Genomic DNA, 72,089 nt, shown 5'->3' with positions numbered 1-72,089 from the left:
GTAGTACAATTCAAGTTTTAGGTATCGATTATTGACTTTTTAGCTGGCTTTGGTGCCTTGGACATGAGCTAGGACCTTAAGATTCTGCATGAAAGGAGGACTAGCAGCCCTGTTGCACGGGAGAATGTGAAAAGTGTTCATATGTAGTAAAAACCTGAGAAATCGGACCGTTTTCGTCATTTGTTATCGAATCGACTTAAAGTCAGATCGTCACATTGGCCGCTCTTCTCTCTGAAACGGTTGTACTTATCGTCTGCAAAGCTATGTCGCGTGCTGCGGTATGCTGAGACACTATGAGCACCATAGTAGGACACAGATGAAGCTTCTAAGTTGATGCAATTTCCAGTAAGAAGTAGTACAATTCAAGTTTTAGGTATCGGTTATTGACTTTTTACCCTTCTTTGGTGCCTTGGACATCAGCTAGGAAATTAAGATTTTGCATGATGGAGGACTAGCAGCCGAGTTGCACGGGAGAAAGTGAATAGTGTTCATATGTAGTAAAAACCTGAGACATCCGTCCGTTTTCGTCATTTGTTATCGAATCGACTTAAAGCCAGATCGTCACATTGACCGCTCTTCTCTCTGAAACGGTTGTACTTATCGTCTGCAAAGCTATGTGGCGTTCTGCGGTATGCGGAGACAGTAAAAGCAGCATAGTAGAACACAAATGATGCTTCTAAGTTGATGTAATAGCCAGTAAGATATAGTACAATTCAAGTTTTAGGTATCGATTATTGACTTTTTAGCTGGCTTTGGTGCCTTGGACATGAGCTAGGACCTTAAGATTCTGGATGGAAGGAGGACTGGCAGCCGATTTGCATGGGAGAATGTGAAAAGTGTTCATATGTAGTAAAAACCTGAGAAATCCGTCCGTTATCGTTATTTGTTATCGAATCGACTTAAAGCCAGATCGTCACATTGGCCGCTCTTCTCTCTGAAACGGTTGTACTTATCGATTGCAAAGCTATGTCGCGTGCTGCGGTATGCGGAGACACTAAAAGCACCATAGTAGAACACAGATGAAGCTTCTAAGTTGATGTAATAGCCAGTAAGAAGTAGTACAATTCAAGTTTTAGGTATCGATTATTGACTTTTTAGCTGGGTTTTGTGCCTTGGACATGAGCTAGGACCTTAAGATTCTGCATGAAAGAGGACTAGCAGCCGAGTTGCACGGGAGAATGTGAAAAGTGTTCATACGTAGTTAAAACCTGAGAAATCCGTCCGTTTTCGTCATTTGTTATCGAATCGACTTAAAGCCAGATCGTCACATTGGCCGCTCTTCTCTCTGAAACGGTTGTACTTATCGATTGCAAAGCTATGTCGCGTGCTGCGGTATGCGGACACACTAAAAGCACCATAGTAGAACACAGATGAAGCTTCTAAGTTGATGTAATAGCCAGTAAGAAGTAGTACAATTCAAGTTTTAGGTATCGATTATTGACTTTTTAGCTGGCTTTGGTGCCTTGGACATGAGCTAGGACCTTAAGATTCTGCATGAAAGGAGGACTAGCAGCCGAGTTGGACGGGAGAATGTGCAAAGTGTTCATACGTAGTAAAAACCTGAGAAATCCGTCCGTTTTCGTCATTAGTTATCGAATCGACTTCAAGCCAGATCGTCACATTGGCCGCTCTTCTCTCTGAAAAAGTTGTACTTATCGTCTGCAAAGCTATGTCGCGTGCTGCGGTATGCGGACACACTAAAAGCACCATAGTAGAACACAGATGAAGCTTCTAAGTTGATGTAATGGCCAGTAAGAAGTAGTACAATTAAAGTTTTAGGTATCGGTTATTGACTTTTTACCCTTCTTTGGTGCTTTGGACATGAGCTAGGAAATTAAGATTTTGCATGAAGGAGGACTAGCAGCCGAGTTGCACGGGAGAATGTGAAAAGTGTTCATATGTAGTAAAAACCTGAGAAATCCGTCCGTTTTCGTCATTTGTTATCGAATCGACTTAAAGCCAGATCGTCACATTGGCCGCTCTTCTCTCTGAAACGGTTGTACTTACGTCTGCAAAGCTATGTCGCGTGCTGCGGCATGCTGAGACACTAAAAGCACCATAGCAGAACACAGATGAAGCTTCTAAGTTGATGTAATAGCCAGTAAGAAGTAGTACAATTCAAGTTTTAGGTATTGAATATTGACTTTTTAGCTGGCTTTGGTGCCTTGGACTTGAGCTAGGACCTTAAGATTCTGCATGAAAGGAGGACTAGCAGCCGAGTTGCACGGGAGAATGTGAAAAGTGTTCAAATGTAGTAAAAACCTGAGAAATCCGTCCGTTTTCGTCATTTGTTATCGAATCGACTTAAAGTCAGATCGTCACATTGGCCGCTCTTCTCTCTGAAACGCTCGTAGTTATCGTCTGCAATGCTATGTCGCGTGCTGCGGTATGCGGAGACACTAAAAGCACCATAGTAGAACACAGATGAAGCTTCTAAGTTGATGTAATACAAAGGAAGAAGTAGTACAATTCAAGTTTTAGGTATCGATTATTGACTTTTTAGCTGGCTTTGGTGCCTTGGACATGAGCTAGGACCTTAACATTCTGCATGAAAGGAGGACTAGCAGCCGATTTGCATGGGAGAATGTGAAAAGTCTTCACATGTAGTAAAAACCCGAGAAATCCGTCCGTATTCGTCATTTGTTATCGAATCGACTTAAAGCCAGATCGTCACATTGGCCGCTCTTCTCTCTGAAACGGTTGTACTTATCGACTGCAAAACTATGTCGCATGCTGCGGTATGCGGAGACACTAAAAGCACCATAGTAGAACACAGATGAAGCTTCTAAGTTTATGTAATAGCCAGTAAGAAGTAGTACAATTCAAGTTTTAGGTATTGAATATTGAATTTTTCGCTGGCTTTGGTGCCTTGGACATGAGCTAGGACCTTAATATTCTGCATCAAAGGAGGACTAGCATCCGAGTTGCACGGGAGAATGTGAAAAGTGTTCAAATGTAGTAAAAACCTGAGAAATCCGTCCGTTTTCGTCATTTGTTATCGAATCGACTTAAAGCCTGATCGTCACATTGGCCGCTCTTCTCTCTGAAACGGTTATACTTATCGTCTGCAAAGCTTTGTCGCGTGCTGCGGTATGCGGAGACACTAAAAGCACCATAGTAGAACACAGATGAAGCTTCTAAGTTGATGTAATAGCCAGTAAGAAGTAGTACAATTCAAGTTTTAGGTATCGATTATTGACTTTTTAGCTATCTTTGGTGCCTTGCACATGAGCTACCACCTTAAGATTCTGCATGAACGGAGGATTAGCAGCGGAGTTGCACGGGAGAATGTGAAAAGTGTTCATATGTAGCAAAAACCTGAGAAATCCGTCCGTTTTCGTCATTTGTTATCGAATCAACTTAAAGCTAGATCGTCACTTTGGCCGCTCTTCTCTCTGAAACGGTTGTACTTATCGTCTGCAAAGCTATGTCGCGTGCTGCGGTATGTTGAGACACTATGAGCACCATAGTAGAACACAGATGAAGCTTCTAAGTTGATGTAATTTACAGTAAGAAGTAGTACAATTCAAGTTTTAGGTATCGGTTATTGACTTTTTACCCTTCTTTGGTGCCTTGGACATCTGCTAGGAAATTAAGATTTTGCATGAAGGAGGCCTAGCAGCCGAGTTGCACGGGAGAATGTGAATAGTGTTCATATGTAGTAAAAACCTGAGACATCCGTCCGTTTTCGTCATTTGTTATCGAATCGACTTAAAGCCAGATCGTCACATTGACCGCTCTTCTCTCTGAAACGGTTGTACGTATCGTCTGCAAAGCTATGTGGCGTTCTGCGGTATGCGGAGACAGTAAAAGCACCATAGTAGAACACAGATGATGCTTCTAAGTTGATGTAATAGCCAGTAAGATATAGTACAATTCAAGTTTTAGGTATCGATTATTGACTTTTTAGCTGGCTTTGGTGCCTTGGACATGAGCTAGGACCTTAAGATTCTGCATGAAAGAGGACTAGCAGCCGAGTTGCACGGGAGAATCTGAAAAGTGTTCATACGTAGTAAAAACCTGAGAAATCCGTCCGTTTTCGTCATTTGTTATCGAAACGACTTAAAGCAAGATCGTCACATTGGCCGCTCTTCTCTCTGAAACGGTTGTACTTATCGATTGCAAAGCTATGTCGCGTGCTGCGGTATGCGGACACACTAAAAGCACCATAGTAGAACACAGATGAAGCTTCTAAGTTGATGTAATAGCCAGTAAGAAGTAATACAATTCAAGTTTTAGGTATCGATTATTGACTTTTTAGCTGGCTTTGGTGCCTTGGACATGAGCTAGGACCTTAAGATTCTGCATGAAAGGAGGACTAGCAGCCGAGTTGCACGGGAGAATGTGCAAAGTGTTCATACGTAGTAAAAACCTGAGAAATCAGTCCGTTTTCGTCATTAGTTATCGAATCGACTTCAAGCCAGATCGTCACATTGGCCGCTCTTCTCTCTGAAAAAGTTGTACTTATCGTCTGCAAAGCTATGTCGCGTGCTGCGGCATGCTGAGACACTAAAAGCACCATAGCAGAACACAGATGAAGCTTCTAAGTTGATGTAATAGCCAGTAAGAAGTAGTACAATTCAAGTTTTAGGTATTGAATATTGACTTTTTAGCTGGCTTTGGTGCCTTGGACTTGAGCTAGGACCTTAAGATTCTGCATGAAAGGAGGACTAGCAGCCGAGTTGCACGGGAGAATGTGAAAAGTGTTCAAATGTAGTAAAAACCTGAGAAATCCGTCCGTTTTCGTCATTTGTTATCGAATCGACTTAAAGTCAGATCGTCACATTGGCCGCTCTTCTCTCTGAAACGCTCGTAGTTATCGTCTGCAATGCTATGTCGCGTGCTGCGGTATGCGGAGACACTAAAAGCACCATAGTAGAACACAGATGAAGCTTCTAAGTTGATGTAATACAAAGGAAGAAGTAGTACAATTCAAGTTTTAGGTATCGATTATTGACTTTTTAGCTGGCTTTGGTGCCTTGGACATGAGCTAGGACCTTAACATTCTGCATGAAAGGAGGACTAGCAGCCGATTTGCATGGGAGAATGTGAAAAGTCTTCACATGTAGTAAAAACCCGAGAAATCCGTCCGTATTCGTCATTTGTTATTGAATCGACTTAAAGCCAGATCGTCACATTGGCCGCTCTTCTCTCTGAAACGGTTGTACTTATCGACTGCAAAACTATGTCGCGTGCTGCGGTATGCGGAGACACTAAAAGCACCATAGTAGAACACAGATGAAGCTTCTAAGTTTATGTAATAGCCAGTAAGAAGTAGTACAATTCAAGTTTTAGGTATTGAATATTGAATTTTTAGCTGGCTTTGGTGCCTTGGACATGAGCTAGGACCTTAATATTCTGCATCAAAGGAGGACTAGCATCCGAGTTGCACGGGAGAATGTGAAAAGTGTTCAAATGTAGTAAAAACCTGAGAAATCCGTCCGTTTTCGTCATTTGTTATCGAATCGACTTAAAGCCTGATCGTCACATTGGCCGCTCTTCTCTCTGAAACGGTTATACTTATCGTCTGCAAAGCTTTGTCGCGTGCTGCGGTATGCGGAGACACTAAAAGCACCATAGTAGAACACAGATGAAGCTTCTAAGTTGATGTAATAGCCAGTAAGAAGTAGTACAATTCAAGTTTTAGGTATCGATTATTGACTTTTTAGCTATCTTTGGTGCCTTGGACATGAGCTAGGACCTTAATATTCTGCATCAAAGGAGGACTAGCATCCGAGTTGCACGGGAGAATGTGAAAAGTGTTCAAATGTAGTAAAAACCTGAGAAATCCGTCCGTTTTCGTCATTTGTTAACGAATCGACTTAAAGCCTGATCGTCACATTGGCCGCTCTTCTCTCTGAAACGGTTATACTTATCGTCTGCAAAGCTTTGTCGCGTGCTGCGGTATGCGGAGACACTAAAAGCACCATAGTAGAACACAGATGAAGCTTCTAAGTTGATGTAATAGCCAGTAAGAAGTAGTACAATTCAAGTTTTAGGTATCGATTATTGACTTTTTAGCTATCTTTGGTGCCTTGCACATGAGCTACCACCTTATGATTCTGCATGAACGGAGGATTAGCAGCGGAGTTGCACGGGAGAATGTGAAAAGTGTTCATATGTAGCAAAAACCTGAGAAATCCGTCCGTTTTCGTCATTTGTTATCGAATCAACTTAAAGCTAGATCGTCACTTTGGCCGCTCTTCTCTCTGAAACGGTTGTACTTATCGTCTGCAAAGCTATGTCGCGTGCTGCGGTATGTTGAGACACTATGAGCACCATAGTAGAACACAGATGAAGCTTCTAAGTTGATGTAATTTACAGTAAGAAGTAGTACAATTCAAGTTTTAGGTATCGGTTATTGACTTTTTACCCTTCTTTGGTGCCTTGGACATCTGCTAGGAAATTAAGATTTTGCATGAAGGAGGCCTAGCAGCCGAGTTGCACGGGAGAATGTGAATAGTGTTCATATGTAGTAAAAACCTGAGACATCCGTCCGTTTTCGTCATTTGTTATCGAATCGACTTAAAGCCAGATCGTCACATTGACCGCTCTTCTCTCTGAAACGGTTGTACGTATCGTCTGCAAAGCTATGTGGCGTTATGCGGTATGCGGAGACAGTAAAAGCACCATAGAAGAACACAGATGATGCTTCTAAGTTGATGTAATAGCCAGTAAGATATAGTACAATTCAAGTTTTAGGTATCGATTATTGACTTTTTAGCTGGCTTTGGTGCCTTGGACATGAGCTAGGACCTTAAGATTCTGCATGAAAGAGGACTAGCAGCCGAGTTGCACGGGAGAATCTGAAAAGTGTTCATACGTAGTAAAAACCTGAGAAATCCGTCCGTTTTCGTCATTTGTTATCGAAACGACTTAAAGCAAGATCGTCACATTGGCCGCTCTTCTCTCTGAAACGGTTGTACTTATCGTCTGCAAAGCTATGTCGCGTGCTGCGGTATGCGGAGACACTAAAAGCACCATAGTAGAACACAGATGAAGCTTCTAAGTTGATGTAATAGCCAGTAAGAAGTAGTACAATTCAGGTTTTAGGTATCGATTATTGACTTTTTAGCTGGCTTTGGTGCCTTGGACATGAGCTAGGACCTTAAGATTCTGCATGAAAGGAGGACTAGCAGCCGAGTTGCACGGGAGAATGTGCAAAGTGTTCATACGTAGTAAAAACCTGAGAAATCCGTCCGTTTTCGTCATTAGTTATCGAATCGACTTCAAGCCAGATCGTCACATTGGCCGCTCTTCTCTCTGAAAAAGTTGTACTTATCGTCTGCAAAGCTATGTCGCGTGCTGCGGCATGCTGAGACACTAAAAGCACCATAGCAGAACACAGATGAAGCTTCTAAGTTGATGTAATAGCCAGTAAGAAGTAGTAAAATTCAAGTTTTAGGTATTGAATATTGACTTTTTAGCTGGCTTTGGTGCCTTGGACTTGAGCTAGGACCTTAAGATTCTGCATGAAAGGAGGACTAGCAGCCGAGTTGCACGGGAGAATGTGAAAAGTGTTCAAATGTAGTAAAAACCTGAGAAATCCGTCCGTTTTCGTCATTTGTTATCGAATCGACTTAAAGCCAGATCGTCACATTGACCGCTCTTCTCTCTGAAACGGTTGTACGTATCGTCTGCAAAGCTATGTGGCGTTCTGCGGTATGCGGAGACAGTAAAAGCACCATAGTAGAACACAGATGATGCTTCTAAGTTGATGTAATAGCCAGTAAGATATAGTACAATTCAAGTTTTAGGTATCGATTATTGACTTTTTAGCTGGCTTTGGTGCCTTGGACATGAGCTAGGACCTTAAGATTCTGCATGAAAGGAGGACTGGCAGCCGATTTGCACGGGAGAATGTGAAAAGTGTTCATATGTAGTAAAAACCTGAGAAATCCGTCCGTTTTCGTCATTTGTTATCGAATCGACTTAAAGCCAGATCGTCACATTGGCCGCTCTTCTCTCTGAAACGGTTGTACTTATCGATTGCAAAGCTATGTCGCGTGCTGCGGTATGCGGAGACACTAAAAGCACCATAGTAGAACACAGATGAAGCTTCTAAGTTGCTGTAATAGCCAGTAAGAAGTAGTACAATTCAAGTTTTAGGTATCGATTATTGACTTTTTAGCTGGCTTTGGTGCCTTGGACATGGGCTGGGACCTTAAGATTCTGCATGAAAGGAGGACTAGCAGCCGAGTTGCACGGGAGAATGTGAAAAGTGTTCATACGTAGTAAAAACCTGAGAAATCCGTCCGTTTTCGTCATTAGTTATCGAATCGACTTAAAGCCAGATCGTCACATTGGCCGCTCTTCTCTCTGAAAAAGTTGTACTTATCGTCTGCAAAGCTATGTCGCGTGCTGCGGTATGCGGAGACACTAAAAGCACCATAGTAAAACACAGATGAAGCTTCTAAGTTGACGTAATAGCCAGTAAGAAGTAGTACAATTCAAGTTTTAGGAATCGTTTATTGAATTTTTAGCTGGCTTTGATGCCTTGGACATGAGCTAGGACCTTAAGATTCTGCATGAAAGGAGGACTAGCATCCGAGTTGCACGGGAGAATGTGAAAAGTGTTCAAATGTAGTAAAAACCTGAGAAATCCGTCCGTTTTCGTCATTTGTTATCGAATCGACTTAAAGCCTGATCGTCACATTGGCCGCTCTTCTCTCTGAAACGGTTGTACTTATCGTCTGCAAAGCTATGTCGCGTGCTGCGGTATGCGGAGACACTAAAAGCACCATAGTAGAACACAGATGAAGCTTCTAAGTTGATGTAATAGCCAGTAAGAAGTAGTACAAATCAAGTTTTAGGTATCGATTATTGACTTTTTAGCTATCTTTGGTGCCTTGCACATGAGCTAGGACCTTAAGATTCTGCATGAACGGAGGATTAGCAGCGGAGTTGCACGGGAGAATGTGAAAAGTGTTCATATGTAGTAAAAACCTGAGAAATCCGTCCGTTTTGGTCATTTGTTATCGAATCGACTTAAAGCTAGATCGTCACATTGGCCGCTCTTCTCTCTGAAACGGTTGTACTTATCGTCTGCAAAGCTATGTCGCGTGCTGCGGTATGCTGAGACACTATGAGCACCATAGTAGAACACAGATGAAGCTTCTAAGTTGATGTAATTTCCAGTAAGAAGTAGTACAATTCAAGTTTTAGCTGGCTTTGGTGCCTTGGACATGAGCTAGGACCTTAATATTCTGCATCAAAGGAGGACTAGCATCCGAGTTGCATGGGAGAATGTGAAAAGTGTTCAAATGTAGTAAAAACCTGAGAAATCCGTCCGTTTTCGTCATTTGTTATCGAATCGACTTAAAGCCTGATCGTCACATTGGCCGCTCTTCTCTCTGAAACGGTTATACTTATCGTCTGCAAAGCTTTGTCGCGTGCTGCGGTATGCGGAGACACTAAAAGCACAATAGTAGAACACAGATGAAGCTTCTAAGTTGATGTAATAGCCAGTAAGAAGTAGTACAATTCAAGTTTTAGGTATCGATTATTGACTTTTTAGCTGGCTTTGGTGCCTTGGACATGAGCTAGGACCTTAAGATTCTGCATGTAAGGAGGACTAGCAGCCGAGTTGAACGGGAGAATGTGAAAAGTGTTCATATGTAGTAAAAACCTGAGAAATCCGTCCGTTTTCGTCATTTGTTATCGAATCGACTTAAAGCCAGATCGTCACATTGGCCGCTCTTTTCTCTGAAAAAGTTGTACTTATCGTCTGCAAAGCTATGTCGCGTGCTGCGGTATGCGGACACACTAAAAGTACCATAGTAGAACACAGATGAAGCTTCTAAGTTGATGTAATAGCCAGTAAGAAGTAGTACAATTAAAGTTTTAGGTATTGGTTATTGACTTTTTACACTTCTTTGGTGCCTTGAACATGAGCTAGGAAATTAAGATTCTGCATGAAAGGAGGACTAGCAGCCGAGTTGCACGGGAGAATGTGCAAAGTGTTCATACGTAGTAAAAACCTGAGAAATCCGTCCGTTTTCGTCATTAGTTATCGAATCGACTTCAAGCCAGATCGTCACATTGGCCGCTCTTCTCTCTGAAAAAGTTGTACTTATCGTCTGCAAAGCTATGTCGCGTGCTGCGGCATGCTGAGACACTAAAAGCACCATAGCAGAACACAGATGAAGCTTCTAAGTTGATGTAATAGCCAGTAAGAAGTAGTACAATTCAAGTTTTAGGTATTGAATATTGACTTTTTAGCTGGCTTTGGTGCCTTGGACTTGAGCTAGGACCTTAAGATTCTGCATGAAAGGAGGACTAGCAGCCGAGTTGCACGGGAGAATGTGAAAAGTGTTCAAATGTAGTAAAAACCTGAGAAATCCGTCCGTTTTCGTCATTTGTTATCGAATCGACTTAAAGCCAGATCGTCACATTGACCGCTCTTCTCTCTGAAACGGTTGTACGTATCGTCTGCAAAGCTATGTGGCGTTCTGCGGTATGCGGAGACAGTAAAAGCACCATAGTAGAACACAGATGATGCTTCTAAGTTGATGTAATAGCCAGTAAGATATAGTACAATTCAAGTTTTAGGTATCGATTATTGACTTTTTAGCTGGCTTTGGTGCCTTGGACATGAGCTAGGACCTTAAGATTCTGCATGAAAGGAGGACTGGCAGCCGATTTGCACGGGAGAATGTGAAAAGTGTTCATATGTAGTAAAAACCTGAGAAATCCGTCCGTTTTCGTCATTTGTTATCGAATCGACTTAAAGCCAGATCGTCACATTGGCCGCTCTTCTCTCTGAAACGGTTGTACTTATCGATTGCAAAGCTATGTCGCGTGCTGCGGTATGCGGAGACACTAAAAGCACCATAGTAGAACACAGATGAAGCTTCTAAGTTGATGTAATAGCCAGTAAGAAGTAGTACAATTCAAGTTTTAGGTATCGATTATTGACTTTTTAGCTGGCTTTGGTGCCTTGGACATGAGCTGGGACCTTAAGATTCTGCATGAAAGGAGGACTAGCAGCCGAGTTGCACGGGAGAATGTGAAAAGTGTTCATACGTAGTAAAAACCTGAGAAATCCGTCCGTTTTCGTCATTAGTTATCGAATCGACTTAAAGCCAGATCGTCACATTGGCCGCTCTTCTCTCTGAAAAAGTTGTACTTATCGTCTGCAAAGCTATGTCGCGTGCTGCGGTATGCGGAGACACTAAAAGCACCATAGTAAAACACAGATGAAGCTTCTAAGTTGACGTAATAGCCAGTAAGAAGTAGTACAATTCAAGTTTTAGGTATTCAATATTGAATTTTTAGCTGGCTTTGGTGCCTTGGACATGAGCTAGGACCTTAATATTCTGCATCAAAGGAGGACTAGCATCCGAGTTGCACGGGAGAATGTGAAAAGTGTTCAAATGTAGTAAAAACCTGAGAAATCCGTCCGTTTTCGTCATTTGTTATCGAATCGACTTAAAGCCTGATCGTCACATTGGCCGCTCTTCTCTCTGAAACGGTTATACTTATCGTCTGCAAAGCTTTGTCGCGTGCTGCGGTATGCGGAGACACTAAAAGCACAATAGTAGAACACAGATGAAGCTTCTAAGTTGATGTAATAGCCAGTAAGAAGTAGTACAATTCAAGTTTTAGGTATCGATTATTGACTTTTTAGCTATCTTTGGTGCCTTGCACATGAGCTACCACCTTATGATTCTGCATGAACGGAGGATTACCAGCGGAGTTGCACGGGAGAATGTGAAAAGTGTTCATATGTAGCAAAAACCTGAGAAATCCGTCCGTTTTCGTCATTTGTTATCGAATCAACTTAAAGCTAGATCGTCACTTTGGCCGCTCTTCTCTCTGAAACGGTTGTACTTATCGTCTGCAAAGCAATGTCGCGTGCTGCGGTATGTTGAGACACTATGAGCACCATAGTAGAACACAGATGAAGCTTCTAAGTTGATGTAATTTACAGTAAGAAGTAGTACAATTCAAGTTTTAGGTATCGGTTATTGACTTTTTACCCTTCTTTGGTGCCTTGGACATCTGCTAGGAAATTAAGATTTTGCATGAAGGAGGCCTAGCAGCCGAGTTGCACGGGAGAATGTGAATAGTGTTCATATGTAGTAAAAACCTGAGACATCCGTCCGTTTTCGTCATTTGTTATCGAATCGACTTAAAGCCAGATCGTCACATTGACCGCTCTTCTCTCTGAAACGGTTGTACGTATCGTCTGCAAAGCTATGTGGCGTTCTGCGGTATGCGGAGACAGTAAAAGCACCATAGTAGAACACAGATGATGCTTCTAAGTTGATGTAATAGCCCGTAAGATATAGTACAATTCAAGTTTTAGGTATCGATTATTGACTTTTTAGCTGGCTTTGGTGCCTTGGACATGAGCTAGGACCTTAAGATTCTGCATGAAAGAGGACTAGCAGCCGAGTTGCACGGGAGAATCTGAAAAGTGTTCATACGTAGTAAAAACCTGAGAAATCCGTCCGTTTTCGTCATTTGTTATCGAAACGACTTAAAGCAAGATCGTCACATTGGCCGCTCTTCTCTCTGAAACGGTTGTACTTATCGATTGCAAAGCTATGTCGCGTGCTGCGGTATGCGGAGACACTAAAAGCACCATAGTAGAACACAGATGAAGCTTCTAAGTTGATGTAATAGCCAGTAAGAAGTAGTACAATTCAAGTTTTAGGTATCGATTATTGACTTTTTAGCTGGCTTTGGTGCCTTGGACATGAGCTAGGACCTTAAGATTCTGCATGTAAGGAGGACTAGCAGCCGAGTTGAACGGGAGAATGTGAAAAGTGTTCATATGTAGTAAAAACCTGAGAAATCCGTCCGTTTTCGTCATTTGTTATCGAATCGACTTAAAGCCAGATCGTCACATTGGCCGCTCTTCTCTCTGAAAAAGTTGTACTTATCGTCTGCAAAGCTATGTCGCGTGCTGCGGTATGCGGACACACTAAAAGTACCATAGTAGAACACAGATGAAGCTTCTAAGTTGATGTAATAGCCAGTAAGAAGTAGTACAATTAAAGTTTTAGGTATTGGTTATTGACTTTTTACACTTCTTTGGTGCCTTGAACATGAGCTAGGAAATTAAGATTCTGCATGAAAGGAGGACTAGCAGCCGAGTTGCACGGGAGAATGTGCAAAGTGTTCATACGTAGTAAAAACCTGAGAAATCCGTCCGTTTTCGTCATTAGTTATCGAATCGACTTCAAGCCAGATCGTCACATTGGCCGCTCTTCTCTCTGAAAAAGTTGTACTTATCGTCTGCAAAGCTATGTCGCGTGCTGCGGCATGCTGAGACACTAAAAGCACCATAGCAGAACACAGATGAAGCTTCTAAGTTGATGTAATAGCCAGTAAGAAGTAGTACAATTCAAGTTTTAGGTATTGAATATTGACTTTTTAGCTGGCTTTGGTGCCTTGGACTTGAGCTAGGACCTTAAGATTCTGCATGAAAGGAGGACTAGCAGCCGAGTTGCACGGGAGAATGTGAAAAGTGTTCAAATGTAGTAAAAACCTGAGAAATCCGTCCGTTTTCGTCATTTGTTATCGAATCGACTTAAAGCCAGATCGTCACATTGACCGCTCTTCTCTCTGAAACGGTTGTACGTATCGTCTGCAAAGCTATGTGGCGTTCTGCGGTATGCGGAGACAGTAAAAGCACCATAGTAGAACACAGATGATGCTTCTAAGTTGATGTAATAGCCAGTAAGATATAGTACAATTCAAGTTTTAGGTATCGATTATTGACTTTTTAGCTGGCTTTGGTGCCTTGGACATGAGCTAGGACCTTAAGATTCTGCATGAAAGGAGGACTGGCAGCCGATTTGCACGGGAGAATGTGAAAAGTGTTCATATGTAGTAAAAACCTGAGAAATCCGTCCGTTTTGGTCATTTGTTATCGAATCGACTTAAAGCCAGATCGTCACATTGGCCGCTCTTCTCTCTGAAACGGTTGTACTTATCGATTGCAAAGCTATGTCGCGTGCTGCGGTATGCGGAGACACTAAAAGCACCATAGTAGAACACAGATGAAGCTTCTAAGTTGATGTAATAGCCAGTAAGAAGTAGTACAATTCAAGTTTTAGGTATCGATTATTGACTTTTTAGCTGGCTTTGGTGCCTTGGACATGAGCTGGGACCTTAAGATTCTGCATGAAAGGAGGACTAGCAGCCGAGTTGCACGGGAGAATGTGAAAAGTGTTCATACGTAGTAAAAACCTGAGAAATCCGTCCGTTTTCGTCATTAGTTATCGAATCGACTTAAAGCCAGATCGTCACATTGGCCGCTCTTCTCTCTGAAAAAGTTGTACTTATCGTCTGCAAAGCTATGTCGCGTGCTGCGGTATGCGGAGACACTAAAAGCACCATAGTAAAACACAGATGAAGCTTCTACGTTGACGTAATAGCCAGTAAGAAGTAGTACAATTCAAGTTTTAGGAATCGTTTATTGAATTTTTAGCTGGCTTTGATGCCTTGGACATGAGCTAGGACCTTAAGATTCTGCATGAAAGGAGGACTAGCATCCGAGTTGCACGGGAGAATGTGAAAAGTGTTCAAATGTAGTAAAAACCTGAGAAATCCGTCCGTTTTCGTCATTTGTTATCGAATCGACTTAAAGCCTGATCGTCACATTGGCCGCTCTTCTCTCTGGAACGGTTGTACTTATCGTCTGCAAAGCTATGTCGCGTGCTGCGGTATGCGGAGACACTAAAAGCACCATAGTAGAACACAGATGAAGCTTCTAAGTTGGTGTAATAGCCAGTAAGAAGTAGTACAATTCAAGTTTTAGGTATCGATTATTGACTTTTTAGCTATCTTTGGTGCCTTGCACATGAGCTAGGACCTTAAGATTCTGCATGAACGGAGGATTAGCAGCGGAGTGGCACGGGAGAATGTGAAAAGTGTTCATATGTAGTAAAAACCTGAGAAATCCGTCCGTTTTGGTCATTTGTTATCGAATCAACTTAAAGCTAGATCGTCACATTGGCCGCTCTTCTCTCTGAAACGGTTGTACTTATCGTCTGCAAAGCTATGTCGCGTGCTGCGGTATGCTGAGACACTATGAGCACCATAGTAGAACACAGATGAAGCTTCTAAGTTGATGTAATTTCCAGTAAGAAGTAGTACAATTCAAGTTTTAGGTATTCAATATTGAATTTTTAGCTGGCTTTGGTCTCTTGGGCATGACCTAGGACCTTAAGATTCTGCATGAAAGGAGGACTAGCAGCCCTGTTGCACGGGAGAATGTGAATAGTGTTCCTATGTAGTAAAAACCTGAGACATCCGTCCGTTTTCGTCATTTGTTATCGAATCGACTTAAAGCCAGATCGTCACATTGACCGCTCTTCTCTCTGAAACGGTTGTACGTATCGTCTGCAAAGCTATGTGGCGTTCTGCGGGATGCGGAGACAGTAAAAGCACCATAGTAGAACACAGATGATGCTTCTAAGTTGATGTAATAGCCAGTAAGATATAGTACAATTCAAGTTTTAGGTATCGATTATTGACTTTTTAGCTGGCTTTGGTGCCTTGGACATGAGCTAGGACCTTAAGATTCTGCATGAAAGGAGGACTGGCAGCCGATTTGCACGGGAGAATGTGAAAAGTGTTCATATGTAGTAAAAACCTGAGAAATCCGTCCGTTTTCGTCATTTGTTATCGAATCGACTTAAAGCCAGATCGTCACATTGGCCGCTCTTATCTCTGAAACGGTTGTACTTATCGATTGCAAAGCTATGTCGCGTGCTGCGGTATGCGGAGACACTAAAAGCACCATAGTAGAACACAGATGAAGCTTCTAAGTTGATGTAATAGCCAGTAAGAAGTAGTACAATTCAAGTTTTAGGTATCGATTATTGACTTTTTAGCTGGCTTTGGTGCCTTGGACATGAGCTGGGACCTTAAGATTCTGCATGAAAGGAGGACTAGCAGCCGAGTTGCACGGGAGAATGTGAAAAGTGTTCATACGTAGTAAAAACCTGAGAAATCCGTCCGTTTTCGTCATTAGTTATCGAATCGACTTAAAGAAAGATCGTCACATTGGCCGCTCTTCTCTCTGAAAAAGTTGTACTTATCGTCTGCAAAGCTATGTCGCGTGCTGCGGCATGCTGAGACACTAAAAGCACCATAGCAGAACACAGATGAAGCTTCTAAGTTGATGTAATAGCCAGTAAGAAGTAGTACAATTCAAGTTTTAGGTATTGAATATTGACTTTTAGCTGGCTTTGGTGCCTTGGACTTGAGCTAGGACCTTAAGATTCTGGATGAAAGGAGGACTAGCAGCCGAGTTGCACAGGAGAATGTGAAAAGTGTTCATATGTAGTAAAAACCTGAGAAATCCGTCCGTTTTCGTCATTTGTTATCGAATCGACTTAAAGCCTGATCGTCACATTGGCCGCTCTTCTCTCTGAAACGGTTGTACTTATCGTCTGCAAAGCTATGTCGCGTGCTGCGGTATGCGGAGACACTAAAAGCACCATAGTAGAACACAGATGAAGCTTCTAAGTTGATGTAATAGCCAGTAAGAAGTAGTACAATTCAAGTTTTAGGTATCGATTATTGACTTTTTAGCTATCTTTGGTGCCTTGCACATGAGCTAGGACCTTAAGATTCTGCATGAACGGAGGATTAGCAGCGGAGTTGCACGGGAGAATGTGAAAAGTGTTCATATGTAGTAAAAACCTGAGAAATCCGTCCGTTTTGGTCATTTGTTATCGAATCAACTTAAAGCTCGTCACATTGGCCGCTCTTTTCTCTGAAACGGTTGTACTTATCGTCTGCAAAGCTATGTCGCGTGCTGCGGTATGCTGAGACACTATGAGCACCATAGTAGAACACAGATGAAGCTTCTAAGTTGATGTAATTTCCAGTAAGAAGTAGTACAATTCAAGTTTTAGATATTCAATATTGAATTTTTAGCTGGCTTTGGTCTCTTGGGCATGACCTAGGACCTTAAGATTCTGCATGAAAGGAGGACTAGCAGCCCTGTTGCACGGGAGAATGTGAAAAGTGTTCATATGTAGTAAAAACCTGAGAAATCCGTCCGTTTTCGTCATTTGTTATCGAATCGACTTAAAGCCAGATCGTCACATTGGCCGCTCTTCTCTCTGAAACGGTTGTACTTATCGTCTGCAAAGCTATGTCGCGTACTGCGGTATGCGGAGACACTAAAATCACCATAGTAGAGCACAGATGAAGCTTCTAAGTTGATGTAATAGCCAGTAAGAAGTAGTACAATTCAAGTTTTAGGTATCGATTATTGACTTTTTAGCTGGCTTTGGTGCCTTGGACATGAGCTAGGACCTTTACATTCTGAATGAAAGGAGGACTAGCAGCCGATTTGCACGGGAGAATGTGAAAAGTCTAACATGTAGTAAAAACCCGAGAAATCCGTCCGTTTTCGTCATTTGTTATCGAATCGACTTAAAGCCAGATCGTCACATTGGCCGCTCTTCTCTCTGAAACGGTAGTACTTATCGATTGCAAAGCTATGTCGCGTGCTGCGGTATGCGGAGACACTAAAAGCACCATAGTAGAACACAGATGAAGCTTCTAAGATGATGTAATAGCCAGTAAGAAGTAGTACAATTCAAATTTTAGGTATTCAATATTGAATTTTTAGCTGGCTTTGGTGCCTTGGACATGAGCTAGGACCTTAAGATTCTGCATGAAAGGAGGACTAGCAGCCCTGTTGCACGGGAGAATGTGAAAAGTGTTCATATGTTGTAAAAACCTGAGAAATCGGTCCGTTTTCGTCATTTCTTATCGAATCGACTTTAAGCCAGATCGTCACATTGGCCGCTCTTCTCTCCGAAACACTTGTACTTATCGTCTGCAAAGCTATGTCGCGTGCTACGGTATGCTGATACACTAAAAGCACCGTAGTAGAACACAGATGGAGCTTCTATGTTGATGTAATAGCCAGGAAGAAGTAGTACAATTCAAGTTTTAGGTATCGATTATTGACGTTTTAGCTGGCTTTGGTGCCTTGGACATGAGCTAGGACCTTAACATTCTGCATGAAAGGAGGACTAGCAGCCGATTTGCATGGGAGAATGTGAAAAGTCTTCACATGTAGTAAAAACCCGAGAAATCCGTCCGTATTCGTCATTTGTTATCGAATCGACTTAAAGCCAGATCGTCACATTGGCCGCTCTTCTCTCTGAAACGGTTGTACTTATCGACTGCAAAACTATGTCGCGTGCTGCGGTATGCGGAGACACTAAAAGCACCATAGTAGAACACAGATGAAGCTTCTAAGTTTATGTAATAGCCAGTAAGAAGTAGTACAATTCAAGTTTTAGGTATTGAATATTGAATTTTTAGCTGGCTTTGGTGCCTTGGACATGAGCTAGGACCTTAATATTCTGCATGAAAGGAGGACTAGCATCCGAGTTGCACGGGAGAATGTGAAAAGTGTTCAAATGTAGTAAAAACCTGAGAAATCCGTCCGTTTTCGTCATTTGTTATCGAATCGACTTAAAGCCTGATCGTCACATTGGCCGCTCTTCTCTCTGAAACGGTTGTACTTATCGTCTGCAAAGCTTTGTCGCGTGCTGCGGTATGCGGAGACACTAAAATCACCATAGTAGAACACAGATGAAGCTTCTAAGTTGATGTAATAGCCAGTAAGAAGTAGTACAATTCAAGTTTTAGGTATCGATTATTGACTTTTTAGCTATCTTTGGTGCCTTGCACATGAGCTAGGACCTTAAGATTTTGCATGAACGGAGGATTAGCAGCGGAGTTGCACGGGAGAATGTGAAAAGTGTTCATATGTAGTAAAAACCTGAGAAATCCGTCCGTTTTCGTCATTTGTTATCGAATCGACTTAAAGCCAGATCGTCACATTGGCCGCTCTTCTCTCTGAAACGGTTGTACTTATCGATTGCAAAGCTATGTCGCGTGCTGCGGTATGCGGAGACACTAAAAGCACCATAGTAGAACACAGTTGAAGCTTCTAAGTTGATGTAATAGCCAGTAAGAAGTAGTACAATTCAAGTTTTAGGTATCGATTATTGACTTTTTAGCTGGCTTTGGTGCCTTGGACATGAGCTAGGACCTTAAGATTCTGCATGAAAGGAGGACTAGCAGCCGAGTTGCACGGGAGAATGTGCAAAGTGTTCATACGTAGTAAAAACCTGAGAAATCCGTCCGTTTTCGTCATTTGTTATCGAATCGACTTAAAGTCAGATCGTCACATTGGCCGCTCCTCTCTCTGAAACGCTCGTAGTTATCGTCTGCAAAGCTATGTCGCGTGCTGCGGTATGCGGAGACACTAAAAGCACCATAGTAGAACACAGATGAAGCTTCTAAGTTGATGTAATAGCCAGTAAGATATAGTACAATTAAAGTTTTAGGTATCGGTTATTGACGTTTTACCCTTCTTTGGTGCTTTGGACATGAGCTAGAAAATTAAGATTTTGCATGAAGGAGGACTAGCAGCCGAGTTGCACGGGAGAATGTGAAAAGTGTTCATATGTAGTAAAAACCTGAGAAATCGGTCCGTTTTCGTCATTTGTTATCGAATCGACTTAAAGTCAGATCGTCACATTGGCCGCTCTTCTCTCTGAAACGCTCGTAGTTATCGTCTGCAAAGCTATGTCGCGTGCTGCGGTATGCGGAGACACTAAAAGCACCATAGTAGAACACAGATGAAGCTTCTAAGTTGATGTAATACAAAGGAAGAAGTAGTACAATTCAAGTTTTAGGTATCGATTATTGACTTTTTAGCTGGCTTTGGTGCCTTGGACATGAGCTAGGACCTTAACATTCTGCATGAATGGAGGACTATCAGCCGATTTGCATGGGAGAATGTGAAAAGTCTTCACATGTAGTAAAAACCCGAGAAATCCGTCCGTATTCGTCATTTGTTATCGAATCGACTTAAAGCCAGATCGTCACATTGGCCGCTCTTCTCTCTGAAACGGTTGTACTTATCGACTGCAAAACTATGTCGCGTGCTGCGGTATGCGGAGACACTAAAAGCACCATAGTAGAACACAGATGAAGCTTCTAAGTTTATGTAATAGCCAGTAAGAAGTAGTACAATTCAAGTTTTAGGTATTGAATATTGTATTTTTAGCTGGCTTTGGTGCCTTGGACATGAGCTAGGACCTTAATATTCTGCATGAAAGGAGGACTAGCATCCGAGTTGCACGGGAGAATGTGAAAAGTGTTCAAATGTAGTAAAAACATGAGAAATCCGTCCGTTTTCGTCATTTGTTATCGAATCGACTTAAAGCCTGATCGTCACATTGGCCGCTCTTTTCTCTGAAAGGGTTGTACTTATCGTCTGCAAAGCTTTGTCGCGTGCTGCGGTATGCGGAGACACTAAAATCACCATAGTAGAACACAGATGAAGCTTCTAAGTTGATGTAATAGCCAGTAAGAAGTAGTACAATTCAAGTTTTAGGTATCGATTATTGACTTTTTAGCTATCTTTGGTGCCTTGCACATGAGCTAGGACCTTAAGATTCTGCATGAACGGAGGATTAGCAGCGGAGTTGCACGGGAGAATGTGAAAAGTGTTCATATGTAGTAAAAACCTGAGAAATCCGTCCGTTTTCGTCATTTGTTATCGAATCAACTTAAAGCTAGATCGTCACATTGGCCGCTCTTCTCTCTGAAACGGTTGTACTTATCGTCTGCAAAGCTATGTCGCGTGCTGCGGTATGCTGAGACACTATGAGCACCATAGTAGAACACAGATGAAGCTTCTAAGTTGATGTAATTTCCAGTAAGAAGTAGTACAATTCAAGTTTTAGGTATCGGTTATTGACTTTTTACCCTTCTTTGGTGCCTTGGACATCTGCTAGGAAATTAAGATTTTTCATGAAGGAGGACTAGCAGCCGAGTTGCACGGGAGAATGTGAATAGTGTTCATATGTAGTAAAAACCTGAGACATCCGTCCGTTTTCATCATTTGTTATCGAATCGACTTAAAGCCAGATCGTCACATTGACCGCTCTTCTCTCTGAAACGGTTGTACTTATCGTCTGCAAAGCTATGTGGCGTTCTGCGGTATGCGGAGACAGTAAAAGCACCATAGTAGAACACAGATGATGCTTCTAAGTTGATGTAATAGCCAGTAAGATATAGTACAATTCAAGTTTTAGGTATCGATTATTGACTTTTTAGCTGGCTTTGGTGCCTTGGACATGAGCTAGGACCTTAAGATTCTGCATGAAAGGAGGACTGGCAGCCGATTTGCACGGGAGAATGTGAAATGTGTTCATATGTAGTAAAAACCTGAGAAATCCGTCCGTTTTCGTCATTTGTTATCGAATCGACTTAAAGCCAGATCGTCACATTGGCCGCTCTTCTCTCTGAAACGGTTGTACTTATCGATTGCAAAGCTATGTCGCGTGCTGCGGTATGGGGAGACACTAAAAGCACCATAGTAGAACACAGATGAAGCTTCTAAGTTGATGTAATAGCCAGTAAGAAGTAGTACAATTCAAGTTTTAGGTATCGATTATTGACTTTTTAGCTGGCTTTGGTGCCTTGGACATGAGCTAGGACCTTAAGATTCTGCATGAAAGGAGGACTAGCAGCCGAGTTGCACGGCAGAATGTGCAAAGTGTTCATACGTAGTAAAAACCTGAGAAATCCGTCCGTTTTCGTCATTAGTTATCGAATCGACTTCAAGCCAGATCGTCACATTGGCCGCTCTTCTCTCTGAAAAAGTTGTACTTATCGTCTGCAAAGCTATGTCGCGTACTGCGGCATTCTAAGACACTAAAAGCACCATAGCAAAACACAGATGAAGCTTCTAAGTTGATGTAATAGCCAGTAAGAAGTAGTACAATTCAAGTTTTAGGTATTGAATATTGACTTTTTAGCTGGCTTTGGTGCCTTGGACTTGAGCTAGGACTTTAAGATTCTGCATGAAAGGAGGACTAGCAGCCGAGTTGCACAGGAGAATGTGAAAAGTGTTCATATGTAGTAAAAACCTGAGAAATCCGTCCGTTTTCGTCATTTGTTATCGAATCGACTTAAAGCCAGATCGTCACATTGGCCGCTCTTCTCTCTGAAACAGTTGTACTTATCGTCTGCAAAGCTATGTCGCGTGCTGCGGTATGCGGAGACACTAAAAGCACCATAGTAAAACACAGATGAAGCTTCTAAGTTGATGTAATAGCCAGTAAGAAGTACTACAATTCAAGTTTTAGGTATCGTTTATTGAATTTTTAGCTGGCTTTGGTGCCTTGGACATGAGCTAGGACCTTAAGATTCTGCATGAAAGGAGGACTAGCATCCGAGTTGCACGGGAGAATGCGAAAAGTGTTCATACGTAGTAAAAACCTGAGAAATCCGTCCGTTTTCGTCATTTGTTATCGAATCGACTTAAAGTCAGATCGTCACATTGGCCGCTCCTCTCTCTGAAACGCTCGTAGTTATCGTCTGCAAAGCTATGTCGCGTGCTGCGGTATGCGGAGACACTAAAAGCACCATAGTAGAACACAGATGAAGCTTCTAAGTTGATGTAATAGCCAGTAAGATATAGTACAATTAAAGTTTTAGGTATCGGTTATTGACGTTTTACCCTTCTTTGGTGCTTTGGACATGAGCTAGAAAATTAAGATTTTGCATGAAGGAGGACTAGCAGCCGAGTTGCACGGGAGAATGTGAAAAGTGTTCATATGTAGTAAAAACCTGAGAAATCGGTCCGTTTTCGTCATTTGTTATCGAATCGACTTAAAGTCAGATCGTCACATTGGCCGCTCTTCTCTCTGAAACGCTCGTAGTTATCGTCTGCAAAGCTATGTCGCGTGCTGCGGTATGCGGAGACACTAAAAGCACCATAGTAGAACACAGATGAAGCTTCTAAGTTGATGTAATACAAAGGAAGAAGTAGTACAATTCAAGTTTTAGGTATCGATTATTGACTTTTTAGCTGGCTTTGGTGCCTTGGACATGAGCTAGGACCTTAACATTCTGCATGAATGGAGGACTATCAGCCGATTTGCATGGGAGAATGTGAAAAGTCTTCACATGTAGTAAAAACCCGAGAAATCCGTCCGTATTCGTCATTTGTTATCGAATCGACTTAAAGCCAGATCGTCACATTGGCCGCTCTTCTCTCTGAAACGGTTGTACTTATCGACTGCAAAACTATGTCGCGTGCTGCGGTATGCGGAGACACTAAAAGCACCATAGTAGAACACAGATGAAGCTTCTAAGTTTATGTAATAGCCAGTAAGAAGTAGTACAATTCAAGTTTTAGGTATTGAATATTGTATTTTTAGCTGGCTTTGGTGCCTTGGACATGAGCTAGGACCTTAATATTCTGCATGAAAGGAGGACTAGCATCCGAGTTGCACGGGAGAATGTGAAAAGTGTTCAAATGTAGTAAAAACATGAGAAATCCGTCCGTTTTCGTCATTTGTTATCGAATCGACTTAAAGCCTGATCGTCACATTGGCCGCTCTTTTCTCTGAAACGGTTGTACTTATCGTCTGCAAAGCTTTGTCGCGTGCTGCGGTATGCGGAGACACTAAAATCACCATAGTAGAACACAGATGAAGCTTCTAAGTTGATGTAATAGCCAGTAAGAAGTAGTACAATTCAAGTTTTAGGTATCGATTATTGACTTTTTAGCTATCTTTGGTGCCTTGCACATGAGCTAGGACCTTAAGATTCTGCATGAACGGAGGATTAGCAGCGGAGTTGCACGGGAGAATGTGAAAAGTGTTCATATGTAGTAAAAACCTGAGAAATCCGTCCGTTTTCGTCATTTGTTATCGAATCAACTTAAAGCTAGATCGTCACATTGGCCGCTCTTCTCTCTGAAACGGTTGTACTTATCGTCTGCAAAGCTATGTCGCGTGCTGCGGTATGCTGAGACACTATGAGCACCATAGTAGAACACAGATGAAGCTTCTAAGTTGATGTAATTTCCAGTAAGAAGTAGTACAATTCAAGTTTTAGGTATCGGTTATTGACTTTTTACCCTTCTTTGGTGCCTTGGACATCTGCTAGGAAATTAAGATTTTGCATGAAGGAGGACTAGCAGCCGAGTTGCACGGGAGAATGTGAATAGTGTTCATATGTAGTAAAAACCTGAGACATCCGTCCGTTTTCATCATTTGTTATCGAATCGACTTAAAGCCAGATCGTCACATTGACCGCTCTTCTCTCTGAAACGGTTGTACTTATCGTCTGCAAAGCTATGTGGCGTTCTGCGGTATGCGGAGACAGTAAAAGCACCATAGTAGAACACAGATGATGCTTCTAAGTTGATGTAATAGCCAGTAAGATATAGTACAATTCAAGTTTTAGGTATCGATTATTGACTTTTTAGCTGGCTTTGGTGCCTTGGACATGAGCTAGGACCTTAAGATTCTGCATGAAAGGAGGACTGGCAGCCGATTTGCACGGGAGAATGTGAAATGTGTTCATATGTAGTAAAAACATGAGAAATCCGTCCGTTTTCGTCATTTGTTATCGAATCGACTTAAAGCCAGATCGTCACATTGGCCGCTCTTCTCTCTGAAACGGTTGTACTTATCGATTGCAAAGCTATGTCGCGTGCTGCGGTATGGGGAGACACTAAAAGCACCATAGTAGAACACAGATGAAGCTTCTAAGTTGATGTAATAGCCAGTAAGAAGTAGTACAATTCAAGTTTTAGGTATCGATTATTGACTTTTTAGCTGGCTTTGGTGCCTTGGACATGAGCTAGGACCTTAAGATTCTGCATGAAAGGAGGACTAGCAGCCGAGTTGCACGGCAGAATGTGCAAAGTGTTCATACGTAGTAAAAACCTGAGAAATCCGTCCGTTTTCGTCATTAGTTATCGAATCGACTTCAAGCCAGGTCGTCACATTGGCCGCTCTTCTCTCTGAAAAAGTTGTACTTATCGTCTGCAAAGCTATGTCGCGTACTGCGGCATTCTAAGACACTAAAAGCACCATAGCAAAACACAGATGAAGCTTCTAAGTTGATGTAATAGCCAGTAAGAAGTAGTACAATTCAAGTTTTAGGTATTGAATATTGACTTTTTAGCTGGCTTTGGTGCCTTGGACTTGAGCTAGGACTTTAAGATTCTGCATGAAAGGAGGACTAGCAGCCGAGTTGCACAGGAGAATGTGAAAAGTGTTCATATGTAGTAAAAACCTGAGAAATCCGTCCGTTTTCGTCATTTGTTATCGAATCGACTTAAAGCCAGATCGTCACATTGGCCGCTCTTCTCTCTGAAACAGTTGTACTTATCGTCTGCAAAGCTATGTCGCGTGCTGCGGTATGCGGAGACACTAAAAGCACCATAGTAAAACACAGATGAAGCTTCTAAGTTGATGTAATAGCCAGTAAGAAGTACTACAATTCAAGTTTTAGGTATCGTTTATTGAATTTTTAGCTGGCTTTGGTGCCTTGGACATGAGCTAGGACCTTAAGATTCTGCATGAAAGGAGGACTAGCATCCGAGTTGCACGGGAGAATGCGAAAAGTGTTCAAATGTAGTAAAAACCTGAGAAATCCGTCCGTTTTCGTCATTTGTTATCGAATCGACTTAAATCCTTATCGTCACATTGGCCGCTCTTCTCTCTGAAACGGTTGTACTTATCGTCTGCAAAGCTATGTCGCGTGCTGCGGTATGCGGAGACACTAAAAGCACCATAGTAGAACACAGATGAAGCTTCTAAGTTGATGTAATAGCCAGTAAGAAGTAGTACAATTCAAGTTTTAGGTATCGATTATTGACTTTTTAGCTATCTTTGGTGCCTTGCACATGAGCTAGGACCTTAAGATTCTGCATGAACGGAGGATTAGCAGCGGAGTTGCACGGGAGAATGTGAAAAGTGTTCATATGTAGTAAAAACCTGAGAAATCCGTCCGTTTTCGTCATTTGTTGTCGAATCAACTTAAAGCTAGATCGTCACATTGGCCGCTCTTCTCTCTGAAACGGTTGTACTTATCGTCTGCAAAGCTATGTCGCGTGCTGCGGAATGCTGAGACACTATGAGCACCATAGTAGAACACAGATGAAGCTTCTAAGTTGATGTAATTTCCAGTAAGAAGTAGTACAATTCAAGTTTTAGGTATTCAATATTGAATTTTTAGCTGGCTTTGGTGCCTTGCACATGACCTAGGACCTTAAGATTCTGCATGAAAGGAGGACTAGCAGCCCTGTTGCACGGGAGAATGTGAAAAGTGTTCATATGTAGTAAAAACCTGAGAAATCCGTCCGTTTTCGTCATTTGTTATCGAATCGACTTAAAGCCAGATCGTCACATTGGCCGCTCTTCTCTCTGAAACGGTTGTACTTATCTTCTGCAAAGCTATGTCGCGTACTGCGGTATGCGGAGACACTAAAATCACCATAGTAGAACACAGATGAAGCTTCTAAGTTGATGTAATAGCCAGTAAGAAGTAGTACAATTCAAATTTTAGGTATTCAATATTGAATTTTTAGCTGGCTTTGGTGCCTTGGACATGAGCTAGGACCTTAAGATTCGGCATGAAAGGAGGACTAGCAGCCCTGTTGCACGGGAGAATGTGAAAAGTGTTCATATGTAGTAAAAACCTGAGAAATCGGTCCGTTTTCGTCATTTGTTATCGAATCGACTTAAAGCCAGATCGTCACATTGGCCGCTCTTCTCTCTGAAACGGTTGTACTTATCGTCTGCAAAGCTATGTCGCGTGCTGCGGTATGCGGAGACACTATGAGCATCATAGTAGAACACTGATGAAGCTTCTAAGTTGATGTAATTTCCAGTAAGAAGTAGTACAATTCAAGTTTTAGGTATCGGTTATTGACTTTTTACCCTTCTTTGGTGCCTTGGACATCAGCTAGGAAATTAAGATTTTGCATGAAGGAGGACAAACAGCCGAGTTGCACGGGAGAATGTGAATAGTGTTCATATGTAGTAAAAACCTGAGACATCCGTCCGTTTTCGTCATTTGTTATCGAATCGACTTAAAGCCAGATCGTCACATTGACCGCTCTTCTCTGTGAAACGGTTGTACTTATCGTCTGCAAAGCTATGTGGCGTTCTGCGGTATGCGGAGACAGTAAAAGCACCATAGTAGAACACAGATGATGCTTCTAAGTTGATGTAATAGCCAGTAAGAAGTAGTACAATACAAGTTTTAGTTATCGATTATTGACGTTTTAGCTGGCTTTGGTGCCTTGGACATGAGCTAGGACCTTAAGATTCTGCATGAACGGAGGATTAGCAGCGGAGTTGCACGGGAGAATGTGAAAAGTGTTCATATGTAGTAAAAACCTGAGACATCCGTCCGTTTTCGTCATTTGTTATCGAATCGACTTAAAGCCAGATCGTCACATTGACCGCTCTTCTCTGTGAAACGGTTGTACTTATCGTCTGCAAAGCTATGTGGCGTTCTGCGGTATGCGGAGACAGTAAAAGCACCATAGTAGAACACAGATGATGCTTCTAAGTTGATGTAATAGCCAGTAAGATATAGTCCAATTCAAGTTTTAGGTATCGATTATAGACTTTTTTGCTGGCTTTGGTGAGTTGGACATGAGCTAGGACCTTAACATTCCGCATGAAAGGAGGACTAGCTGCCGCGTTGCACGGGAGAATGTGAAAAATGTTCATATGTAGTAAAAACCTTAGAAATCCGTCCATTTTCGTCATTTGTTATCGAATCGACTTAAAGCCAGATCGTCACATTGGCCGCTCTTCTCTCTGAAACGGTTGTACTTATCGTCTGCAATGCTATGTCGCGTGCTGCGGTAAGCGGAGACACTAAAATCACCATAGTAGAACACAGATGAAGCTTCTAAGTTGATGTAATAGCCAGTAAGAAGTAGTACAATTCAAGTTTTAGGTATCGATTATTGACTTTTTAGCTATCTTTGGTGCCTTGCACATGAGCTAGGACCTTAAGATTCTGCGTGAACGGAGGATTAGCAGCGGAGTTGCACGGGAGAATGTGAAAAGTGTTCATATGTAGTAAAAACCTGAGAAATCCGTCCGTTTTCGTCATTTGTTATCGAATCAACTTAAAGCTAGATCGTCACATTGGCCGCTCTTCTCTCTGAAACGGTTGTACTTATCGTCTGCAAAGCTATGTCGCGTGCTGCGGTATGCTGAGACACTATGAGCACCATAGTAGAACACAGATGAAGCTTCTAAGTTGATGTAATTTCCAGTAAGAAGTAGTACAATTCAAGTTTTAGGTATCGGTTATTGACTTTTTACCCTTCTTTGGTGCCTTGGACATCTGCTAGGAAATTAAGATTTTGCATGAAGGAGGACTAGCAGCCGAGTTGCACGGGAGAATGTGAATAGTGTTCATATGTAGTAAAAACCTGAGACATCCGTCCGTTTTCGTCATTTGTTATCGAATCGACTTAAAGCCAGATCGTCACATTGACCGCTCTTCTCTCTGAAACGGTTGTACTTATCGTCTGCAAAGCTATGTGGCGTTCTGCGGTATGCGGAGACAGTAAAAGCACCATAGTAGAACACAGATGATGCTTCTAAGTTGATGTAATAGCCAGTAAGATATAGTACAATTCAAGTTTTAGGTATCGATTATTGACTTTTTAGCTGGCTTTGGTGCCTTGGACTAGAGCTAGGACCTTAAGATTCTGCACGGGAGAATGTGAAAAGTGTTCATATGTAGTAAAAACCTGAGAATTCCGTCCGTTTTCGTCATTTGTTATCGAATCGACTTAAAGCCAGATCGTCACATTGGCCGCTCTTCTCTCTGAAACGGTTGTACTTATCGATTGCAAAGCTATGTCGCGTGCTGCGGTATGCGGAGACACTAAAAGCACCATAGTAGAACACAGATTAAGCTTCTAAGTTGATGTAATAGCCAGTAAGAAGTAGTACAATTCAAGTTTTAGGTATCGATTATTGACTTTTTAGCTGGCTTTGGTGCCTTGGACATGAGCTAGGACCTTAAGATTCTGCATGAAAGGAGGACTAGCAGCCGAGTTGCACGGGAGAATGTGCAAAGTGTTCATACGTAGTAAAAACCTGAGAAATCCGTCCGTTTTCGTCATTAGTTATCGAATCGACTTCAAGCCAGATCGTCACATTGGCCGCTCTTCTCTCTGAAAAAGTTGTACTTATCGTCTGCAAAGCTATGTCGCGTGCTGCGGTATGCGGACACACTAAAAGCACCATAGTAGAACACAGATGAAGCTTCTAAGTTGATGTAATAGCCAGTAGGAAGTAGTACAATTAAAGTTTTAGGTATCGGTTATTGACTTTTTACCCTTCTTTGGTGCTTTGGACATGAGCTAGAAAATTAAGATTTTGCATGAAGGAGGACTAGCAGCCGAGTTGCACGGGAGAATGTGAAAAGTGTTCATATGTAGTAAAAACCTGAGAAATCCGTCCGTTTTCGTCATTTGTTATCGAATCGACTTAAAGCCAGATCGTCACATTGGCCGCTCTTCTCTCTGAAACGGTTGTACTTATCGTCTGCAAAACTATGTCGCGTGCTGCGGCATGCTGAGACACTAAAAGCACCATAGTAGAACACAGATGAAGCTTCTAAGTTGATGTAATAGCCAGTTAGAAGTAGTACAATTCAAGTTTTAGGTATCGTTTATTGATTTTTTAGCTGGCTTTGGTGCCTTGGACATGAGCTAGGACCTTAAGATTCTGCATGAAAGGAGGACTAGCATCCGAGTTGCACGGGAGAATGCGAAAAGTGTTCAAATGTAGTAAGAACCTGAGAAATCCGTCCGTTTTCGTCATTTGTTATCGAATCAACTTAAAGCTAGATCGTCACATTGGCCGCTCTTCTCTCTGAAACGGTTGTACTTATCGTCTGCAAAGCTATGTCGCGTGCTGCGGTATGCTGAGACACTATGAGCACCATAGTAGAACACAGATGAAGCTTCTAAGTTAATGTTATTTCCAGTAAGAAGTAGTAAAATTCAAGTTTTAGGTATTCAATATTGAAAGTTTAGCTGGCTTTGGTGCCTTGGACATGACCTAGGACCTTAAGATTCTGCATGAAAGGAGGACTAGCAGCCCTGTTGCACGGGAGAATGTGAAAAGTGTTCATATGTAGTAAAAACCTGAGAAATCCGTCCGTTTTCGTCATTTGTTATCGAATCGACTTAAAGCCAGATCGTCACATTGGCCGCTCTTCTCTCTGATACGGTTGTACTTATCGTCTGCAAAGCTATGTCGCGTACTGCGGTATGCGGAGACACTAAAATCACCATAGTAGAACACAGATGAAGCTTCTAAGTTGATGTAATAGCCAGTAAGAAGTAGTACAATTCAAGTTTTAGGTATCGTTTATTGACTATTTAGCTGGCTTTGGTGCCTTGGACATAAGCTAGGACCTTAAGATACTGCATGAAAGGAGGACTAGCAACCGAGTTGCACGGGAGAATGTGAAAATTGTTCATATTTAGTAAAAACCTGAGAAATCCGTCCGTTTTCGTCATTTGTTATCGAATCGACTTAAAGCCAGATCGTCACATTGGCCGCTCTACTCTCCGAAACACTTGTACTTATCGTCTGCAAAGCTATGTCGCGTGCTACGGTATGCTGATACACTAAAAGCACCATAGTAGAACACAGATGAAGCTTCTATGTTGATGTAATAGCCAGGAAGAAGTAGTACAATTCAAGTTTTAGGTATCGATTATTGACCTTTTAGCTGGCTTTGGTGCCTTGGACATGAGCTAGGACCTTAACATTCTGCATGAAAATAGGAATAGCAGCCGATTTGCACGGGAGAATGTGAAAAGTGTTCATATGTAGTAAAAACCTGAGAAATCCGTCCGTTTTCGTCATTTGTTATCGAATCGACTTAAAGCCAGATCGTCACATTGGCCGCTCTTCTCTCTGAAACGGTTGTACTTATCGATTGCAAAGCTATGTCGCGTGCTGCGGTATGCGGAGACACTAAAAGCACCATAGTAGAACACAGATGAAACTTCTAAGTTGATGTAATAGCCAGTAAGAAGTAGTACAATACAAGTTTTAGTTATCGATTATTGACGTTTTAGCTGGCTTTGGTGCCTTGGACATGACCTAGGACCTTAAGATTCTGCATGAATGGAGGACTAGCAGCCGAGTTGCACGGCAAAATGTGAAAAGTGTTCAAATGTAGTAAAAACCTGAGAAATCCGTCCGTTTTCGTCATTTGTTATCGAATCGACTTAAAGTCATATCGTCACATTGGCCGCTCTTCTCTCTGAAACGGTTGTACTTATCGTCTGCAAAGCTATGTCGCGTGCTGCGGTATGCGGAGACACTAAAAGCACCCTAGAAGAACACAGATGAAGCTTCTAAGTTGATGTAATAGCCAGTAAGAAGTAGTACAATTCAAGTTTTAGGTATCGGTTATTGACTTTTTACCCTTCTTTGGTGCCTTGGACATCAGCTAGGAAATTAAGATTTTGCACGAAAGGAGGACTAGCAGCCGAGTTGCACAAGAGAATGTGAATAGTGTTCATATGTAGTAAAAACCTGAGACATACGTCCGTTTTCGTTATTTGTTATCGAATCGACTTAAAGCCAGATCGTCATATTGACCGCTCTTCTCTCTGAAACGCTCGTAGTTATCGTCTGCAAAGCTATGTCGCGTGCTGCGGTATGCGGAGACAGTAAAAGCACCATAGTAGAACACAGATGAAGCTTCTAAGTTGATGTAATACAAAGGAAGAAGTAGTACAATTCAAGTTTTAGGTATCGATTATTGACTTTTTAGCTGGCTTTGGTGCCTTGGACATGAGCTAGGACCTTAACATTCTGCATGAAAGGAGGACTAGCAGCCGATTTGCACGAGAGAATGTGAAAAGTCTTCACATGTAGTAAAAACCCGAGAAATCCGTCCGTATTCGTCATTTGTTATCGAATCGACTTAAAGCCAGATCGTCACATTGGCCGCTCTTCTCTCTGAAACGGTTGTACTTATCGACTGCAAAACTATGTCGCATGCTGCGGTATGCGGAGACACTAAAAGCACCATAGTAGAACACAGATGAAGCTTCTAAGTTGATGTAATAGCCAGTAAGAAGTAGTACAATTCAAGTTTTAGGTATTCAATATTGAATTTTTAGCTGGCTTTGGTGCCTTGGACATGAGCTAGGACCTTAAGATTCTGCATGAAAGGAGGAATAGCAGCCGATTTGCACGGGAGAATGTGAAAAGTGTTCATATGTAGTAAAAACCTGAGAAATCCGTCCGTTTTCGTCATTTGTTATCGAATCAACTTAAAGCTAGATCGTCACATTGGCCGCTCTTCTCTCTGAAACGGTTGTACTTATCGTCTGCAAAGCTATGTCGCGTGCTGCGGTATGCTGAGACACTAAAATCACCATAGTAGGACACAGATGAAGCTTCTAAGTTGTTGTAATAGCCAGTAAGAAGTAGTACAATTCAAGTTTTAGGTATCGATTATTGACTTTTTAGCTGGCTTTGGTGCCTTCGATATGAGCTAGGACCTTAACATTCTGCATGAAAGGAGGACTAGCAGCCGATTTGCACGGGAGAATGTGAAAAGTCTTAACATGTAGTAAAAACCCGAGAAATCCGTCCGTTTTCGTCATTTGTTATCGCATCGACTTAAAGCCAGATCGTCAGATTGGCCGCTCTTCTCTCTGAAACGGTTGTACTTATCGATTGCAAAGCTATGTCGCGTGCTGCGGTATGCGGAGACACTAAAAGCACCATAGTAGAACACAGATGAAGCTTCTAAGTTGATGTAATAGCTAGTAAGAAGTAGTACAATTCAAATTTTAGGTATTCAATATTGAATTTTTAGCTGGCTTTGGTGCCTTGGACATGAGCTAGGACCTTAAGATTCTGCATGAAAGGAGGACTAGCAGCCCTGTTGCACGGGAGAATGTGCATAGTGGTCATATGTAGTAAAAACCTGAGAAATCCGTCCGTTTTCTTCATTTGTTATCGAATCGACTTAAAGCCAGATCGTGACATTGCCCGCTCTTCTCTCCGAAACACTTGTACTTATCGTCTGCAAAGCTATGTCGCGTGCTACGGTATGCTGATACACTAAACGCACCATAGTAGAACACAGATGAAGCTTCTATGTTGATGTAATAGCCAGGAAGAAGTAGTACAATTCAAGTTTTAGGTATCGATTATTGACGTTTTAGCTGGCTTTTGTGCCTTGGACATGAGCTAGGACCTTAAGATTCTGCAAGAAAGGAGGACTAGCAGCCGAGTTGCACGGGAAAATGTGAAAAGTGTTCAAATGTAGTAAAAACCTGAGAAATCCGTCCGTTTTCGTCATTTGTTATAGAATCGACTAAAAGTTATATCGTCACATTGGCCGCTCTTCTCTCTGAAACGGTTGTACTTATCGTCTGCAAAGCTATGTCGCGTGGTGCGGTATGCGGAGACACTAAAAGCACCATAGTAGAACACAGATGAAGCTTCTAAGTTGATGTAATAGCCAGTAAGAAGTAGTACAATTCAAGTTTTAGGTATCGGTTATTGACTTTTTACCCTTCTTTGGTGCCTTGGACATCAGCTAGGAAATTAAGATTTTGCATGAAAGGAGGACTAGCAGCCGAGTTGCACGGGAGAATGTGAATAGTGTTCATATGTAGTAAAAACCTGAGACATCCGTCCGTTTTCGTCATTTGTTATCGAATCGACTTAAAGCCAGATCGTCACATTGACCGCTCTTCTCTCTGAAACGCTCGTAGTTATCGTCTGCAAAGCTATGTCGCGTGCTGCGGTATGCGGAGACAGTAAAAGCACCATAGTAGAACACAGATGAAGCTTCTAAGTTGATGTAATAGCCAGTAAGAAGTAGTACAATTCAAGTTTTAGGTATTCAATATTGAATTTTTAGCTGGCTTTGGTGCCTTGGACATGAGCTAGGACCTTAAGATTCTGCATGAAAGGAGGACTAGCATCCGAGTTGCACGGGAGAATGAGAAAAGTGTTCAAATGTAGTAAAAACCTGAGAAATCCGTCCGTTTTCGTCATTTGTTATCGAATCGACTTAATGCCAGATCGTCAGATTGGCCGCTCTTCTCTCTGAAACGGTTGTACTTATCGATTGCAAAGCTATGTCGCATGCTGCGGTATGCGGAGACACTAAAAGCACTATAGTAGAACACAGATGAAGCTTCTAAGTTAATGTAATAGCCAGTAAGAAGTAGTACAATTCAAGTTTTAGGTATTGAATATTGAATTTTTAGCTGGCTTTGGTGCCTTGGACATGAGCTAGGACCTTAACATTCTGCATGAAAGGAGGACTAGCATCCGAGTTGCACGGGAGAATGAGAAAAGTGTTCAAATGTAGTAAAAACCTGAGAAATCCGTCCGTTTTCGTCATTTGTTATCGAATCGACTTAAAGCCTGATCGTCACATTGGCCGCTCTTCTCTCTGAAACGGTTGTACTTATCGTCTGCAAAGCAATGTCGCGTGCTGCGGTATGCTGAGACACTATGAGCACCATAGTAGAACACAGATGAAGCTTCTAAGTTGATGTAATTTTCAGTAAGAAGTAGTACAATTCAAGTTTTAGGTATTCAATATTGAATTTTTAGCTGGCTTTGGTGCCTTGGACATGAGCTAGGACCTTAAGATTCTGCATGAAAGGAGGACTAGCAGCCCTGTTGCACGGGAGAATGTGAAAAGTGTTCATATGTAGTAAAAACCTGAGAAATCCGTCCGTTTTCGTCGTTTCTTATGGAATCGACTTAAAGCAAGATCGTCACATTGGCCGCTCTTCTCTCTGAAACGGTTGTACTTATCGTCTGCAAAGCTATGTCGCGTGCTGCGGTATGCTGAGACACTAAAATCACCATAGTAGAACACAGATGAAGCTTCTAAGTTGATGTAATAGCCAGTAAGAAGTAGTACAATTCAAGTTTTAGGTATCGATAATTGACTTTTTAGCTGGCTTTGGTGCCTTGGACATGAGCTAGGACCTTAACATTCTGCATGAAAGGAAGACCTGCAGCCGATTTGCACGGGAGAATGTGAAAAGTCTTAACATGTAGTAAAAACCCGAGAAATCCGTCCGTTTTCGTCATTTGTTATCGAATCGACTTAAAGCCAGATCGTCACATTGGCCGCTCTTCTCTCTGAAACGGTTGTACTTACCGATTGCAAAGATATGTCGCGTGCTGCGGTATGCGGAGACACTAAAAGCACCATAGTAGAACACAGATGAAGCTTCTATGTTGATGTAATAGAAAGTAAGAAGTAGTACAATTCAAATTTTAGGTATTCAATATTGAATTTTTAGCTGGCTTTGGTGCCTTGGACATGAGCTAGGACCTTAAGATTCTGCATGAAAGGTGGACTAGCAGCCCTGTTGCACGGGAGAATGTGAAAAGTGTTCATATGTAGTAAAAACCTGAGAAATCGGTCCGTTTTCGTCATTTGTTATCGAATCGATTTAAAGCCAGATCGTCACATTGGCCGCTCTTCTCTCTGAAACGGTTGTACTTATCGTCTGCAATGCTATGTCGCGTGCTGCGGTATGCTGAGACACTATGAGCACCATAGTAGGACACAGATGAAGCTTCTAAGTTGATGTAATAGCCAGTAAGAAGTAGTAAAATTCAAGTTTTAGGTATCGATTATTGACTTTTTAGCTGGCTTTGGTGCCTTGGACATGAGCTAGGACCTTAAGACTCTGCATGAAAGGAGGACTAGCAGCCGAGTTGCACGGGAGAATGTGAAAAGTGTTCATATGTAGTAAAAACCTGAGAAATCCGTCCGTTTTCGTCATTTGTTATCGAGTCGACTTAAAGCCAGATCGTCACATTGGCCGCTCTTCTCTCTGAAACGGTTGTACTTATCGATTGCAAAGCTGTCGCGTGCTGCGGTATGCGGAGACACTAAAAGCACCATAGTAGAACACAGATGAAGCTTCTAAGTTGATGTAGTAGCCAGTAAGAAGTAGTACAATTCAAATTATAGGTATTCAATATTGAATTTTTAGCTGTCTTTGGTGCCTTGGACATGAGCTAGGACCTTAATATTCTGCATGAAAGGAGGACTCGCAGCCCTGTTGCACGGGAGAATGTGAAAAGTGTTCATATGTAGTAAAAACCTGAGAAATCGGTCCGTTTTCGTCATTTGTTATCGAATCGACTTAAAGCCAGATCGTCACATTGGCCGCTCTTCTCTCTGAAACGGTTGTACTTATCGTCTGCAAAGCTATGTCGCGTGCTGCGGTATGCTGAGACACTAAAAGCACCATAGTAGAACACAGATGAAGCTTCTAAGTTGATGTAATAGAAAGGAAGAAGTAGTACAATTCAAGTTTTAGGTATCAATTACTGACTTTTTAGCTGACTTTGGTGCCTTGGACATGAGCTAGGACCTTAACATTCTGCATGAAAGGAGGACTAGCAGCCGATTTGCACAGGAGAATGTGAAAAGTCTTCACATGTAGTAAACACCCGAGAAATCCGTCCGTTTTCTTCATTTGTTATCGAATCGACTTAAAGCCAGATCGTCACATTGTCCGCTCTTCTCTCTGAAACGGTTGTACTTATCGTCTGCAAAGGTACGTCGCGTGCTGCGGTATGCGGAGACACTAAAATCACCATAGTAGAACACAGATGAAGCTTCTAAGTTGATGTAATTTCCAGTAAGAAGTAGTACAATTCAAGTTTTAGGTATTCAATATTGAATTTTTAGCTGGCTTTGGTGCTTTGGACATAAGCTAGGACCTTAATATTCTGCATGAAAGGAGGACTAGCATCCGATTTGCACGGGAGAAGGTGAAAAGTGTTCAAATGTAGTAAAAACCTGAGAAATCCGTCCGTTTTCGTCATTTGTTATCGAATCGACTTAAAGCCAGATCGTCACATTGGCCGCTCTTCTCTCTGAAACGGTTGTACTTATCGTCTGCAAAGCTATGTCGCGTGCTGCGGTATGCTGAGACACTAAAAGCACCATAGTAGAACACAGATGAAGCTTCTAAGTTGATGTAATAGAAAGGAAGAAGTAGTACAATTCAAGTTTTAGGTATCAATTACTGACTTTTTAGCCGGCCGCGGTGGTCTCGCGGTTCTAGGCGCGTAGTCCGGAACCGTGCGACTGCTACGGTCGCAGGTTCGAATCCTGCCTCGGGCATGGATGTGTGTGATGTCCTTAGGTTAGTTAGGTTTAAGTAGTTCTAAGTTCTAGGGGACTAATGACCACAGCAGTTGAGTCCCATAGTGCTCAGAGCCATTTGAACCATTTTTGAACTGACTTTTTAGCTGACTTTGGTGCCTTGGACATGAGCTAGGTCCTTAACATTCTGCATGAAAGGAGGACTAGCAGCCGATTTGCACAGCAGAATGTGAAAAGTCTTCACATGTAGTAAAAACCCGAGAAATCCGTCCGTTTTCGTCATTTGTTATCGAATCGACTTAAAGCCAGATCGTCACATTGGCCGCTCTTCTCTCTGAAACGGTTGTACTTATCGTCTGCAAAGGTACGTCGCGTGCTGCGGTATGCGGAGACACTAAAATCACCATAGTAGAACACAGATGAAGCTTCTAAGTTGATGTAATAGCCAGTAAGAAGTAGTACAATTCAAGTTTTAGGTATCGATTATTGACTTTTTAGCTATCTTTGGTGCCTTGGACATGAGCTAGGCCCTTAAGATTCTGCATGAAAGGAGGACTAGAAGCCGAGTTGCACGGGAGAATGTGGAAAGTGTTCATATGTAGTAAAAACCTGAGAAATCCGTCCGTTTTCGTCATTTGTTATCGAATCGACTTAAAGTCAGATCGTCACATTGGCCGCTCTTCTCTCTGAAACGCTCGTTGTTATCGTCTGCAAAGCTATGTCGCGTGCTGCGGTATGCGGAGACACTAAAAGCACCATAGTAGAACACAGATGAAGCTTCTAAGTTGATGTAATACAAAGGAAGAAGTAGTACAATTCAAGTTTTAGGTATCGATTATTACTTTTTAGCTGGCTTTGGTGCCTTGGACATGAGCTAGGACCTTAACATTCTGCATGAAAGGAGGACTAGCAGCCGATTTGCACGGGAGAATGTGAAAAGTCTTCACATGTAGTAAAAACCCGAGATATCCGTCCGTATTCGTCATTTGTTATCGAATCGACTTAAAGCCAGATCGTCACATTGTCCGCTCTTCTCTCTGAAACGGTTGTACTTATCGTCTGCAAAGCTATGTCGCGTGCTGCGGTATGCGGAGACACTAAAATCACCACAGTAGAACACAGATGGAGCTTCTAAGTTGATGTAATAGCCAGTAAGAAGTAGTACAATTCAAGTTTTATGTATCGATTATTGACTTTTTAGCTATCTTTGGTGCCTTGCACATGAGCTAGGACCTTAAGATTCTGCATGAACGGAGGAATAGCAGCGGAGTTGCACGGGAGAATGTGAAAAGTGTTCATACGTAGTAAAAACCAAAGAAATCCGTCCGTTTTCGTCATTTGTTATCGAATCAACTTAAAGCTAGATCGTCACATTGGCCGCTCTTCTCTCTGAAACGGTTGTACTTATCGTCTGCAAAGCTATGTCGCGTGCTGCGGTATGCTGAGACACTATGGGCACCATAGTAGAACACAGATGAAGCTTCTAAGTTGATGTAATTTCCAGTAAGAAGTAGTACAATTCAAGTTTTAGGTAATCAATATTGAATTTTTAGCTGGCTTTGGTGCCTTGGACATGACCTAGGACCTTAAGATTCTGCTTGAAAGGAGGACTAGCAGCCCTGTTGCACGGGAGAATGTGAAAAGTGTTCATATGTAGTAAAAACCTGAGAAATCCGTCCGTTTTCGTCATTTGTTATCGAATCGACTTAAAGCCAGATCGTCACATTGGCCGCTCTTCTCTCGGAAACGGTTGTACTTATCGTCTGCAAAGCTATGTCGCGTACTGCGGTATGCGGAGACACTAAAATCACCATAGTAGAACACAGATGAAGCTTCTAAGTTGATGTAATAGCCAGTAAGAAGTAGTACAATTCAAGTTTTAGGTATCGATTATTGACTTTTCAGCTGGCTTTGGTGCCTTGGACATGAGCTAGGACCTTAAGATTCTGCATGAAAGGAGGACTAGCATCCGAGTTGCACGGGAGAATGCGAAAAGTGTTCAAATGTAGTAAAAACCTGAGAAATCCGTTCGTTTTCGTCATTTGTTATCGAATCGACTTAAAGTCAGATCGTCACATTGGCCGCTCTTCTCTCTGAAACGCTCGTTGTTATCGTCTGCAAAGCTATGTCGCGTGCTGCGGTATGCGGAGACACTAAAAGCACCATAGTAGAACACAGATGAAGCTTCTAAGTTGATGTAATACAAAGGAAGAAGTAGTACAATTCAAGTTTTAGGTATCGATTATTACTTTTTAGCTGGCTTTGGTGCCTTGGACATGAGCTAGGACCTTAACATTCTGCATGAAAGGAGGACTAGCAGCCGATTTGCACGGGAGAATGTGAAAAGTCTTCACATGTAGTAAAAACCCGAGATATCCGTCCGTATTCGTCATTTGTTATCGAATCGACTTAAAGCCTGATCGTCACATTGGCCGCTCTTCTCTCTGAAACGGTTGTACTTATCGTCTGCAAAGCTATGTCGCGTGCTGCGGTATGCGGAGACACTAAAATCACCACAGTAGAACACAGATGGAGCTTCTAAGTTGATGTAATAGCCAGTAAGAAGTAGTACAATTCAAATTTTAGGTATCGATTATTGACTTTTTAGCTATCTTTGGTGCCTTGCACATGAGCTAGGACCTTAAGATTCTGCATGAACGGAGGATTAGCAGCGGAGTTGCACGGGAGAATGTGAAAAGTGTTCATATGTAGTAAAAACCTGAGAAATCCGTCCGTTTTCGTCATTTGTTATCGAATCGACTTAAAGCCAGATCGTCACATTGGCCGCTCTTCTCTCGGAAACGGTTGTACTTATCGTCTGCAAAGCTATGTCGCGTACTGCGGTATGCGGAGACACTAAAATCACCATAGTAGAACACAGATGAAGCTTCTAAGTTGATGTAATAGCCAGTAAGAAGTAGTACAATTCAAGTTTTAGGTATCGATTATTGACTTTTTAGCTGGCTTTGGTGCCTTGGACATGAGCTAGGACCTTAAGATTCTGCATGAAAGGAAGACTAGGAGCCGATTTGCACGGGAGAATGTGAAAAGTCTTAACATGTAGTAAAAACCCGAGAAATCCGTCCGTTTTCGTCATTTGTTATCGAATCGACTTAAAGCCAGATCGTCACATTGGCCGCTCTTCTCTCTGAAACGGTTGTACTTATCGATTGCAAAGCTATGTCGCGTGATGCGGTATGCGGAGACACTAAAAGCACCATAGTAGAACACAGATGAAGCTTCTAAGTTCATGTAATAGCCAGTAAGAAGTAGTACAATTCATATTTTAGGTATTCAATATTGAATTTTTAGCTGGCTTTGGTGCCTTGGACATGAGCTAGGACCTTAAGATTCTGCATGAAAGGAGGACTAGCAGCCGAGTTGCACGGGAGAATGTGAAAAGTGTTCATATGTAGTAAAAACCTGAGAAATCGGTCCGTTTTCGTCATTTGTTATCGAATCGACTTAAAGCCAGATCGTCACATTGGCCGCTCTTCTCTCTGAAACGGTTGTACTTATCGTCTGCAAAGCTATGTCGCGTGCTGCGGTATGCTGAGACACTATGAGCACCATAGTAGAACACAGATGAAGCTTCTAAGTTGATGTAATTTCCAGTAAGAAGTAGTACAATTCAAGTTTTAGGTATTCAATATTGAATTTTTAGCTGGCTTTGGTGCTTTGGACATGAGCTAGGACCTTAATATTCTGCATGAAAGGAGGACTAGCATCCGAGTTGCACGGGAGAATGTGAAAAGTGTTCAAATGTAGTAAAAACCTGAGAAATCCGTCCGTTTTCGTCATTTGTTATCGAATCGACTTAAAGCCAGATCGTCACATTGGCCGCTCTTCTCTCTGAAACGGTTGTACTTATCGTCTGCAAAGCTATGTCGAGTGCTGCGGTATGCTGAGACACTAAAAGCACCATAGTAGAACACAGATGAAGCTTCTAAGTTGATGTAATAGAAAGGAAGAAGTAGTACAATTCAAGTTTTAGGTATCAATTACTGACTTTTTAGCTGACTTTGGTGCCTTGGACATGAGCTAGGTCCTTAACATTCTGCATGAAAGGAGGACTAGCAGCCGATTTGCACAGGAGAATGTGAAAAGTCTACACATGTAGTAAAAACCCGAGAAATCCGTCCGTTTTCGTCATTTGTTATCGAATCGACTTAAAGCCAGATCGTAACATTGTCCGCTCTTCTCTCTGAAACGGTTGTACTTATCGTCTGCAAAGGTACGTCGCGTGCTGCGGTATGCGGAGACACTAAAATCACCATACTAGAACACAGATGAAGCTTCTAAGTTGATGTAAAAGCCAGTAAGAAGTAGTACAATTCTAGTTTTAGGTATCGATTATTGACTTTTTAGCTATCTTTGGTGCCTTGGACATGAGCTAGGCCCTTAAGATTCTGCATGAAAGGAGGATTAGCAGCGGAGTTGCACGGGAAAATGTGAAAAGTGTTCAAATGTAGTAAAAACCTGAGAAATCCGTCCGTTTTCGTCATTTGTTATCGAATCGACTTAAAGTCAGATCGTCACATTGGCCGCTCTTCTCTCTGAAACGCTCGTTGTTATCGTCTGCAAAGCTATGTCGCGTGCTGCGGTATGCGGAGACACTAAAAGCACCATAGTAGAACACAGATGAAGCTTCTAAGTTGATGTAATACAAAGGAAGAAGTAGTACAATTCAAGTTTTAGGTATCGATTATTACTTTTTAGCTATCTTTGGTGCCTTGGACATGAGCTAGGACCTTAACATTCTGCATGAAAGGAGGACTAGCAGCCGATTTGCACGGGAGAATGTGAAAAGTCTTCACATGTAGTAAAAACCCGAGAAATCCGTCCGTATTCGTCATTTGTTATCGAATCGACTTAAAGCCAGATCGTCACATTGGCCGCTCTTCTCTCTGAAACGGTTGTACTTATCGACTGCAAAACTATGTCGCGTGCTGCGGTATGCGGAGACACTAAAAGCACCATAGTAGGACACAGATGAAGCTTCTAAGTTGATGTAATAGCCAGTAAGAAGTAGTACAATTCAAGTTTTAGGTATTGAATATTGACTTTTTAGCTGGCTTTGGTGCCTTGGACATGAGCTAGGACCTTAAGACTCTGCATGAAAGGAGGACTAGCAGCCGAGTTGCACGGGAGAATGTGAAAAGTGTTCATATGTAGTAAAAACCTGAGAAATCCGTCCGTTTTCGTCATTTGTTATCGAGTCGACTTAAAGCCAGATCGTCACATTGGCCGCTCTTCTCTCTGAAACGGTTGTACTTATCGATTGCAAAGCTGTCGCGTGCTGCGGTATGCGGAGACACTAAAAGCACCATAGTAGAACACAGATGAAGCTTCTAAGTTGATGTAGTAGCCAGTAAGAAGTAGTACAATTCAAATTATAGGTATTCAATATTGAATTTTTAGCTGTCTTTGGTGCCTTGGACATGAGCTAGGACCTTAATATTCTGCATGAAAGGAGGACTCGCAGCCCTGTTGCACGGGAGAATGTGAAAAGTGTTCATATGTAGTAAAAACCTGAGAAATCGGTCCGTTTTCGTCATTTGTTATCGAATCGACTTAAAGCCAGATCGTCACATTGGCCGCTCTTCTCTCTGAAACGGTTGTACTTATCGTCTGCAAAGCTATGTCGCGTGCTGCGGTATGCTGAGACACTAAAAGCACCATAGTAGAACACAGATGAAGCTTCTAAGTTGATGTAATAGAAAGGAAGAAGTAGTACAATTCAAGTTTTAGGTATCAATTACTGACTTTTTAGCCGGCCGCGGTGGTCTCGCGGTTCTAGGCGCGTAGTCCGGAACCGTGCGACTGCTACGGTCGCAGGTTCGAATCCTGCCTCGGGCATGGATGTGTGTGATGTCCTTAGGTTAGTTAGGTTTAAGTAGTTCTAAGTTCTAGGGGACTAATGACCACAGCAGTTGAGTCCCATAGTGCTCAGAGCCATTTGAACCATTTTTGAACTGACTTTTTAGCTGACTTTGGTGCCTTGGACATGAGCTAGGTCCTTAACATTCTGCATGAAAGGAGGACTAGCAGCCGATTTGCACAGCAGAATGTGAAAAGTCTTCACATGTAGTAAAAACCCGAGAAATCCGTCCGTTTTCGTCATTTGTTATCGAATCGACTTAAAGCCAGATCGTCACATTGGCCGCTCTTCTCTCTGAAACGGTTGTACTTATCGTCTGCAAAGGTACGTCGCGTGCTGCGGTATGCGGAGACACTAAAATCACCATAGTAGAACACAGATGAAGCTTCTAAGTTGATGTAATAGCCAGTAAGAAGTAGTACAATTCAAGTTTTAGGTATCGATTATTGACTTTTTAGCTATCTTTGGTGCCTTGGACATGAGCTAGGCCCTTAAGATTCTGCATGAAAGGAGGACTAGAAGCCGAGTTGCACGGGAGAATGTGGAAAGTGTTCATATGTAGTAAAAACCTGAGAAATCCGTCCGTTTTCGTCATTTGTTATCGAATCGACTTAAAGTCAGATCGTCACATTGGCCGCTCTTCTCTCTGAAACGCTCGTTGTTATCGTCTGCAAAGCTATGTCGCGTGCTGCGGTATGCGGAGACACTAAAAGCACCATAGTAGAACACAGATGAAGCTTCTAAGTTGATGTAATACAAAGGAAGAAGTAGTACAATTCAAGTTTTAGGTATCGATTATTACTTTTTAGCTGGCTTTGGTGCCTTGGACATGAGCTAGGACCTTAACATTCTGCATGAAAGGAGGACTAGCAGCCGATTTGCACGGGAGAATGTGAAAAGTCTTCACATGTAGTAAAAACCCGAGATATCCGTCCGTATTCGTCATTTGTTATCGAATCGACTTAAAGCCAGATCGTCACATTGTCCGCTCTTCTCTCTGAAACGGTTGTACTTATCGTCTGCAAAGCTATGTCGCGTGCTGCGGTATGCGGAGACACTAAAATCACCACAGTAGAACACAGATGGAGCTTCTAAGTTGATGTAATAGCCAGTAAGAAGTAGTACAATTCAAGTTTTATGTATCGATTATTGACTTTTTAGCTATCTTTGGTGCCTTGCACATGAGCTAGGACCTTAAGATTCTGCATGAACGGAGGAATAGCAGCGGAGTTGCACGGGAGAATGTGAAAAGTGTTCATACGTAGTAAAAACCTGAGAAATCCGTCCGTTTTCGTCATTTGTTATCGAATCAACTTAAAGCTAGATCGTCACATTGGCCGCTCTTCTCTCTGAAACGGTTGTACTTATCGTCTGCAAAGCTATGTCGCGTGCTGCGGTATGCTGAGACACTATGGGCACCATAGTAGAACACAGATGAAGCTTCTAAGTTGATGTAATTTCCAGTAAGAAGTAGTACAATTCAAGTTTTATATAATCAATATTGAATTTTTAGCTGGCTTTGGTGCCTTGGACATGACCTAGGACCTTAAGATTCTGCTTGAAAGGAGGACTAGCAGCCCTGTTGCACGGGAGAATGTGAAAAGTGTTCATATGTAGTAAAAACCTGAGAAATCCGTCCGTTTTCGTCATTTGTTATCGAATCGACTTAAAGCCAGATCGTCACATTGGCCGCTCTTCTCTCGGAAACGGTTGTACTTATCGTCTGCAAAGCTATGTCGCGTACTGCGGTATGCGGAGACACTAAAATCACCATAGTAGAACACAGATGAAGCTTCTAAGTTGATGTAATAGCCAGTAAGAAGTAGTACAATTCAAGTTTTAGGTATCGATTATTGACTTTTCAGCTGGCTTTGGTGCCTTGGACATGAGCTAGGACCTTAAGATTCTGCATGAAAGGAGGACTAGCATCCGAGTTGCACGGGAGAATGCGAAAAGTGTTCAAATGTAGTAAAAACCTGAGAAATCCGTTCGTTTTCGTCATTTGTTATCGAATCGACTTAAAGTCAGATCGTCACATTGGCCGCTCTTCTCTCTGAAACGCTCGTTGTTATCGTCTGCAAAGCTATGTCGCGTGCTGCGGTATGCGGAGACACTAAAAGCACCATAGTAGAACACAGATGAAGCTTCTAAGTTGATGTAATACAAAGGAAGAAGTAGTACAATTCAAGTTTTAGGTATCGATTATTACTTTTTAGCTGGCTTTGGTGCCTTGGACATGAGCTAGGACCTTAACATTCTGCATGAAAGGAGGACTAGCAGGCGATTTTCACGGGAGAATGTGAAAAGTCTTCACATGTAGTAAAAACCCGAGATATCCGTCCGTATTCGTCATTTGTTATCGAATCGACTTAAAGCCTGATCGTCACATTGGCCGCTCTTCTCTCTGAAACGGTTGTACTTATCGTCTGCAAAGCTATGTCGCGTGCTGCGGTATGCGGAGACACTAAAATCACCACAGTAGAACACAGATGGAGCTTCTAAGTTGATGTAATAGCCAGTAAGAAGTAGTACAATTCAAGTTTTAGGTATCGATTATTGACTTTTTAGCTATCTTTGGTGCCTTGCACATGAGCTAGGACCTTAAGATTCTGCATGAACGGAGGATTAGCAGCGGAGTTGCACGGGAGAATGTGAAAAGTGTTCATATGTAGTAAAAACCTGAGAAATCCGTCCGTTTTCGTCATTTGTTATCGAATCGACTTAAAGCCAGATCGTCACATTGGCCGCTCTTCTCTCGGAAACGGTTGTACTTATCGTCTGCAAAGCTATGTCGCGTACTGCGGTATGCGGAGACACTAAAATCACCATAGTAGAACACAGATGAAGCTTCTAAGTTGATGTAATAGCCAGTAAGAAGTAGTACAATTCAAGTTTTAGGTATCGATTATTGACTTTTTAGCTGGCTTTGGTGCCTTGGACATGAGCTAGGACCTTAAGATTCTGCATGAAAGGAAGACTAGGAGCCGATTTGCACGGGAGAATGTGAAAAGTCTTAACATGTAGTAAAAACCCGAGAAATCCGTCCGTTTTCGTCATTTGTTATCGAATCGACTTAAAGCCAGATCGTCACATTGGCCGCTCTTCTCTCTGAAACGGTTGTACTTATCGATTGCAAAGCTATGTCGCGTGATGCGGTATGCGGAGACACTAAAAGCACCATAGTAGAACACAGATGAAGCTTCTAAGTTCATGTAATAGCCAGTAAGAAGTAGTACAATTCATATTTTAGGTATTCAATATTGAATTTTTAGCTGGCTTTGGTGCCTTGGACATGAGCTAGGACCTTAAGATTCTGCATGAAAGGAGGACTAGCAGCCGAGTTGCACGGGAGAATGTGAAAAGTGTTCATATGTAGTAAAAACCTGAGAAATCGGTCCGCTTTCGTCATTTGTTATCGAATCGACTTAAAGCCAGATCGTCACATTGGCCGCTCTTCTCTCTGAAACGGTTGTACCTATCGTCTGCAAAGCTATGTCGCGTGCTGCGGTATGCTGAGACACTATGAGCACCATAGTAGAACACAGATGAAGCTTCTAAGTTGATGTAATTTCCAGTAAGAAGTAGTACAATTCAAGTTTTAGGTATTCAATATTGAATTTTTAGCTGGCTTTGGTGCTTTGGACATGAGCTAGGACCTTAATATTCTGCATGAAAGGAGGACTAGCATCCGAGTTGCACGGGAGAATGTGAAAAGTGTTCAAATGTAGTAAAAACCTGAGAAATCCGTCCGTTTTCGTCATTTGTTATCGAATCGACTTAAAGCCAGATCGTCACATTGGCCGCTCTTCTCTCTGAAACGGTTGTACTTATCGTCTGCAAAGCTATGTCGAGTGCTGCGGTATGCTGAGACACTAAAAGCACCATAGTAGAACACAGATGAAGCTTCTAAGTTGATGTAATAGAAAGGAAGAAGTAGTACAATTCAAGTTTTAGGTATCAATTACTGACTTTTTAGCTGACTTTGGTGCCTTGGACATGAGCTAGGTCCTTAACATTCTGCATGAAAGGAGGACTAGCAGCCGATTTGCACAGGAGAATGTGAAAAGTCTACACATGTAGTAAAAACCCGAGAAATCCGTCCGTTTTCGTCATTTGTTATCGAATCGACTTAAAGCCAGATCGTAACATTGTCCGCTCTTCTCTCTGAAACGGTTGTACTTACCGTCTGCAAAGGTACGTCGCGTGCTGCGGTATGCGGAGACACTGAAATCACCATAGTAGAACACAGATGAAGCTTCTAAGTTGATGTAAAAGCCAGTAAGAAGTAGTACAATTCTAGTTTTAGGTATCGATTATTGACTTTTTAGCTATCTTTGGTGCCTTGGACATGAGCTAGGCCCTTAAGATTCTGCATGAAAGGAGGATTAGCAGCGGAGTTGCACGGGAAAATGTGAAAAGTGTTCAAATGTAGTAAAAACCTGAGAAATCCGTCCGTTTTCGTCATTTGTTATCGAATCGACTTAAAGTCAGATCGTCACATTGGCCGCTCTTCTCTCTGAAACGCTCGTTGTTATCGTCTGCAAAGCTATGTCGCGTGCTGCGGTATGCGGAGACACTAAAAGCACCATAGTAGAACACAGATGAAGCTTCTAAGTTGATGTAATACAAAGGAAGAAGTAGTACAATTCAAGTTTTAGGTATCGATTATTACTTTTTAGCTATCTTTGGTGCCTTGGACATGAGCTAGGACCTTAACATTCTGCATGAAAGGAGGACTAGCAGCCGATTTGCACGGGAGAATGTGAAAAGTCTTCACATGTAGTAAAAACCCGAGAAATCCGTCCGTATTCGTCATTTGTTATCGAATCGACTTAAAGCCAGATCGTCACATTGGCCGCTCTTCTCTCTGAAACGGTTGTACTTATCGACTGCAAAACTATGTCGCGTGCTGCGGTATGCGGAGACACTAAAAGCACCATAGTAGAACACAGATGAAGCTTCTAAGTTGATGTAATAGCCAGTAAGAAGTAGTACAATTCAAGTTTTAGGTATTGAATATTGAATTTTTAGCTGGCTTTGGTGCCTTGGACATGAGCTAGGACCTTAATATTCTGCATGAAAGGAGGACTAGCATCCGAGTTGCACGGGAGAATGTGAAAAGTGTTCAAAGGTAGTAAAAACCTGAGAAATCCGTCCGTTTTCGTCATTTGTTATCGAATCGACTTAAAGCCTGATCGTCACATTGGCCGCTCTTCTCTCTGAAACGGTTGTACTTATCGTCTGCAAAGCTATGTCGCGTGCTGCGGTATGCTGAGACACTATGAGCACCATAGTAGAACACAGATGAAGCTTCTAAGTTGATGTAATTTCCAGTAAGAAGTAGTACAATTCAAGTTTTAGGTATTCAATATTGAATTTTTAGCTGGCTTTGGTGCCTTGGACATGACCTAGGACCTTAAGATTCTGCTTGAAAGGAGGACTAGCAGCCCTGTTGCACGGGAGAATGTGAAAAGTGTTCATATGTAGTAAAAACCTGAGAAATCCGTCCGTTTTCGTCATTTGTTATCGAATCGACTTAAAGCCAGATCGTCACATTGGCTGCTCTTCTCTCGGAAACGGTTGTACTTATCGTCTGCAAAGCTATGTCGCGTACTGCGGTATGCGGAGACACTAAAATCACCATAGTAGAACACAGATGAAGCTTCTAAGTTGATGTAATAGCCAGTAAGAAGTAGTACAATTCAAGTTTTAGGTATCGATTATTGACTTTTTAGCTGGCTTTGGTGCCTTGGACATGAGCTAGGACCTTAACATTCTGCATGAAAGGAAGACTAGCAGCCGATTTGCACGGGAGAATGTGAAAAGTCTTAACATGTAGTAAAAACCCGAGAAATCCGTCCGTTTTCGTCATTTGTTATCGAATCGACTTAAAGCCAGATCGTCACATTGGCCGCTCTTCTCTCTGAAACGGTTGTACTTATCGATTGCAAAGCTATGTCGCGTGATGCGGTATGCGGAGACACTAAAAGCACCATAGTAGAACACAGATGAAGCTTCTAAGTTGATGTAATAGCCAGTAAGAAGTAGTACAATTCATATTTTAGGTATTCAATATTGAATTTTTAGCTGGCTTTGGTGCCTTGGACATGAGCTAGGACCTTAAGTTTCTGCATGAAAGGAGGACTAGCAGCCGAGTTGCACGGGAGAATGTGAAAAGTGTTCATATGTAGTAAAAACCTGAGAAATCGGTCCGTTTTCGTCATTTGTTATCGAATCGACTTAAAGCCAGATCGTCACATTGGCCGCTCTTCTCTCTGAAACGGTTGTCCTTATCGTCTGCAAAGCTATGTCGCGTGCTGCGGTATGCTGAGACACTATGAGCACCTTAGTAGAACACAGATGAAGCTTCTAAGTTGATGTAATTTCCAGTAAGAAGTAGTACAATTCAAGTTTTAGGTATTCGATATTGAATTTTTAGCTGGCTTTGGTGCTTTGGACATGAGCTAGGACCTTAATATTCTGCATGAAAGGAGGACTAGCATCCGAGTTGCACGGGAGAATGTGAAAAGTGTTCAAATGTAGTAAAAACCTGAGAAATCCGTCCGTTTTCGTCATTTGTTATCGAATCGACTTAAAGCCAGATCGTCACATTGGCCGCTCTTCTCTCTGAAACGGTTGTACTTATCGTCTGCAAAGCTATGTCGCGTGCTGCGGTATGCTGAGACACTAAAAGCACCATAGTAGAACACAGATGAAGCTTCTAAGTTGATGTAATAGAAAGGAAGAAGTAGTACAATTCAAGTTTTAGGTATCAATTACTGACTTTTTGCTGACTTTGGTGCCTTGGACATGAGCTAGGTCCTTAACATTCTGCATGAAAGGAGGACTAGCAGCCGATTTGCACGGGAGAAAGTGAAAAGTCTTCACATGTAGTAAAAACCCGAGAAATCCGTCCGTTTTCGTCATTTGTTATCGAATCGACTTAAAGCCAGATCGTAACATTGTCCGCTCTTCTCTCTGAAACGGTTGTACTTATCGTCTGCAAAGGTACGTCGCGTGCTGCGGTATGCGGAGACACTAAAATCACCATAGTAGAACACAGATGAAGCTTCTAAGTTGATGTAATAGCCAGTAAGAAGTAGTACAATTCAAGTTTTAGATATCGATTATTGACTTTTTAGCTATCTTTGGTGCCTTGGACATGAGCTAGGCCCTTAAGATTCTGCATGAAAGGAGGATTAGCAGCGGAGTTGCACGGGAAAATGTGAAAAGTGTTCAAATGTAGTAAAAACCTGAGAAATCCGTCCGTTTTCGTCATTTGTTATCGAATCGACTTAAAGTCAGATCGTCACATTGGCCGCTCTTCTCTCTGAAACGCTCGTTGTTATCGTCTGCAAAGCTATGTCGCGTGCTGCGGTATGCGGAGACACTAAAAGCACCATAGTAGAACACAGATGAAGCTTCTAAGTTGATGTAATACAAAGGAAGAAGTAGTACAATTCAAGTTTTAGGTATCGATTATTACTTTTTAGCTATCTTTGGTGCCTTGGACATGAGCTAGGACCTTAACATTCTGCATGAAAGGAGGACTAGCAGCCGATTTGCACGGGAGAATGTGAAAAGTCTTCACATGTAGTAAAAACCCGAGAAATCCGTCCGTATTCGTCATTTGTTATCGAATCGACTTAAAGCCAGATCGTCACATTGGCCGCTCTTCTCTCTGAAACGGTTGTACTTATCGACTGCAAAACTATGTCGCGTGCTGCGGTATGCGGAGACACTAAAAGCACCATAGTAGAACACAGATGAAGCTTCTAAGTTGATGTAATAGCCAGTAAGAAGTAGTACAATTCAAGTTTTAGGTATTGAATATTGAATTTTTAGCTGGCTTTGGTGCCTTGGACATGAGGTAGGACCTTAATATTCTGCATGAAAGGAGGACTAGCATCCGAGTTGCACGGGAGAATGTGAAAAGTGTTCAAAGGTAGTAAAAACCTGAGAAATCCGTCCGTTTTCGTCATTTGTTATCGAATCGACTTAAAGCCTGATCGTCACATTGGCCGCTCTTCTCTCTGAAACGGTTGTACGTATCGTCTGCAAAGCTATGTCGCGTGCTGCGGTATGCGGAGACACTAAAATCACCACAGTAGAACACAGATGGAGCTTCTAAGTTGATGTAATAGCCAGTAAGAAGTAGTACAATTCAAGTTTTAGGTATCGATTATTGACTTTTTAGCTATCTTTGGTGCCTTGCACATGAGCTAGGACCTTAAGATTCTGCATGAACGGAGGATTAGCAGCGGAGTTGCACGGGAGAATGTGAAAAGTGTTCATATGTAGTAAAAACCTGAGAAATCCGTCCGTTTTCGTCATTTGTTATCGAATCAACTTAAAGCTAGATCGTCACATTGGCCGCTCTTCTCTCTGAAACGGTTGTACTTATCGACTGCAAAACTATGTCGCGTGCTGCGGTATGCGGAGACACTAAAAGCACCATAGTAGAACACAGATGAAGCTTCTAAGTTGATGTAATAGCCAGTAAGAAGTAGTACAATTCAAGTTTTAGGTATTGAATATTGAATTTTTAGCTGGCTTTGGTGCCTTGGACATGAGCTAGGACCTTAATATTCTGCATGAAAGGAGGACTAGCATCCGAGTTGCACGGGAGAATGTGAAAAGTGTTCAAAGGTAGTAAAAACCTGAGAAATCCGTCCGTTTTCGTCATTTGTTATCGAATCGACTTAAAGCCTGATCGTCACATTGGCCGCTCTTCTCTCTGAAACGGTTGTACTTATCGTCTGCAAAGCTATGTCGCGTGCTGCGGTATGCTGAGACACTATGAGCACCATAGTAGAACACAGATGAAGCTTCTAAGTTGATGTAATTTCCAGTAAGAAGTAGTACAATTCAAGTTTTAGGTATTCAATATTGAATTTTTAGCTGGCTTTGGTGCCTTGGACATGACCTAGGACCTTAAGATTCTGCTTGAAAGGAGGACTAGCAGCCCTGTTGCACGGGAGAATGTGAAAAGTGTTCATATGTAGTAAAAACCTGAGAAATCCGTCCGTTTTCGTCATTTGTTATCGAATCGACTTAAAGCCAGATCGTCACATTGGCTGCTCTTCTCTCGGAAACGGTTGTACTTATCGTCTGCAAAGCTATGTCGCGTACTGCGGTATGCGGAGACACTAAAATCACCATAGTAGAACACAGATGAAGCTTCTAAGTTGATGTAATAGCCAGTAAGAAGTAGTACAATTCAAGTTTTAGGTATCGATTATTGACTTTTTAGCTGGCTTTGGTGCCTTGGACATGAGCTAGGACCTTAACATTCTGCATGAAAGGAAGACTAGCAGCCGATTTGCACGGGAGAATGTGAAAAGTCTTAACATGTAGTAAAAACCCGAGAAATCCGTCCGTTTTCGTCATTTGTTATCGAATCGACTTAAAGCCAGATCGTCACATTGGCCGCTCTTCTCTCTGAAACGGTTGTACTTATCGATTGCAAAGCTATGTCGCGTGATGCGGTATGCGGAGACACTAAAAGCACCATAGTAGAACACAGATGAAGCTTCTAAGTTGATGTAATAGCCAGTAAGAAGTAGTACAATTCATATTTTAGGTATTCAATATTGAATTTTTAGCTGGCTTTGGTGCCTTGGACATGAGCTAGGACCTTAAGTTTCTGCATGAAAGGAGGACTAGCAGCCGAGTTGCACGGGAGAATGTGAAAAGTGTTCATATGTAGTAAAAACCTGAGAAATCGGTCCGTTTTCGTCATTTGTTATCGAATCGACTTAAAGCCAGATCGTCACATTGGCCGCTCTTCTCTCTGAAACGGTTGTCCTTATCGTCTGCAAAGCTATGTCGCGTGCTGCGGTATGCTGAGACACTATGAGCACCTTAGTAGAACACAGATGAAGCTTCTAAGTTGATGTAATTTCCAGTAAGAAGTAGTACAATTCAAGTTTTAGGTATTCGATATTGAATTTTTAGCTGGCTTTGGTGCTTTGGACATGAGCTAGGACCTTAATATTCTGCATGAAAGGAGGACTAGCATCCGAGTTGCACGGGAGAATGTGAAAAGTGTTCAAATGTAGTAAAAACCTGAGAAATCCGTCCGTTTTCGTCATTTGTTATCGAATCGACTTAAAGCCAGATCGTCACATTGGCCGCTCTTCTCTCTGAAACGGTTGTACTTATCGTCTGCAAAGCTATGTCGCGTGCTGCGGTATGCTGAGACACTAAAAGCACCATAGTAGAACACAGATGAAGCTTCTAAGTTGATGTAATAGAAAGGAAGAAGTAGTACAATTCAAGTTTTAGGTATCAATTACTGACTTTTTGCTGACTTTGGTGCCTTGGACATGAGCTAGGTCCTTAACATTCTGCATGAAAGGAGGACTAGCAGCCGATTTGCACGGGAGAAAGTGAAAAGTCTTCACATGTAGTAAAAACCCGAGAAATCCGTCCGTTTTCGTCATTTGTTATCGAATCGACTTAAAGCCAGATCGTAACATTGTCCGCTCTTCTCTCTGAAACGGTTGTACTTATCGTCTGCAAAGGTACGTCGCGTGCTGCGGTATGCGGAGACACTAAAATCACCATAGTAGAACACAGATGAAGCTTCTAAGTTGATGTAATAGCCAGTAAGAAGTAGTACAATTCAAGTTTTAGATATCGATTATTGACTTTTTAGCTATCTTTGGTGCCTTGGACATGAGCTAGGCCCTTAAGATTCTGCATGAAAGGAGGATTAGCAGCGGAGTTGCACGGGAAAATGTGAAAAGTGTTCAAATGTAGTAAAAACCTGAGAAATCCGTCCGTTTTCGTCATTTGTTATCGAATCGACTTAAAGTCAGATCGTCACATTGGCCGCTCTTCTCTCTGAAACGCTCGTTGTTATCGTCTGCAAAGCTATGTCGCGTGCTGCGGTATGCGGAGACACTAAAAGCACCATAGTAGAACACAGATGAAGCTTCTAAGTTGATGTAATACAAAGGAAGAAGTAGTACAATTCAAGTTTTAGGTATCGATTATTACTTTTTAGCTATCTTTGGTGCCTTGGACATGAGCTAGGACCTTAACATTCTGCATGAAAGGAGGACTAGCAGCCGATTTGCACGGGAGAATGTGAAAAGTCTTCACATGTAGTAAAAACCCGAGAAATCCGTCCGTATTCGTCATTTGTTATCGAATCGACTTAAAGCCAGATCGTCACATTGGCCGCTCTTCTCTCTGAAACGGTTGTACTTATCGACTGCAAAACTATGTCGCGTGCTGCGGTATGCGGAGACACTAAAAGCACCATAGTAGAACACAGATGAAGCTTCTAAGTTGATGTAATAGCCAGTAAGAAGTAGTACAATTCAAGTTTTAGGTATTGAATATTGAATTTTTAGCTGGCTTTGGTGCCTTGGACATGAGGTAGGACCTTAATATTCTGCATGAAAGGAGGACTAGCATCCGAGTTGCACGGGAGAATGTGAAAAGTGTTCAAAGGTAGTAAAAACCTGAGAAATCCGTCCGTTTTCGTCATTTGTTATCGAATCGACTTAAAGCCTGATCGTCACATTGGCCGCTCTTCTCTCTGAAACGGTTGTACGTATCGTCTGCAAAGCTATGTCGCGTGCTGCGGTATGCGGAGACACTAAAATCACCACAGTAGAACACAGATGGAGCTTCTAAGTTGATGTAATAGCCAGTAAGAAGTAGTACAATTCAAGTTTTAGGTATCGATTATTGACTTTTTAGCTATCTTTGGTGCCTTGCACATGAGCTAGGACCTTAAGATTCTGCATGAACGGAGGATTAGCAGCGGAGTTGCACGGGAGAATGTGAAAAGTGTTCATATGTAGTAAAAACCTGAGAAATCCGTCCGTTTTCGTCATTTGTTATCGAATCAACTTAAAGCTAGATCGTCACATTGGCCGCTCTTCTCTCTGAAACGGTTGTACTTATCGTCTGCAAAGCTATGTCGCGTGCTGCGGTATGCTGAGACACTATGAGCACCATAGTAGAACACAGATGAAGCTTCTAAGTTGATGTAATTTCCAGTAAGAAGTAGTACAATTCAAGTTTTAGGTATTCAATATTGAATTTTTAGCTGGCTTTGGTGCCTTGGACATGACCTAGGACCTTAAGATTCTGCTTGAAAGGAGGACTAGCAGCCCTGTTGCAATGGAGAATGTGAAAAGTGTTCATATGTAGTAAAAATCTGAGAAATCCGTCCGTTTTCGTCATTTGTTATCGAATCGACTTAAAGCCAGATCGTCACATTGGCCGCTCTTCTCTCTGAAACGGTTGTACTTATCGTCTGCAAAGCTATGTCGCGTACTGCGGTATGCGGAGACACTAAAATCACCATAGTAGAACACAGATGAAGCTTCTAAGTTTATGTAATAGCCAGTAAGAAGTAGTACAATTCAAGTTTTAGGTAACGATTATTGACTTTTTAGCTGGCTTTGGTGCCTTGGACATGAGCTAGGACCTTAACATTCTGCATGAAAGGAGGACTAGCAGCCGAGTTGCACGGGAGAATGTGAAAAGTGTTCATATGTAGTAAAAACCTGAGAAATCGGTCCGTTTTGGTCATTTGTTATCGAATCGACTTAAAGCCAGATCGTCACATTGGCCGCTCTTCTCTCTGAAACGGTTGTACTTATCGTCTGCAAAGCTATGTCGCGTGCTGCGGTATGCTGAGACACTATGAGCACCATAGTAGAACACAGATGAAGCTTCTAAGTTGATGTAATTTCCAGTAAGAAGTAGTACAATTCAAGTTTTAGGTATTCAATATTGAATTTTTAGCTGGCTTTGGTGCTTTGGACATGAGCTAGGACCTTAATATTCTGCATGAAAGGAGGACTAGCATCCGAGTTGCACGGGAGAATGTGAAAAGTGTTCAAATGTAGTAATAACCTGAGAAATCCGTCCGTTTTCGTCATTTGTTATCGAATCGACTTAAGCCAGATCGTCACATTGGCCGCTCTTCTCTCTGAAACACTTGTACTTATCGTCTGCAAAGCTATGTCGCGTGCTGCGGTATGCTGAGACACTAAAAGCACCATAGTAGAACACAGATGAAGCTTCTAAGTTGATGTAATAGAACGGAAGAAGTAGTACAATTCAAGTTTTAGGTATCAATTACTGACTTTTTAGCTGACTTTGGTGCCTTGGACATGAGTTAGGACCTTAACATTCTGCATGAAAGGAGGACTAGCAGCCGATTTGCACGGGAGAATGTGAAAAGTTTTCACATGTAGTAAAAACCCGAGAAATCCGTCCGTTTTCGTCATTTGTTATCCAATCGACTTAAAGCCAGATCGTCACATTGGCCGCTCTTCTCTCTGAAACGGTTGTACTTATCGTCTGCAAAGGTACGTCGCGTGCTGCGGTATGCGGAGACACTAAAATCACCATAGTAGAACACAGATGAAGCTTCTAAGTTGATGTAATAGCCAGTAAGAAGTAGTACAATTCAAGTTTTAGGTATCGATTATTAACTTTTTAGCTATCTTTGGTGCCTTGGACATGAGCTAGGCCCTTAAGATTCTGCATGAAAGGAGGATTAGCAGCGGAGTTGCACGGGAGAATATGAAAAGTGTTCATATGTAGTAAAAACCTGAGAAATCCGTCCGTTTTCGTCATTTGTTATCGAATCAACTTAGAGCTAGATCGTCACATTGGCCGCTCTTATCTCTGAAACGGTTGTACTTATCATCTGCAAAGCTATGTCGCGTGCTGCGGTATGCTGAGACACTATGAGCACCATACTAGAACACAGATGAAGCTTCTAAGTTGATGTAATTTCCAGTAAGAAGTAGTACAATTCAAGTTTTAGGTATTCAATATTGAATTTTTAGCTGGGTTTGGTGCCTTGGACATGAGCTAGGACCTTAAGATTCTGCATGAAAGGAGGACTAGCAGCCCTGTTGCACGGGAGAATGTGCAAAGTGTTCATATGTAGTAAAAACCTGAGAAATCCGTCCGTTTTCGTCATTTGTTATCGAATCGACTTAAAGCCAGATCGTCACATTGGCCGCTCTTCTCTCTGAAACGGTTGTACTTATCGATTGCAAAGCTATGTCCCGTGCTGCGGTATGCGGAGACACTAAAAGCACCATAGTAGAACACAGATGAAGCTTCTAAGTTGATGTAATAGCCAGAAAGAAGTAGTACAATTCAAGTTTTAGGTATTCAATATTAAATTTTTAGCTGGCTTTGGTGCCTTGGACATGAGCTAGGACATTAAGATTCTGCATGAAAGGAGGACTAGCAGCCCTGTTGCACGGGAGAATGTGAAAAGTGTTCATATGTAGTAAAAACCTGAGAAATCTGTCCGTTTTCGTCATTTGTTATCGAATCGACTTAAAGCCAGATCGTCACATTGGCCGCTCTTCTCTCTGAAACACTTGTACTTATCGTCTGCAAAGCTATGTCGCGTGCTGTGGTATGCGGAGACACTAAAAGCACCATAGTAGAACACAGATGAAGCTTCTAAGTCGATGTAATAGCCAGTAAGAAGTAGTACAGTTCAAGTTTTAGGTATCGATTATTGACTTTTTACCTGGCTTTGGTGCCTTGGACATGAGCTAGGACCTTAAGATTCTGCATGAAAATAGGACTAGCAGCCGAGTTGCACTTGAGAATGTGAAAAGTGTTCATATGTAGTAAAAACCTGAGACATCCGTCCGTTTTCGTCATTTGTTATCGAATCGACTTAAAGCCAGATCGTCACATTGGCCGCTCTTATCTCTGTAACGCTTGTACTTATCGTCTGCAAAGCTATGTCGCGTGCTGCGGTATGCGGAGACACTAAAAGCACCATAGTAGAACACAGATGAAGCTGCTAAGTTGATGTAATAGCCAGTAAGAAGTAGTACAATTCAAGTTTTAGGTATCGATTATTAACTTTTTAGCTGGCTTTGGTGCCTTGGACATGAGCTACGACCTTAAGATTCTGCATGAAAGGAGTACTAGCAGCCGAGGTGAACGGGAGAATGTGAAAAGTGTTCATATGTAGTAAAAACCTGAGAAATCCGTCCGTTTTCGTCATTTGTTATCGAATCAACTTAAAGCTAGATCGTCACATTGGCCGCTCTTCTCTCTGAAACGGTTGTACTTATCGTCTGCAAAGCTATGTCGCGTGCTGCGGTATGCTGAGACACTATGAGCACCATAGTAGAACACAGATGAAGCTTCTAAGTTGATGTAATTTCCAGTAAGAAGTAGTACAATTCAAGTTTTAGGTATTCAATATTGAATTTTTAGCTGGCTTTGGTGCCTTGGACATGACCTAGGACCTTAAGATTCTGCTTGAAAGGAGGACTAGCAGCCCTGTTGCACTGGAGAATGTGAAAAGTGTTCATATGTAGTAAAAATCTGAGAAATCCGTCCGTTTTCGTCATTTGTTATCGAATCGACTTAAAGCCAGATCGTCACATTGGCCGCTCTTCTCTCTGAAACGGTTGTACTTATCGTCTGCAAAGCTATGTCGCGTACTGCGGTATGCGGAGACACTAAAATCACCATAGTAGAACACAGATGAAGCTTCTAAGTTTATGTAATAGCCAGTAAGAAGTAGTACAATTCAAGTTTTAGGTATCGATTATTGACTTTTTAGCTGGCTTTGGTGCCTTGGACATGAGCTAGGACCTTAACATTCTGCATGAAAGGAGGACTAGCAGCCGAGTTGCACGGGAGAATGTGAAAAGTGTTCATATGTAGTAAAAACCTGAGAAATCGGTCCGTTTTGGTCATTTGTTATCGAATCGACTTAAAGCCAGATCGTCACATTGGCCGCTCTTCTCTCTGAAACGGTTGTACTTATCGTCTGCAAAGCTATGTCGCGTGCTGCGGTATGCTGAGGCACTATGAGCACCATAGTAGAACACAGATGAAGCTTGTAAGTTGATGTAATTTCCAGTAAGAAGTAGTACAATTCAAGTTTTAGGTTTTCAATATTGAATTTTTAGCTGGCTTTGGTGCTTTGGACATGAGCTAGGACCTTAATATTCTGCATGAAAGGAGGACTAGCATCCGAGTTGCACGGGAGAATGTGAAAAGTGTTCAAATGTAGTAAAAACCTGAGAAATCCGTCCGTTTTCGTCATTTGTTATCGAATCGACTTAAGCCAGATCGTCACATTGGCCGCTCTTCTCTCTGAAACACTTGTACTTATCGTCTGCAAAGCTATGTCGCGTGCTGCGGTATGCTGAGACACTAAAAGCACCATAGTAGAACACAGATGAAGCTTCTAAGTTGATGTAATAGAACGGAAGAAGTAGTACAATTCAAGTTTTAGGTATCAATTACTGACTTTTTAGCTGACTTTGGTGCCTTGGACATGAGTTAGGACCTTAACATTCTGCATGAAAGGAGGACTAGCAGCCGATTTGCACGGGAGAATGTGAAAAGTTTTCACATGTAGTAAAAACCCGAGAAATCCGTCCGTTTTCGTCATTTGTTATCCAATCGACTTAAAGCCAGATCGTCACATTGGCCGCTCTTCTCTCTGAAACGGTTGTACTTATCGTCTGCAAAGGTACGTCGCGTGCTGCGGTATGCGGAGACACTAAAATCACCATAGTATAACACAGATGAAGCTTCTAAGTTGATGTAATAGCCAGTAAGAAGTAGTACAATTCAAGTTTTAGGTATCGATTATTAACTTTTTAGCTATCTTTGGTGCCTTGGACATGAGCTAGGCCCTTAAGATTCTGCATGAAAGGAGGATTAGCAGCGGAGTTGCACGGGAGAATATGAAAAGTGTTCATATGTAGTAAAAACCTGAGAAATCCGTCCGTTTTCGTCATTTGTTATCGAATCAACTTAAAGCTAGATCGTCACATTGGCCGCTCTTTTCTCTGAAACGGTTGTACTTATCGTCTGCAAAGCTATGTCGCGTGCTGCGGTATGCTGAGACACTATGAGCACCATAGTAGAACACAGATGAAGCTTCTAAGTTGATGTAATTTCCAGTAAGAAGTAGTACAATTCAAGTTTTAGGTATTCAATATTGAATTTTTAGCTGGCTTTGGTGCCTTGGACATGACCTAGGACCTTAAGATTCTGCTTGAAAGGAGGACTAGCAGCCCTGTTGCACGGGAGAATGTGAAAAGTGTTCATATGTAGTAAAAACCCGAGAAATCCGTCCGTTTTCGTCATTTGTTATCGAATCGACTTAAAGCCAGATCGTCACATTGGCCGCTCTTCTCTCTGAAACGGTTGTACTTATCGTCTGCAAAGCTATGTCGCGTACTGCGGTATGCGGAGACACTTAAATCACCATAGTAGAACACAGATGAAGCTTCTAAGTTTATGTAATAGCCAGTAGGAAGTAGTACAATTCAAGTTTTAGGTATCGATTATTGACTTTTTAGCTGGCTTTGGTGCCTTGGACATGAGCTAGGATCTTAACATTCTGCATGAAAGGAGGACTAGCAGGCGATTTGCACGGGAGAATGTGAAAAGTCTTAACATGTAGTAAAAACCCGAGAAATCCGTCCGTTTTCGTCATTTGTTATCGAATCGACTTAAAGCCAGATCGTCACATTGGCCGCTCTTCTCTCTGAAACGGTTGTACTTATCGATTGCAAAGCTATGTCGCGTGCTGCGGTATGCGGAGACACTAAAAGCACCATAGTAGAACACAGATGAAGCTTCTAAGTTGATGTAATTTCCAGTAAGAAGTAGTACAATTCAAGTTTTAGGTATTCAATATTGAATTTTTAGCTGGCTTTGGTGCTTTGGACATGAGCTAGGACCTTAATATTCTGCATGAAAGGAGGACTAGCATCCGAGTTGCACGGGAGAATGTGAAAAGTGTTCAAATGTAGTAAAAACCTGAGAAATCCGTCCGTTTTCGTCATTTGTTATCGAATCGACTTAAGCCAGATCGTCACATTGGCCGCTCTTCTCTCTGAAACACTTGTACTTATCGTCTGCAAAGCTATGTCGCGTGCTGCGGTATGCTGAGACACTAAAAGCACCATAGTAGAACACAGATGAAGCTTCTAAGTTGATGTAATAGAACGGAAGAAGTAGTACAATTCAAGTTTTAGGTATCAATTACTGACTTTTTAGCTGACTTTGGTGCCTTGGACATGAGTTAGGACCTTAACATTCTGCATGAAAGGAGGACTAGCAGCCGATTTGCACGGGAGAATGTGAAAAGTTTTCACATGTAGTAAAAACCCGAGAAATCCGTCCGTTTTCGTCATTTGTTATCCAATCGACTTAAAGCCAGATCGTCACATTGGCCGCTCTTCTCTCTGAAACGGTTGTACTTATCGTCTGCAAAGGTACGTCGCGTGCTGCGGTATGCGGAGACACTAAAATCACCATAGTATAACACAGATGAAGCTTCTAAGTTGATGTAATAGCCAGTAAGAAGTAGTACAATTCAAGTTTTAGGTATCGATTATTAACTTTTTAGCTATCTTTGGTGCATTGGACATGAGCTAGGCCCTTAAGATTCTGCATGAAAGGAGGATTAGCAGCGGAGTTGCACGGGAGAATATGAAAAGTGTTCATATGTAGTAAAAACCTGAGAAATCCGTCCGTTTTCGTCATTTGTTATCGAATCAACTTAAAGCTAGATCGTCACATTGGCCGCTCTTCTCTCTGAAACGGTTGTACTTATCGTCTGCAAAGCTATGTCGCGTGCTGCGGTATGCTGAGACACTATGAGCACCATAGTAGAACACAGATGAAGCTTCTAAGTTGATGTAATTTCCAGTAAGAAGTAGTACAATTCAAGTTTTAGGTATTCAATATTGAATTTTTAGCTGGCTTTGGTGCCTTGGACATGACCTAGGACCTTAAGATTCTGCTTGAAAGGAGGACTAGCAGCCCTGTTGCACGGGAGAATGTGAAAAGTGTTCATATGTAGTAAAAACCCGAGAAATCCGTCCGTTTTCGTCATTTGTTATCGAATCGACTTAAAGCCAGATCGTCACATTGGCCGCTCTTCTCTCTGAAACGGTTGTACTTATCGTCTGCAAAGCTATGTCGCGTACTGCGGTATGCGGAGACACTTAAATCACCATAGTAGAACACAGATGAAGCTTCTAAGTTTATGTAATAGCCAGTAGGAAGTAGTACAATTCAAGTTTTAGGTATCGATTATTGACTTTTTAGCTGGCTTTGGTGCCTTGGACATGAGCTAGGATCTTAACATTCTGCATGAAAGGAGGACTAGCAGGCGATTTGCACGGGAGAATGTGAAAAGTCTTAACATGTAGTAAAAACCCGAGAAATCCGTCCGTTTTCGTCATTTGTTATCGAATCGACTTAAAGCCAGATCGTCACATTGGCCGCTCTTCTCTCTGAAACGGTTGTACTTATCGATTGCAAAGCTATGTCGCGTGCTGCGGTATGCGGAGACACTAAAAGCACCATAGTAGAACACAGATGAAGCTTCTAAGTTGATGTAATAGCCAGTAAGAAGTAGTACAATTCATATTTTAGGTATTCAATATTGAATTTTTAGCTGGCTTTGGTGCCTTGGACATGAGCTAGGACCTTAAGATTCTGCATGAAAGGAGGACTAGCAGCCGAGTTGCACGGGAGAATGTGAAAAGTGTTCATATGTAGTAAAAACCTGAGAAATCCGTCCGTTTTCGTCATTTGTTATCGAATCGACTTAAAGCCAGATCGTCACATTGGCCGCTCTTCTCTCTGAAACGGTTGTACTTATCGTCTGCAAAGCTATGTCGCGTGCTGCGGTATGCTGAGACACTATGAGCACCATAGTAGAACACAGATGAAGCTTCTAAGTTGATGTAATTTCCAGTAAGAAGTAGTACAATTCAAGTTTTAGGTTTTCAATATTGAATTTTTAGCTGGCTTTGGTGCTTTGGACATGAGCTAGGACCTTAATATTCTGCATGAAAGGAGGACTAGCATCCGAGTTGCACGGGAGAATGTGAAAAGTGTTCAAATGTAGTAAAAACCTGAGAAATCCGTCCGTTTTCGTCATTTGTTATCGAATCGACTTAAGCCAGATCGTCACATTGGCCGCTCTTCTCTCTGAAACACTTGTACTTATCGTCTGCAAAGCTATGTCGCGTGCTGCGGTATGCTGAGACACTAAAAGCACCATAGTAGAACACAGATGAAGCTTCTAAGTTGATGTAATAGAACGGAAGAAGTAGTACAATTCAAGTTTTAGGTATCAATTACTGACTTTTTAGCTGACTTTGGTGCCTTGGACATGAGTTAGGACCTTAACATTCTGCATGAAAGGAGGACTAGCAGCCGATTTGCACGGGAGAATGTGAAAAGTTTTCACATGTAGTAAAAACCCGAGAAATCCGTCCGTTTTCGTCATTTGTTATCGAATCGACTTAAAGCCAGATCGTCACATTGGCCGCTCTTCTCTCTGAAACGGTTGTACTTATCGTCTGCAAAGGTACGTCGCGTGCTGCGGTATGCGGAGACACTAAAATCACCATAGTAGAACACAGATGAAGCTTCTAAGTTGATGTAATAGCCAGTAAGAAGTAGTACAATTCAAGTTTTAGGTATTGATTATTAACTTTTTAGCTATCTTTGGTGCCTTGGACATGAGCTAGGCCCTTAAGATTCTGCATGAAAGGAGGATTAGCAGCGGAGTTGCACGGGAGAATATGAAAAGTGTTCATATGTAGTAAAAACCTGAGAAATCCGTCCGTTTTCGTCATTTGTTATCGAATCAACTTAAAGCTAGATCGTCACATTGGCCGCTCTTCTCTCTGAAACGGTTGTACTTATCGATTGCAAAGCTATGTCCCGTGCTGCGGTATGCGGAGACACTAAAAGCACCATAGTAGAACACAGATGAAGCTTCTAAGTTGATGTAATAGCCAGAAAGAAGTAGTACAATTCAAGTTTTAGGTATTCAATATTGAATTTTTAGCTGGCTTTGGTGCCTTGGACATGAGCTAGGACCTTAAGATTCTGCATGAAAGGAGGACTAGCAGCCCTGTTGCACGGGAGAATGTGAAAAGTGTTCATATGTAGTAAAAACCTGAGAAATCTGTCCGTTTTCGTCATTTGTTATCGAATCGACTTAAAGCCAGATAGTCACATTGGCCGCTCTTCTCTCTGAAACACTTGTACTTATCGTCTGCAAAGCTATGTCGCGTGCTGTGGTATGCGGAGACACTAAAAGCACCATAGTAGAACACAGATGAAGCTTCTAAGTCGATGTAATAGCCAGTAAGAAGTAGTACAATTCAAGTTTTAGGTATCGATTATTGACTTTTTACCTGGCTTTGGTGCCTTGGACATGAGCTAGGACCTTAAGATTCTGCATGAAAATAGGACTAGCAGCCGAGTTGCACTTGAGAATGTGAAAAGTGTTCATATGTAGTAAAAACCTGAGACATCCGTCCGTTTTCGTCATTTGTTATCGAATCGACTTAAAGCCAGATCGTCACATTGGCCGCTCTTATCTCTGTAATGCTTGTACTTATCGTCTGCAAAGCTATGTCGCGTGCTGCGGTATGCGGAGACACTAAAAGCACCATAGTAGAACACAGATGAAACTGCTAAGTTGATGTAATAGCCAGTAAGAAGTAGTACAATTCAAGTTTTAGGTATCGATTATTAACTTTTTAGCTGGCTTTGGTGCCTTGGACATGAGCTACGACCTTAAGATTCTGCATGAAAGGAGTACTAGCAGCCGAGGTGAACGGGAGAATGTGAAAAGTGTTCATATGTAGTAAAAACCTGAGAAATCCGTCCGTTTTCGTCATTTGTTATCGAATCGATTTCAAGCCAGATCGTCACATTGGCCGCTCTTCTCTCTGAAAAATTTGTACAAATCGTCTGCAAAGCTATGTCGCGTGCTGCGGTATGCGGAAACACTAAAAGCACCATAGTAGAACACAGATGAAGCTTCTAAGTTGATGTAATAGCCAGTAAGAAGTAGTACAATTCAAGTTTTAGGTATCGATTATTGACTTTTTAGCTAGCTTTGGTGCCTTGGACATGAGCTAGGACCTTAAGATTCTGCATGAAAGGAGGATTAGCAGCGGAGTTGCACGGGAGAATGTGAAAAGTGTTCATATGTAGTAAAAACCTGTGATATCCGTTCGTTTTCGTCATTTGTTATCGAATCGACTTAAAGCCAGATCGTCACATTGTCCGCTCTTCTCTTTGAAACGCTTGTACTTATCGTCTGCAAAGCTATGTCGCGTGCTGCGGTATGCGGAGACACTAAAATCACCTTAGTAGAACACAGATGAAGCTTCTAAGTTGATGTAATAGCCTGTAAGAAGTAGTACAATTCAAGTTTTAGGTATCAATTACTGACTTTTTAGCTGACTTTGGTGCCTTCGACATGAGCTAGGACCTTAACATTCTGCATGAAAGGAGGATTAGCAGCGGAGTTGCACGGGAGAATGTGAAAGGTGTTCATATGTAGTAAAAACCTGAGAAATCCGTCCGTTTTCGTCATTTGTTATCGAATCGACTTAAAGCCAGATCGTCACATTGGCCGCTCTTCTCTCTGAAACGGTTGTACTTATCGTCTGCAAAGCTATGTCGCGTACTGCGGTATGCGGAGACACTAAAATCACCATAGTAGAACACAGATGAAGCTTCTAAGTTGATGTAATAGCCAGTAAGAAGTAGTACAATTCAAGTTTTAGGTATCGATTATTGACTTTTTAACTATCTTTGGTGCCTTGGACATGAGCTAGGACCTTAAGATTCTGCATGAACGGAGGATTAGCAGCGGAGTTGCACGGGAGAATGTGAAAGGTGTTCATATGTAGTAAAAACCTGAGACACCCGTCCGTTTTCGTCATTTGTTATCGAATCGACTTAAAGCCAGATCGTCACATTGGCCGCTCTTCTCTCTGAAACACTTGTACTTATCGTCTGCAAAGCTATGACGCGTGCTGCGGTATGCTGAGACACTAAAAGCACCATAGTAGAACACAGATCAAGCTTCTATGTTGATGTAATAGCCAGTAAGAAGTAGTACAATTCAAGTTTTAGGTATTGAATATTGAATTTTTAGCTGGCTTTGGTGCCTTGGACATGAGCTAGGACCTTGATATTCTGCATGAAAGGAGGACTAGCAGCCGAGTTGCACGGGAGAATGTGAAAAGTCTTCAAATGTAGTAAAAACCTGAGAAATACGTCCGTTTTCGTCATTTGTTATCGAATCGACTTAAAGCCAGATCGTCACATTGGCCGCTCTTCTCTCTGAAACGGTTGTACTTATCGTCTGCAAAGCTATGTCGCGTGCTGCGGTATGCGGAGACAGTAAAAGCACCATAGTAGAACACAGATGAAGCTTCTAAGTTGATGTAATAGCCAGTAAGATATAGTACAATTCAAGTTTTAGGTATCGATTATTTACTTTTTAGCTGGCTTTGGTGCCTTGGACTTGAGCTAGGACCTTAACATTCTGCATAAAAGGAGGACGAGCAGCCGAGTTGCACGGGAGAATGTGAAAAGTGTTCATATGTAGTAAAAACCTGAGAAATCGGTCCGTTTTCGTCTTTTGTTATCGAACCGACTTAAAGCCAGATCGTCACATTGGCCGCTCATCTCTCTGAAACGGTTGTACTTATCGTCTACAAAGCAATGTCGCGTGCTGCGGTGTGCGGAGACACTAAAATCACCGTAGTATAACACAGATGAGGCTTCTAAGTTGATGCAATATCCAGTAAGAAGTAGTACAATTAAAGTTTTAGGTATCGATTATTGACTTTTTAGCTGGCTTTGGTGCCTTGGACACGAGCTAGGACCTTAACTTTCTGCATGAAAGGAGGACTAGCAGCCGAGTTGCACGGGAGAATGTGAAAAGTGTTCATATGTAGTTATAACCTGAGAAATCCGTCCGTTTTCCTCATTTGTTATCGAATCGACATAAAGCCAGATCGTCATATTAGCCGCACTTCTGTCTGAAACGGTTACATTTATCGTCTGCAAAGCTATGTCGCGTGCTGCGGTATGCGGAGACACTAAAAGCACCATCGTAGAACACAGATGAAGCTTCTAAGTTGATGCAATAGCCAGTAAGAAGTAGTACAATTCAAGTTTTAGGTATCGATTATTGAATTTTTAGTTGGCTTTGGTGCCTTGGGAATGAACTAGGTCCTTAAGATTCTGCATGAAAGGAGGATTAGCAGCGGAGTTGGACGGGAGAATATGAAAAGTGTTCATATGTGGTAAAAACCTAGACATCCGTCCGTTTTCGTCATTTGATATCGAATCGACTTAAAGCAAGATCGTCACATTGGCCGCTCTTCTCTCTGAAACGGTTGTACTTATCGTCTGCAAAGCTATGTCGCGTGCTGCGGTATGCTGAGACACTAAAAGCACCATAGTAGAACACAGATCAAGCTTCTAAGTTGATGTAATAGGCAGTAAGAAGTAATACAATTCGAGTTATAGGTATTGAATATTGAATTTTTAGCTGGATTTTGTGCCTTGGACATTAACCGGGAACTTAAGATTTTGCATGAAGGAGGACTAGCAGCCGAGTTGCACTGGAGAATGTGAAAAGTGTTCATATGTAGTAAAAACCCGAGAAATCCTTCCATTTTCGTCATTTGTTATCGAATCGACTTAAAGCCAGATCGTCACATTGGCCGCTCTTCTCTCTGAAACGGTTGTACTTATCGATTGCAATGCTATGTCGCGTGCTGCGATATGCGGAGACACTAAAAGCACCATAGTAGAACACAGATGAAGCTTCTAAGTTGATGTAATAGCCAGTAAAAAGAAGTACAATTCAAGTTTTAGCTATCGGTTATTGACATTTTACCCTTCTTTGGTGCCTTGGACACGAGCTAGGAACTTAAGATTTTGCATGAAGGAGGACTAGCATCCGAGTTGCACGGGGGAATGTGAAAAGTCTTCAAATGTAGTAAAAACCCGAGAAATCCTTCCATTTTCGTCATTTGTTATCGAATCGACTTAAAGCCAGATCGTCACATTATCCGATCTTCTCTCTGAAACGCATGTACTTTTCGTCTGCAAAGCTATGTCGCGTGCTGCGGTATGCGGAGACACTAAAAGCACCGTAGTAGAACACAGATGAAGCTTCTAAGTTGATGTAATACCCAGTAAGACGTAGTACAATTCAAGTTTTAGGTATCGATTATTGATCTTTAGCAGGCTTTGGTGCTTTGGACATGAGCTAGGACCTTACGATTCAGCATGAAAGGAGGACTAGCAGCCGAGTTGCACGGGAGAATGTGAAAAGTGTTCATATGTAGTAAAAACCTGAGAAATCGGTCCGTTTTCGTCATTTGTTATCGAATCGCCTTAAAGCCAGATCGCCACATTGGCCGCTCTTCTCTCTGAAACGGTTGTACTTATCGATTGCAAAGCTATGTCGCGTGCTGTGGTATGCGGAGACACTAAAAGCACCATAGTAGAACACAGATGAAGCTTCTAAGTTGATGTTATAGCCAGTAAGAAGTAGTACAATTCAAGTTTTAGGTATCGATTATTGACGTTTTAGCTGGCTTTGGTGCCTTGGACATGAGCTAGGACCTTATGATTCTGCATGAAAGGAGGACTAGCAGCCGAGTTGCACGGGAGAATGAGAAAAGTGTTCATATGTAGTAAAAACCTGAGAAATCCGTCCGCTTTCGTCATTTGTTATCGAATCTACTTAAAGCCAGATCGTCACATTGGCCGCTCTTCTCTCTGAAACGGTTGTACTTATCGTCTACAAAGCTATGTCGCGTGCTGCGATATGCGGAGACACTAAAAGCACCATAGTAGAACACAGATGAAGCTTCTAAGTTGATGTAATAGCTAGTAAGAAGTAATCCAATTCAAGTTTTAGGTATCGATTATTGACTTTTTAGCTGGCTTTGGTGCCTTGGACATGACCTAGGACCTTAAGATTCTGCGTAAAAGGAGGACTAGCAGCCGAGTTGCACGGGAAATGTGAAAAGTGTTCAAATGTAGTAAAAACCTGAGAAATACGTCCGTTTTCGTCATTTGTTATCGAATCGACTTAAAGCCAGATCGTCACATTGGCCGCTCTTCTCTCTGAAACGGTTGTACTTATCGTCTGCAAAGCTATGTCGCGTGCTGCGGTATGCGGAGACACTAAAAGCACCATAGTAGAACACAGATGAAGCTTCTAAGTTGATGTAATACCCAGTAAGACGTAGTACAATTCAAGTTTTAGGTATCGATTATTGACTTTTTAGCTGGCTTTGGTGCCTTGGACATGAGCTAGGTCCTTAACATTCTGCATGAAAGGAGGACTAGCAGCCGAGTTGCACGGGAGAATGTGAAAAGTGTTCATATGTAGTAAAAACCTGAGAAATCCGTCCGTTTTCGTCATTTGTTATCGAATCTACTTAAAGCCAGATCGTCACATTGGCCGCTCTCCTCTCTGAATAGGTTGTACTTATCGTCTGCAAAGCTATGTCACGTGCAGCGGTATGCGGAGACACTAAAATCACCGTAGTAGAACACAGATGAAGCTTCTAAGTTGATGTAATAGCCAGTAAGAAGTAGTACAATTCAAGTTTTAGGTATTGATTATGGACTTTTTAGCTGGCTTTGGTGCCTTGGACAAGAGCTAGGACCTTAAGATTCAGCATGAAAGGAGGACTAGCATCCGAGTTGCACGGGAGAAAGTGTAAAGTGTTCATATGTAGTAAAAACCTGAGAAATCCGTCAGTTTTCACCATTTTTGTTATCGAATCGACTTAAAGCCAGATCGTCACATTGGCCGCTCTTCTCTCTGAAACGGTTGTACTTATCGTCTGCAGAACTATGTCGCCTGCTGCGGTATGCGGAGAAACTAAAAGCACCGTAGTAGAACACAGATGAAGCTTCTAAGTTGATGTAATAGCCAGTAAGAAGTAGTACACTTCAAGTTTTAGGTATTGATTATGGACTTTTTAGCTGGCTTTGGTGCCTTGGACATGAGCTAGGACCTTAAGATTCTGCACGACAGGAGGACTAGCATCCGAGTTGCACGGGGGAATGTGAAAACTCTTCAAATGTAGTAAAAACCCGAGAAATCCTTCCATTTTCGTCATTTGTTATCGAATCGACTTAAAGCCAGATCGTCACATTATCCGATATTCTCTCTGAAACGCTTGTACTTTTCGTCTGCAAAGCTATGTCGCGTGCTGCGGTATGCGGAGACACTAAAAGCACCGTAGTAGAACACAGATGAAGCTTCTAAGTTGATGTAATACCCAGTAAGACGTAGTACAATTCAAGTTTTAGGTATCGATTATTGATCTTTAGCAGGCTTTGGTGCTTTGGACATGAGCTAGGACCTTACGATTCAGCATGAAAGGAGGACTAGCAGCCGAGTTGCACGGGAGAATGTGAAAAGTGTTCATATGTAGTAAAAACCTGAGAAATCGGTCCGTTTTCGTCATTTGTTATCGAATCGCCTTAAAGCCAGATCGCCACATTGGCCGCTCTTCTCTCTGAAACGGTTGTACTTATCGATTGCAAAGCTATGTCGCGTGCTGTGGTATGCGGAGACACTAAAAGCACCATAGTAGAACACAGATGAAGCTTCTAAGTTGATGTTATAGCCAGTAAGAAGTAGTACAATTCAAGTTTTAGGTATCGATTATTGACGTTTTAGCTGGCTTTGGTGCCTTGGACATGAGCTAGGACCTTATGATTCTGCATGAAAGGAGGACTAGCAGCCGAGTTGCACGGGAGAATGAGAAAAGTGTTCATATGTAGTAAAAACCTGAGAAATCCGTCCGCTTTCGTCATTTGTTATCGAATCTACTTAAAGCCAGATCGTCACATTGGCCGCTCTTCTCTCTGAAACGGTTGTACTTATCGTCTACAAAGCTATGTCGCGTGCTGCGATATGCGGAGACACTAAAAGCACCATAGTAGAACACAGATGAAGCTTCTAAGTTGATGTAATAGCTAGTAAGAAGTAATCCAATTCAAGTTTTAGGTATCGATTATTGACTTTTTAGCTGGCTTTGGTGCCTTGGACATGAGCTAGGACCTTACGATTCTGCGTAAAAGGAGGACTAGCAGCCGAGTTGCACGGGAGAATGTGAAAAGTGTTCATATGTAGTAAAAACCTGAGAAATCCGTCCGTTTTCGTCATTTGTTATCGAATCTACTTAAAGCCAGATCGTCACATTGGCCGCTCTCCTCTCTGAATAGGTTGTACTTATCGTCTGCAAAGCTATGTCACGTGCAGCGGTATGCGGAGACACTAAAATCACCGTAGTAGAACACAGATGAAGCTTCTAAGTTGATGTAATAGCCAGTAAGAAGTAGTACAATTCAAGTTTTAGGTATTGATTATGGACTTTTTAGCTGGCTTTGGTGCCTTGGACATGAGCTAGGACCTTAAGATTCTGCACGACAGGAGGACTAGCAGCCGAGTTGCACGGGAGAATATGAAAAGTGTTCATATGTGGTAAAAACCTGAGAAATCCGTCCGTTTTCGTCATTTGTTATCGAATCGACTTAAAGCCAGATCGTCACATTGGCCGCTCTTCTCTCTGAAACGGTTGTACTTATCGTCTGCAAAGCTATGTCGCGTGCTGCGGTATGCTGAGACACTAAAAGCACCATAGTAGAACACAGATCAAGCTTCTAAGTTGATGTAATAGCCAGTAAGAAGTGGTACAATTCAAGTTTTAGGTATTGAATATTGATCTTTAGCTGGCTTTGGTGCCTTGGACAAGAGCTAGGACCTTAAGATTCAGCATGAAAGGAGGACTAGCATCCGAGTTGCACGGGAGAAAGTGTAAAGTGTTCATATGTAGTAAAAACCTGAGAAATCCGTCAGTTTTCGCCATTTTTGTTATCGAATCGACTTAAAGCCAGATCGTCACATTGGCCGCTCTTCTCTCTGAAACGGTTGTACTTATCGTCTGCAGAACTATGTCGCCTGCTGCGGTATGCGGAGAAACTAAAAGCACCGTAGTAGAACACAGATGAAGCTTCTAAGTTGATGTAATAGCCAGTAAGAAGTAGTACAATTCAAGTTTTAGGTATTGATTATGGACTTTTTAGCTGGCTTTGGTGCCTTGGACATGAGCTAGGACCTTAAGATTCTGCACGACAGGAGGACTAGCAGCCGAGTTGCACGGGAGAATATGAAAAGTGTTCATATGTAGTAACAACCTGAGAAATCGGTCCGTTTTCGTCATTTGTTATCGAATCGACTTAAAGCAAGATCGTCACATAAAGCTATGTCGCGTGCTGCGGTATGCGGAGACACTAAAAGCACCATAGTAGAACACAGATGAAGCTTCTAAGTTGATGTAAT

This window comes from Schistocerca gregaria, unplaced genomic scaffold, assembly GCF_023897955.1.
Source record: "Schistocerca gregaria isolate iqSchGreg1 unplaced genomic scaffold, iqSchGreg1.2 ptg000387l, whole genome shotgun sequence".
Taxonomy (NCBI): Eukaryota; Metazoa; Arthropoda; class Insecta; order Orthoptera; family Acrididae; genus Schistocerca; species Schistocerca gregaria.
This window is presented reverse-complemented; position numbering follows the sequence as displayed.